This window comes from Bacillus rossius, chromosome 5 (assembly GCF_032445375.1).
Source record: "Bacillus rossius redtenbacheri isolate Brsri chromosome 5, Brsri_v3, whole genome shotgun sequence".
Classification (NCBI taxonomy): domain Eukaryota; kingdom Metazoa; phylum Arthropoda; class Insecta; order Phasmatodea; family Bacillidae; genus Bacillus; species Bacillus rossius.
The window spans coordinates 68,853,255-68,925,343 of record NC_086333.1 but is presented as its reverse complement, the minus strand read 5'-3'; the positions used below and the strand labels follow the sequence as shown (position 1 = coordinate 68,925,343).

Sequence of the window (72,089 nt, the reverse complement as noted above, 5' to 3'; positions counted from 1 at the left end):
CATTCTTAAATACCATTGTGCCATCAGGAACAAATAAGAAAGTGACTAATTTCCCAGCATTAATAACAATAATAATTGAAGGGGAAAAATAATGTTGGACACATAAAAATAGTTATTTTGTTATACCAGATACAGTTTTTTTTATAGACAGTTGGTACTGGGACTTAACATGTATTTCCACCTCCCCTTCCATTATCAAAGTTTTATTACAGTTTCGTTTGTATTTTGGCCTGAAGACTATTAAGTTGTTAAGTATTTTCTATAGATCATAAATTATATATTAACAAAGTAAGTGTGCATGTTTTTCATAAAGATATTGTAACAGCTTGAAGAATCAAAAGCTTAGTAACAATGCTGTTCAGTTATATTTTAACCAAGCAAGATGGTAGGTACTGCATTTGTGTTATTGAAAATAATTGAGAGTTCTAGAAATATAAGAGTATATCTCCCAGTTGTAGGACTAAAAAATGTTTTTTTGTGTGAGTATCTATGAGTACCAACCCATGAGTAATCGTGCATTTATCTTTTTAGTTATGTAGTACATCTCCCTAAATAGTCTTAACATAATTTATTTTCTGTAAATATATAATATGATTTGTAATAAAATTTTCATTTCATAACATGTTTTTAAATAAGTACCTAAACTCATAAGTTTTTTTTATGCTAATAGCAAGTTAGGGCACATGGCAATAGTTTATAAAATTTTGATAAGTTATGTTCTGCTGATCTTTGTACTCTGCTCAAAATGTTTCACACCATGTAAACATGTCATCATTTTATTTATATTATAATATACTTATGTAAGTATCTTAAGATTATGTAAAATATTATTTTAATTGATAACATGTATTATTTGATGTATGTTTAATTGTAAAACGTGGCTTGTCCAATACCATTGTGTATATTTCACTATACAGGAATAATCTGGATTTGATGCAAATAAACAAAATAGCAAACCAAAACCTAACTGAATTAGCCCTCATTTCCTGCTCCTAAGACTGTTCAAGCACGTGTTTAATCACACACATTATGTCTCGTGCATGATTACAGCTCACTCTCTTTGTATGCATAAAAAAATTATTTAGAAGAATACACAACACATATTCATTCCACAAATGATACATTTGACAGACTGTGTAATAGCATGCCATGAAGGATATCTACACAATTTTTCAAGAAGTTTACATATATGGATTTTAAAATATTTATTTGTACTTACTTGCTATTAAGTTACGTAATTCCATTAGTTATATTAAAATCCCTACATTGCAAATTAGAGTTACTGGACATTACATACTGAACATTGACTTGTGAGAGTAATGCAATACGCTGTGTTTTTGTACCAATGTTCAGCGGGGAAAACTTTTTCAGTTCAGTTAAAATTTATTGTTCAAAAGAGCAGTTACCGTTACATGCTATAGAACTGGTCTATTTTTCTGAAATTCGGTGGTGGTGTTCCTAATTTGGTGGTAATGCTAAAGTGCATAACTTAGTATAGTATTATGGGCATGGTCATAATTTCAACCTTTCTCATTATTCAAACAATAGTCGCAAATGATTTAGCATTTTTTGTTAATTTGTTATAAATTTGTTTTACAGACAATATTTTGTACCTGTGTGTGGTGACTGTGGACTAGTGATGAGTTGATGTAATTATGGGTCAGAAATTATTTTAGAACACTTTAAGTAACTTTTCCTTTCAGGTTTAAATACCACTCTGACATGAACAAATAAGTTAGTAACAATTTTGCCCTGCATTAATTGTAGAGGGGGAAAATAGTGTTAGGTGCATCAGAATATTTTTTTGCTCCAGATATGGTTTTTTATTACCAGTTAGTACTGCAAAATAACTGCACTTCCTAGGTGTATTTCCACCTTTCCCCTTCCATTTTGTAAAATTTTTACAGTTTCCTTTGTATTTTCGGTTAAAGACCATTAAGATGTTTAAGATTTTCTGTAGATCATAAATTATATATTAACCAAGTAGTATGTATAAATGCGTGACAAAGGCCACTAGGAAACTAATTACGTATTAAAAATAAGACAGACATACATATACAGATCGGTACTTGTAGAAACTAAACACACGCGCACAGTTTGGTTGACATTTTTGTGTGGAAGCGCGGTCGCAATGGTTTTGCTAGCTTAAGCGAGCTTCATCTGTTGAGTACCTAAATGTGTTGTACAAACTATGTGTTTTTGCTTTCTACAAGTACCGATCTGTGAGTACTTGTGTGTCTGTCTTATTTTTATTATGAAAGTAGTATGTTTGTTTTTCATGAAGATATTGTGACTGCTTGGAAAAAAGAAATCCTAGGTAACAACATACCTAGTCATCGTTGAAACAAGCAAACTGCATCTGTGTTATTGAAACTATACTGAAGTTCCTTTATTATGTCTTGATTTTCAAAAGTGAAAAGGTTATGAAATGGGAGGAAATGTGTTATCTCAATATATGCAAAATACAATCTAAATATAATGAAATTAAGTACGATGTTAAAAGGTTACAGTGAATGCCAAATCTAAAACAGTAAGGGAAACTATTAAGTCCAGGAAAATAGCTGGCGGATTGTAAGAACAATTTATTTGTGTCAATGAACAAAATTTTTAAACCTTGCACCCACATGCTTGCACCTACAAATTTTGAAGAAATCTTAATACTTTTTTTTACAGCTGCATTCTTACTTATAAGTGTTTTATAAACAAACATCAATGTTGATTATTATTATTTTCTTTATCACATTACTTGGTAAGTTTTATAATTCTACTTTTTCTGATCAACCAGGCATTCTAGGTGTAGGTGGTCTGGAGCTAAACATTTTTGGGGACCTAATTTGAACAAAAAGTACTTTGGGTGGCAGCTTAGATAAAAACGTAATAAATATTTGGTATAAAAATTACAAGTTCAGAAGAAGAGTGCGGGAAAAGTAGGGCGAATGCTTGCCACCGGGCACTTCTGTACCCAATTGCAGCTATGATAATAATAATAATAATCATCCACAGCCTGGAACACTCCCCGGCATTCATTTGCTGATCATCCAAAGTACTACAAATAAGAGGAATGGAGGAATGAAATGGCCTGTAGCCAAGGTTAAACAATTTTTTACTAGGCAAACTTTTCACTGCAATTTTATTTAGTGACAAAGTTTAAGCTCTTGTTATAATTAGTTTCACAGATATTGGTTCTTTTACACAAACTGTTACTTTATTTTCGTAGCGGAAATTTTGTATATAGGAGAGTTATTAGACTACTGTGTCTAATTAAACACTACATATATAACTCCCGGAAAAAAAAGCATTAAAATATTAGCATTACGAATCACGATTTTCAATAGCGCGTAGTTGACCGACGTTATAAAGTTATGAAAATAATCTTTCAAAACAATAACAAACATAACCTATCAAACATCAACATTAGCCATTTTCTTGAACTGTGCACATAAATTCTTTATAACGTTGGAAAAATGTTTTATAATACCTACATCTCTCATCGAGTTTTTAAAAAAAGCTGCCAAGTATGTGTAATTATCATTTAAATGCAATTAACTAAAAAGAGTTCATAAAGCACAATGTTAAAACCGGACCACTGTCTTGTGGCGCCAACGGCAGTTTTATGAACTAAATCCGTCAATAAGGGGGTCAAGAAAATACGCTTGTGTCCAGACCTGGTTTCTAAGACCGTGGTTCAGAGCCGCCTACGACTAGTGCTGCCATCCAGCAGCTGAGGTACGCACCTCTGCGCCGACACTAGCGCCGCGCAGCGGCCGTGAGCGGTACCAGCAGCTCGCTGTCGCCTCGTCGGCCTGCCGCTCTTGATCTTGATCACTATGATCAGACCCTCCTTTTTCATTTCATTTTATTTTATTTTGTCCAGTAAATACAGTATATATGTTTTGCACATCACCATATTGGACATGTCTATACAATTATTTTACATTTTATTTACAACAAATAATTAATTTTCACATTAAAAAAAATTACAAATTGACATTATAAATAACAAATTTATAACAAATTTATAAACTAACACAAAAGTACTAATATTTAAAACACATTTTGCTGAAAGTTATAAAATAATCATATTATAATCTATGTAAATTTACTGGCATAAAATTCTTCTAAAGAATAAATAGAATGAGGTTTTAAAAATTCCTTGGATTATATATTTAAATTCTTTAGGTTTTGCAAAACAAAGATTTTTTTAATTGTGAAGGCAATTTATTAAACAACAAAGGGTGCAGTAAAGAATTTTCATAGGGGGGGATGATGGCTTCTAAAGCCAAATTTTATTTTCAATAATAATCCATTTCAGCCATTAACCATATTAGTTTATTTAAACACAGATCAGGACATAAATTTACAAGCGATGATAGGTAGGGCCTACATAATGTAAGAATCTACCTTTCATATGTGAAAATGTTTGTCTAATAATTTCCGTTTTTGAAAAAGAAAAAAAAAAGCACTGAAGGATTATTTGACAGCCTAAAATTAAGTTTTTAAGAATCATCTTTTTAAAAATTTTCCGGGGGAGGCATTACATAACTCTCAGACACCCAGAAATATATTTTCCCAAAATATTTTTTTAATAAATCTCTTCGGCCTCCACCAGTAATATCAAATTTTCTTAATTAAAACTGGCGAAACCTTTGTCGGAATTTAAATTCCACGTTTTCTAAGCCCGGGCTAATAAACTACTCAAGATACGCCATAACGCTAGAAACGCAAGACGATAAAAGTTCAGGAACCACATTTTAGACTACAGGTTTATAAACTACGCAAGACGCAATAACGCAACGCAAATACGTAAGTATTTTTCAACTTCTAGCTTTCTCGCGTTTTGGCTTTCGATTTCGAAGGCCTTTTTCGAAGTGAAGTGTTTCGAAAACTTTTAAAGACGGAGACATAATGCAAATAGAATATTACGAAGTTGTTTTAGTAATAAGCATAAGGGTTCATTTGTTAAACTTTCGCACAGTCACAAAAGCAACATTTTTAAATCATATAATTCTAAATGACGTATGTTTTCATGATAAACAGTGATAAAGAAAATAAGAAATTTTAAAACTCGTTATATTAGTTTAAGCAAATACATGGAAGTACAAAGACCCGATCGTAACTACAAAACCAAGGTAAAATTATTAAGTAAATAGGCGTAAATTTGTGTGACAGCAATGAAGATTTAAAAATGACTTATTTTAAATAAACCTTTTTTAAATAAAATTTTTAATTAAAAAATAAATAAATTTTAACATTCTTTTCGTCTGGCTAATGCCATGTGAAGAGGCCAAACATTGAATCCGTCCGGATTCGTGAAGATCAAGTGAAATACACAAGGTAAATTATTTCAATTAAGGACCCACTTTGGATTTCCAGATACTTCAATAACTTGGGTAAAAATGGCATGCACAGGAATATCCTCTCGGCTGATTGTAAATGGATTTCTTACACACCCTTAACCAATTGAAGGCTCCTCAGACAAGATTGTCCATTGTCAATGGTTTTATTTACAGTTGCCATCCGACCTTTATGTCGAATATTAGAAACCAAATTGCAGGGCTTTCTTGTAAACCACATGTCGTTTAAACTAAATGCATATGCCAACGATAACGCATGCATTATTAGATCAGAATATGAAATCAAAACAGTTGCAAATTGTCTAGAACTTTGCTGTCGAGTATCAAATTTGAGAGCAAATGCTACAAAAACGGCGGTGTTGCAACTGGGTGGCACAGAAGAAATGTTTGAAAATTCACTCCCTTTTTGATACACGGATAAGATTAAAATACTAGGTGTGTATTTTCAGGATGATACAGCTCGTACTGTGCAACATAACCGGGACGTAGTTACAAATAAATTGCGCACTAGTAAAATAAGCATGAGCTACAGACGTACGAACATATAGCAAAGGGTATCGCTAATAGATACTTTTTACTTGCAATGATGTGGTTTGTGTCTCATATTTTTCCTCTACCAAGAGAATATAATGCTCGTGTTCTATCGTACGTTGGTTATCTTCTGTGTAAATCGTATTTTTTTAATTGGCCAGGCCACAACTCTACATACCTACAAACCAAGGGGGGCTGGGACTAGTTGATAATGCAGCAGCTATCACCAGTGCATTACGACATATGGACATGTACGCGTATCTGGGCGGAAGCAGGGTGACTGCCGCTGGGTCGTTACCACAACGCCGAAATACCACAACGCCGAACGTACAATAACGCCGAATACCATAACGCCGAATGCCAAATTGACCGCAACGCCGACAGCTAGAAACCTGCTGTGTACCACAACGCCGAAATACAGTAACGCCGAAAAATGTTGCTGCGGGGAGGGGGGGGGGGGGGCTACAGGAGCAAAATGAAAAACAACTGAATGAATTTGTGTGCTAACCTTACCTATAGCCTAACCTTTGTCGCTGTCCTGAAATTACATTTTTCGGCGTTAATGTATTTCGGCGTTGTGGTAATTCGGCGTTGTGGTACACAGCAGTTTTCTAGCTGTCGTCTTTGTAGTCAATTTGGCATTCGGCGTTATGGTTTTCGGCGTTATTGTACGTTCGGCGTTGTGGTATTTCGGCGTTGTGGTGCGTCCCCACTGCCGCTTATGTATCGAAGAGCCCAAGAAGCGCTTGCTACTGTCGTACAAGCCATGCCTGAAGACTCAACTGCCTCAGTCAAAAATCTGCATCACAGAAACTGTAAAATCCCGAGATACAGTGCCAGTCATAGCAAGTCGCACACCAAGTATCCACTGGATGCGGACTTGGAGAGTTATTGAGGACTCAAATATTTTCTTCAGATTTACGATCGACAGCGTGCAGTTTCTGCACTAATCCTAACAGCCACTGCAATGCGAAAGTACAGGTTTCGTCTAACAGACGACTCTACATGCGCGCTGTGTGGTAGCATTGATACAGCCTCGCACAGATCAAGTGACTGCACGTATGCGGTGCCGATATAGCACTGGTGTCGCACAAAAGTGCGACGACTAATGAACGGGTCGTTACCACAACGCCGAAATACCAAAACGCCGAACGTACAAAAACGCCGAAATACCAAAACGCCGAACGTACAAAAACGCCGAATACCATAACGCCGAATGCCAAATTGACCGCAACGCCGACAGCTAGAAAACTGCTGTGTACTACAACGCCGAAATACAGTAACGCCGAAAAATGTTGCTGCGGGGAGGGGAGGCCACAGGAGCAAAATGAAAAACAACTGAATGAATTTGTGTGTGTTTCTTAAATGTATCTTAACGCCGAAATACCACAACCTAACGTAACCTAGGCTAGCCTAACCGAGCCTTACCTAACCTAACCTTACCTAACCTAACCTTTGTGGCAGTCCTGCAATGACTTTTTTCGGCGTTAATGTATTTCGGCGTTGTGGTAATTCAGGTTTGTGGTACACAGCAGTTTTTCTAGCTGTCAGCGTTGTAGTCAATTTGGCATTCGGGGTTATGGTTTCCGACGTTATTGTACGTTCGGCGTTGTCATATTTCGGCGTTGTGGTGCGTCCCCCTAATCAACGACGGTCAAGGTGACGTCAGCGACGAGCGTCTAATGCACTGCGACTTCGTGTTTCCGAGAAGAGCGGCGTGGTTCATCCTGCAAGCCGTACAACTCCTGAAGGACGTCAAGGCGCGGGTGACTGCGAGACTTCGTGCAAGTCCTGCGGCAGGAGCTGTGTCCTGCTGGGGCACGCTCCCAACATGGTCTGGGAGATTCTTATTTACGTTTTGAAAATTTTGATCTGAAAAACAATTCTTACTTGTTTATTTCTGAGGATCTATTTTATTTTCTTGTATTTTATTTCTTACTAAAAAAGAAACTCAGATGAATTGCCATTTATTTTATTTTTGCCTGAAAGTATTTATTTTTTTGAAGTTTTCGTTATTTTAATGTTTTTACCTTTTTAAACAGTCATTTTTTTAGGATGTAAAACATGTAATTGACATTTATGTATACATTTGTATTTGTATGTATTATTTGTAAATAAAACTTTAAAAAGGCAGCACAGCGATAGAGTGTGCGCTTGGTAACCTCATGAGGAATGGATCAAAACCCGTCTCTGAAAAAAAAATTTAAATTTCATAATGTGATATCAGTTCAATAAATTTAGTTTTGTTTATAGGAAGTATTTACAGACTTATTAAAGTATTGTAAGTAAAAACTTAAATATAAACATATTCTTAGTGTTATAATATGTGTAAATTTTTTAGGTTAATATTTTGGTAATGTGTGGAGAAACTTTAGAGTATTACCTGTTTTATTGAATTTTAACAAGATGGGCATTATTTTATTAACATCTCTGGTTGAAAATCAGTTCCAAAGGCGGGGTTTTATCGGAGCTTTTTATAACCTTTTAAAATTTCCGGTTGTTTTGTTTTGCTAATTGCTATCTGCGTTTGATGGTGGCAAACGACGTTTACGATTCAGGCAGCGAATTAAAGCGGCGAATGCAGAAATTATATGATTTGCATTCAGAAATTTGGTAGTTAAGAATCGACGGTTTTATTTATCCATTTATTTGTAGTTTTTCAATAGTCCACATTATTATTATATTTTTAAAAAAAACCTAAAAAAATTTCCCGTGAGGAGTTTCGAATCATGAACCACGATGTAACCCTGCGCACACTCTACCGCTGTGCTAATTTTTATATTATAAAATATTTTGCTCTTCAGCGAGATTAGATGTTTACAATCGCTTTTTAACCGACTTCAAAAAAGGAGGTTCTCAATTCGTCTGTAGTTTTTTTTTTTTTTTTTTTTAATGTTTGTTACCTCATAACTTTCGACTGGGTAAACCGATTTTGATTATTCTTTTTTTATTTGAAAGCTGGTGCTTCCCGTGTGGTCCCATTTAAATTTGGTGCAGTTCTGACAATGGCATCCATTAGAAAACCACATAATTCTTAAATTTGCCTTAAGTATGTCTGCGACAAATGGACGAATAACTCAATATCACGCCAACCGATTTAGATTTTTCTTTTTTTATTGGAAAGGATGTACTTCAAGGGTAGTTTGATGAAAGTTTGGTTAGGTTTTGATCATGGGATCCATGACAAAGTAACGGAACTATTCAATTCTTAGGAGAAAATTAACGATACTCGGCCGAATCTTTTATAGGCTATCCGGATATTTTTGTCACCTACCGTAACGTGTATCAAGCTGAGACGGTTTGCACGTTGCTCTTCTGTCTCTTTGGATAGACGATCGTGTATCACGCTGAGTTGGTAGGCACGTTGCTCCTCCGTCTCATTCGATAGACGATCGACGATCGTTGATCAAGCCGTGACGGTGACTACGTTTTTCGATATTTTCCCTGTTAAAAACTTTTTAATGTAAAGCCGCATTTTCGAAAGTCTATTTTTGTGCTCTTCGCAAGTCTCTTTTTAATTTGTACTCGATGTAGATTTCCTCTGTTTAGATAGGTGTTTCTCCCTGACTTTGTTTAATTTATTTAAACGGCGCTGTCTCATATGAGCAGCACGTTTAGTAGGTCTGACCATATTCAGACAAATTAGTTAGTGTACTTCAGATTCACTAAAAATAAAAAAATAATTACAAATTTTAACAAAAAAACCGACTTAATAAAAACTATTCCAAAACAAATTAATATGCACTTAAAAGTAAAAAAATAATAATTACGTATTATTTTACAACTTAATAATCAACTTACTTTTTCTACTCATCAATATGTAGGTACGATCTATGTGTTTACCACGCAAGAAGGTAGGTATAATGCAGTTACAATTATTGTTATTTTTGGAGTCGGTGTCAGCCAAGGAATCACTACAATATACCTAGCAATAATAATAAGAGAATACTTTAAGAAATATTTTTTTTACAAATTAACTTTTATATGAACTGCAATATACTGTGAGTACTGTGAGAGGATACCAATACCTAATTAAACCCATTTACAATTTAACTATTATACGAAAATATACTGTGACAATATCTGCGAGCTTGAAACGATACAAATAATACCTAATTGAACCAAACTAACGAACTTTAATACGACACTATGCTGAGACATAATGTAGCAAACGGTGATACGAAAATATAGCCAATATTAAACACAAGGACTTACCGTTAGAAGGACGGAGTAGGTATGTGTTGAATTAGATTTGAAGTGTGACACCGACTCCAAAAATAACAATAATTGTACCTACATATTGATGAGTAGAAAAAGTAAGTTGATTATTAAGTTGTAGAAGAATACTCAAATATTTTTTTTACTTTTTAGTACATATTTATTTGTTTTGGAATAGTTTTTTAAGTCGGTTGTGTTTTGTTAAAAAAATTTTTTAATGTCAAATTGCATTTCTTGAATAGAACGAAAATATTTAACCACTGTGTTGCCTTATGTTGGGAATGGCTACGGAATTACTTGTCGAAAATCATGTCTTAGCCGAGGTTTAGTAGATTCGGAGCCTCTCATTATACAGTTTAAAATTTCGGTCGGCAGTCGACGTAGCTACTACGGCAACAAATTATAGCAATGGATGCGGAAACAAATTTTTAGTATATTTATCATGCTCGGAATTATTTTTAAGATATCAAAGTGAAGTTACGACTCCGATAAGTGTATTTGCAACATGGTAACACATGAGTTAATTATTATATATCCCTGATGAGTTATGAAAATGAAAATCACGCTCACATTTTTAAAAATACTTTTACATAGGTAGGCTACATGATTACTACTCAAACTGCCGGAAGTTAGCGCGCGTTTATGACAAATAAAACTACAATAAAATCGTGGAATAACATCATGTCAGTGTTAATAAATCTGGCTCTGGGGTAGGGCGCCTGCCTCGTGACTTGCAGGACCCGGGTTCGCGCCCCGGCTCCTCCAAGGCGGATTGTCTCAGGCAGATGGCGGCATTTGTCTGAAGGAATACAATCCCTTGCAAGAAGTCAGGCTACCAAAGAGACGGTGGGTGGTGAAAAAAAACTTCCAGGGTGGCTTCAAAATGGGGTGCTCATTACTTTTATAGGGCACCCCATGTGAGGGTCATCCTGGGGTTTCTCCGGGGTCGCGGAGTTTTGGAAAATTTTTTGTTAGTTTTGTATAAGGTAACTGTACGGAGAAATGTAGTTGAAAACACAATATGCTGGGCATTATTTTTAAGAATTCTACGTGCCCGAGTTTCGTTTTATATGTAGGCCTGCGTGTTTCCTACACAAAAATCGCGCCCACGTAGATACGTAAACATCTACGTATGCACGCATGCATACACACAAAGGTATACGTGGAATAAGGAAATTAAATTAATTGATTTTCAAACCTATTGCTTGTGAATAGTTTTTTTAATACTTGACTTAATATGTCATAATATAATGTATATGTAGCCATTTGTACTTAGAAATAAGAACCTTTGCAACCTTTTCCAAATATAATAATTGTTTATAGAAAATAAAAATGATTTGTTAAGGATGTATTTTCATTCCGGGATACAGTCATATTTTTTCTAACTTGTGTTTGCACGTGTTTATAATTTTATTACTTGAAATATATGTATGCATTCATTTCCAATAACTGTCCATAAAAAAAATTGATTTATCTGTCAAATTACATTGGCTTTTTGAAAAAAATTAAATAATTTAAAAAGTTGCACAACTATGTCTTCTTTAATCGACACACCACAAGGACAAGTACTGATATTTATTAATTTAAATTGATATACAGATTATAAAACGTGTCTATTTTCGCATGTTAGTAGAATTGTCGATTTTGCAATTATCTTTGCAACTAGCCGTGGTTTCGCTCACGAAATTTCAGGGTACTGCTGATATTGTACCACTATAGGAAAAGTATGCGATAGGATGCAAAATTTGTTACTAAAGAAATACAAAAAATAAATTGTCAATTTATTGTTATTCAATTCATGACAAAACCTTTTAAGATTAATATCTTATAAAGTTGTTATACGTAATCCTTTTTAATTTTTAGTATGAATCAAGTTATCTGATTTTATAACTCTCGCTTTAGTATGTTCAATGATTTATTTTAACTTGATAAAATCACACATCTTTTTCATTTCCTGTAAAACACGTTACTATTTCATTTTAATTAAGATTAAGCTAACTATATTTACAATAAAATTTATTTTGGTCAAAGATGTGCTTAAAATAATGAAACAATTTTTATCTTATTACAATTACCTATATTATTTAAAGATTTTCAAAACCATCACACATTTATAACCGGTATCAAATGACTTTTCAAACGCATTAGCTTATTATAAGTAATGTTTAGTATAATTTAAACAGAAATACCAAACTTAAACCCTTCTTTTCTGTTCCCATAGAACTGTTTATGTAAAAATTCAGAACACAGATGGATTAGATATGGCAATATAAGTCAGATAAATAAAACCAATATCATCCCTTTATTTTTTACCGCAGATTAAAAAATAAAATAAAATAAAATTGATAACCTACATTTATTTTGAATTAAAATTAATTTTTCCAACACTGATTAAGTGAAATCATTTTGGTTTTTAAAAAATACTTTTTACTCTATTTCAACATAAGGGGTGATATTTCGGAGACGTTGAATAAGAAAAAGTAGTTTAAGGTATGTTATTTTAATAATTGCCAAATTCTTATATAAAATTTGGTTTGATCAGAATTTATAACTTTTTTACGTTAATACGATAAGTAAAAATGAGTTCTTAGATTTATAAATCATATCCCATAAGTAACATACTACTTTATAAGCTTCAGAGACATGATTTTAATAATAAATCAAGCCTGGTCACCTTTTCATTACTTTTGCGGTTGAATATAGAAAAATGTCAGAGGTAGAAAAAAAAAAGCATGATATTGCTCAGTTTTTTTACCTCCAGCTATAATATGCTTAAATAGATGATTTTATTTTCTATTCAAACTAATCTACCCCCTTTTTACTAATTTCAGGGTAGAGTTTTTAATGATGGTTAATTCACCTAACGAATTACTTTCCGCATATTTTTCTATGTAAGTATGATTTTTTATGATAAAACTACATTATCCCGTTAAAATTTGAACTTCGAAAAAATAAAAAAAAACCAATTGTAACTCTGTGTGCTTCTTGCACATTCTTTTTTTTATTAACATGAGATCTAGCAAATTTGGAAGTTTTTAGTAAATAAATATTGCGTGGTTTATTATGTTTATTATTCTTACCAAATATTTTACGTCGTATTTAATTTGTTTTGGAGATGCGATTTCCTAAAATAAAACCAAAATCACCCCCTTTTCGCCCTGTAAAAAAAGGATAACTATCAATAAAAAAAATACTGAACTCAACATGCAAGTTGCGTTCATTCTTAGTTTTTTACCTCTTGTTCTAATTGATTCGGAAATGTTCTTTTTTTTTTAGTTTTAAAACCATATTTGCCCATTTTATACCATAGGGATTGCATTTGAAAAAATTATGACATTTTGGTTGATATTTTTAGTATGTTTATTATTCTTTTCATGTTCATCTATTTTTATGCGTGATTAGAATCATAAATATAAAAGTTTACTTACAACTAAATTTACCCCTTCCTTAGGGATTTAATTTCGAAAAATAGTATTTATATAGGCTATGTAAAAGTTGACAGAACAAAACTTTTTACCAAAAAAAAATACCTAAAAGATGTTATTGCTAGCCAAATTATAACATAAAATGACAAACCAGTTTCGTTGATACCTTGTAAATGGAACGTTACGTCAGTAAAAGAAACATATGAGATTCACGTCATTTAAATGTTAATTTGGCTAAGAATTTCTTGCCGTTAAAGAAAAAACTCAATATTTAAACTTGACGTTTCAAAACACAAGGAAAATACCAGCACATTAAGTCGTTACCCACTCCAAACTACCAGTTAGGTTCCGAAGTGCCACAGTGTCTATCGAGTAATTTTACCGTTAATTTTTCTGATCAACTTCAAAGCAGTTTTCTGCATAACTGGATTTTGTTTACAACCGTTTATCAGCTTATTGATGGAGAAAATTTTCCACTAAACTCTTACAGTAAAAGCTTGGTGGAAGAGTAGCGTAAGTACCACTCCTCGAACTACAAAATATATTCATGATATTTTACATCATAAACCGAAAGTAATAATTGTCAGGTAAGGAAAAATTACGTTTTATTGTAGTCTATGGCAAAAACTATAGACCTCAGTACCGAACATACTCCTGAAATCTTGGATCCTAGCGAAAGTTAATTGTGTAGGGTTCAGAATTTCAACTTATATCAGGCATCTATATTCAAAGCAAATGTGTATATGTTTGTATATATACACACACACACAATGCTGTGACCCGTAAACAAACTGTTATTGGTGATTTTACCATCTAAATATAATACATTTTAGTCGTACAAATTTCACAAATGTTTCAAATAAATGTGCAAACCACAAAATGTTACCTTTTTTTAAGTAGATTCAAAATAAATACTACCTATTGTATCCGTTACCACGGTGAGACTTTCGGAAAAATGTTATCCTATAGTTTTTCGTTTTATGGTCCATAGACCTCAAAACCATCGTCAACTCAAAGGATTATATACATATCACAATTTTGTGGACACTATAACTGTTGAAATTTTTTCACAAATCACTTCCAAACTTATACATAAAATCTATTAATGGAAAATCTCGGTCGAGTTCATTAATGGACAGTTTCCGACCAAAGGGATAGAAATGGAGAATGTTTTATGAAAGACTGAAAAATCGCTGTAACTCTCCTTATATTGAAAATATCACATACGCATGAAAGTATTATAACTCGTAGGAGTAATAACAAAATATTTTGTCTGAAACAATTTTTATCTAACGAACCATTGCTGCAAGGAGTTAAAAAATAAGGGTTTGGCTTCAAAAAAATTCATAACTCCCTTAGTAGGTACAGTATCGAGCCGTTCAAATTGTTTGTCAATTGTATTTAACTAAAACTTTTGTCTTCAACAATTTTTGATAAGATGAACCAATGTAGCCGGGAATTTAAAAAAAATAAGGGGTATAAATAAAACAAATCATAATTTACGTACCATTGACATTGTTTAATCTGTTTTGTTTATTGTAAAACCTTAAATTATTATCAACAACTTTCATCTGAAATATTTTTATACTTCCAACTATTACTGCAAGGGGTAGAATAAACATAGGTAGGAAGACCAAAAAATAATCATTATTCTCTTTGTAGGCACAACTTTTAATTCGTTTGGATATTTTGTAAATCTTATAATTTTGATCTAGCACCTTTCCTGAAACAATTTTTTTGATTAGGCTGCAAGGGGTTGAAAAATAATGGGTATAATTAAAAAAAAGTTAACTGCCTTAGTAGCTGCACTATCAAATACGTTCAAATTTATTTGTAATTATTATAATTTTTATCCAAAAGGTTTGTCTTAAACAATTCTTGATAAGGCTGCAGGGGGTTAAAAAAAAAATACAAGGGTAGAATTTAAAATTTTTCAAAATTTCCGTACCATGTACAATATCATATATGTTGGAATTTTTTCGAAACATTGAATTATTATCAACAAATATTGTCGGAAACAATTTTGATACTACAAACAACTATATTGCAAGAGGTTAAAAAAAGTGGGTTCGAATAAGAAAATAAATGAAACTTCCCTACCCGGTACACTATCGAATCCATTCTTATTTTTGCTTAACTGTCTTAATATTGACTAAAAGTACTGTTAAAATATTTTTTTTACCCATACATTACTGCAAGGGGTGGAAATAAGGTGGAAATAATCATTACATTTTTTTAAATAATAGATATTCCATCATATCCGTTTTGATTTATTTTATGAATCCTAAGAAATTTTATTAAAACACATCCCATCTTGTTAAAGTTCATTATACAGTTAATACTATAAAGTTTCCTTTTTTTTTCTTTGTGAACATTTGGTTCGTGCCGTCCGACCCAGATGGCAGCACCGTGGTCACACATTTCCGCTACTTGTGTGACGTCCGTTCCATTCACGAAGTTCCTCCCACCGGATGCCGGTTCACCGAGGGCTAAGATGTTACACGCAACAAAAAAATCCAAAATATCTGTACATTTCTGTGCTTCTTCGGGGAAGGCAGCTGGTTGCGTTGGGTTTTCAGCCGGCTCTTCCAGGGCTGGCGAGCGGCGACATCGACGGTGCTGCTTCTCAACTCCCGTCGAACCCCCTGAGCAGGTCGACAAACCCGACGGGGAAAATCCCCAGAGACCAGGAGGTTGCTTCTGACCTGCCTCGTAACGGCACAAGTGGCTTCCCGCGGAATGGAGGGGGGGGGGGAGATCATCTCAGTTTGCTAAATTACAGACGCGCGGCGGGGCGCTCCGGCAATCTGCAGGAACGGGCGCGCGAGAGGTAATGGTCACGTTCAAGGATCTCCTCGGACGGGGAGGGCAGGAAGACGCCAAGGGTGGTTTCCCGAGAGGACCAGTTCCTCTGGTCTCCTCTCTACCTCCCCCCCCCTGTCACCAAACCAACACCCTGGGCCCCGGCCTGGGTCAACAGGGGCCGCCGGGAGCTGCAAGTATAAAGCTGGCCTCCCGTCGCCTCATCGGGGAACTACTCCTCCGAGATGCAGTCTCTCCGTGTCGTCCTGGTCGCTGGTCTGGCGCTGCAGAGCCTCCTGGGGCTGGCTGACTCTTCCCTGCCGCTGCGTGAGTAGTCGCCGGGACCCAGACATGGCCTTCAGAAGTACTTCTGGCCCCTCCCGCTACGCAGAACCTTTCGGGGACGCACCACAACGCCGAGATACCACAACGCCGGAATGCCAAATTGACCACAACGCCGACAGCTAGAAAACTGCCGTGTACCACAACGCCGAGTTACCACAACGCCCAAATACACTAACGCCGAAAAATGTCATTGCAGGACTGCCACAAAGGTTAGGTTAGGTTAGACTAGGTTGATTAGGTTAGGCTAGGACAGGATAGGCTACGTTAAGTTAGGTTATGTTATATTACGCCAGGTTAGGTTAGGTAAGGTTAGGTTTGATTGTGGTATTTCGGCGTCAAGGTACATTTAAGAAACACAAACGAATTCATTCAGTTGTTATTTCGGCGTTGTGGTACGCAGCAGTTTTCTAGCTGTCGGCGTTGTGGTCAATTTCGACATTCGGCGTTACGGTATTTCGGCTTTGTGGTAACGACTCGAACCTTTCCATAACGTGTCACTGACTGATTGTGAGAAGTAATGCAGAAGCTATTATCTGGCAAACACACCAAATTAAATTTAACTGTCTTTATTTTGGTAGCCAGAAATTTTACATCTCCTAATTAGGGACACATGTAGCCTATTTCGCGATTTCATTTCATGTCAAGGTATTTCACAAAACACTGTAGCTTTTTTCTAAGAGTCATGGCAATTTGTGAGGGTGCAGCAGTACGGTGGCCACATTCTCATTTGGCCCCGTCAAGAGCGGGACGACACCTCTCACCGACCTCAGCCAATAACCACAGGAGAAAAGCTACAGTATTTTTTTTTTAAATACCTTGACACGAAATGTATTCGGGAAATACAGGTGTCCCTACTCATAATCATTTATTACAAAACAGCGTTAAATGCTTCTCGCAAATGTTTCAACCTGTTTTACTAAGCAAACTAATCGTCTGGTGGATAAATTAACACTTTGGATATTGAAACCTGCTGGTAGTTATGGGCCCGCCCGATCAGATAGCGTCACATGTCGCGCAAAAAAAAAACATGGTTTTCAGTTTCCACTGTAGGAGTCGCACTCCTGTACTTCCCTCCTCGTTCTATGGTTGACACCTGAACTGAGTCGGACTCCGCGACCGATAGTCGCGCTGTTGCCTGGTGACGTCGGGCCTGTTGCTGAAGTGAAACAGCTTAGCTCTCGGTGAACAGCATTTAGTACGGAATTCGCATGGAACGGACATGAGTAACCGTGGTGCTGCCATATGTAGCGGATGAAACGAACCAAAGTTCATATAGAGCAAAGGGAAATGTTATGTTATTAAATATTTGATGAATTTTAACTATAAGGGCTGTTTTATAGTAAAATTCTTTGTCGAAACTCAGGCCCGAAGCTGGGATTTGAAATTTTTTTTAAAGACTTTAAAGAATGTTTTAATTGTTCTTAAAAGCAGACTTTGCAGATTAAATAAAAAATCAAAATTGATAGATTTGAGTAAGTAAAATTACTGCATCTTTTACCAAGCTGTTCCCCGCAATTATTTTGTTGGTAGTCTTAAAATTTTAGTTTTTTTGTTTTTAACTTTGCTTCCGGCATCTGGCGCAGCAAATTTTTGCTGGCGTTAGTATGTTGAAATTGTAAAATCACCAAAATATTTACAGACTTACATTGTTTTTCATCTTTAGCGACCCGTAGCTATTTACCTGTATAATGTTAAAAATATTAACCGTACAGTGCAAATAATTGAATAACTGTGATTGAGAGGTGTGCGTGCACATATAAGCTATACACATAGGTTAGTGAATCAATAAAGTATGGATGTCCTTAAAATGCGCATGTTCTTTTTTTTTCAGCTCCGTACATCAAAGCATGCTCGAGGAACGACCCTAATTTGAACGAATGTGCCAAAAAGAATGGAAACGCGGCAATCCCTTACATCGTGAAAGGTGAGTGGTTAAGATTCATTGCTTTGCTTTTATAATCCCGCGAATTTCCCCAGTGACTTAAGATAAATTTGTAAATAAATTTCACTATTAGAGGCTGGAAGGATTCGCGAATTCAATAATTATACCTTTATGCTGCTTCTGATATTGGTTCACTGTTAATCTGGAGAACGCTGGGCCAATTAGAGAACAGCTTTCGAAGTATCGAATCACAAGTTACCCAGTTGAGACGCCTCACAAGTCAACAGCCAAAGAACAGGCAAAGTTTACCCAAGTATGCAGATTTTTGTGGAGTCTATTCTGGAGGTCTTTGAATCCGCGAATTTTTCCAATCCTTACTAGGGGTGATAAAAATGGGTGATACTGGGTGATAACAATGATTTTTCTTTTCCTTCACAGAGACGAATGTCTTGGCACGTGTTTCGTAAGCTTAGACATACACACTAACACACACAAACACACACTATCTATCTATATATAAATTATATATTATATGTATATAATTCTACAAGCAATACCAACAGTTTTTACGGTCACCGGATTATAATTGTGCCTAAATTATCTTTTATGTAGTTAAATAAATATTTTATTTTATAAGAAAAATTACTTTTTGAAATCTAATTGCCAAACTTATTTAGTGCTTAAAATATTCGTACCATGTTAGATACCTTTCTGCGAGACTTACATTTATAAGCTGTAATTTCAAGATAATCATATTTCTAGTAACAAAAAATATGTACTTCAGACGTAAAATTTATTTTAATTACAAAGGAATTAATTCTACAATTTACGGTCATGTGACTATGCCGCTTCGCAAGGGGAAAAAAAATCATAATAGCCAGTGTCCATGGGATTTATTTTTATAACTAGCCAATGTATGTGTATCATTAGCCAATCCCCGTCAGGGCAACCTGGAAGGTTCTTTAAAAACCTCCTGCAGCCTCGCTTCAATGGCCGCCATCCACTGACGTCACAGTCTGTGTCGACACTGGAGCCTTTTTTATTTATTATTATTCTCAGCCGTGTCGCGGGTTTGCCTACTGCACAGGCTTCCGCAACGGCGCGCCGAGACACGAGCTGGTAATACGGGGGAAAGGCACAGCCGGGGGCCACCTCAGGACATGTCAGTAAGGTCGCGTGTTCCAGGCGACCCCAAGTACAAGATACCGGTGCTCGACCCTCTGGTCGTCACGGAGCTGCGCGTGGAGCAAGGCACCAAAGAGGTGAAGATAGACCTGCACGCCACGGACATGAAGATCACCGGCCTGAAGGCGATGCACCTGGACGAGTACATGTGAGTGCGACTCTTCTCTTCACCAGAACACATCACTCATATCAAGCGTTCCGCTGATGTTGTTGTCCCGAATTTTTGTGGATGTTTCTCTGAAATTGACAACTTAAGACACCGGCGAACTCTCACGTATTGAATAACAATCATGCCAGAATTAAAATGCTTGAAACACTTAACGATTTTTTGGCGTAGTTAAATAAATATGTCATAAAGATAAAAAAAATAATTATCAATAAAATTAAAGTACTGAAAAAATTATAACCTATGGAATTTTGGTTTTGCAGTTAAAATATTGATAAATATATTACTAACACAGTATTTTCAGTCTGCATTGATATGGACTCCAAAACTTAAAATATTTTGCTAGGACATATTTAGTAAATTTTTAGCACAGGTTATTTATTGTTTATCTTGTTAGGATATGAACTATAAAATACCATGATAAAAATAATAGTTATATGAATAACCGTAAAGATATTTCATGAAAAAATTGTTATGAAGAAATTTATGTGTAAGTATTATATATATAAAAATGCAAATAATATTCATATGATGTGTAGAAGTCATATACTATAGAAATTAAAATACAAGTACTCAGGAATTTTCTCAGCATAGCGATTAAAAATAACCTAGGGAACAGATCTATTAGACTGTTACGACTCACTTCCCTCAATGATAACTACCCTTTTGACATATAATAATAATAATAAAAATTTGCTTAAAATGTGTATTCGAAAGCATAAACTTAAGTAAAACCCATGCATATATTTTTAATGTTGTTTTTATGTGGATATTCGGCGTGAAAAATTCTTGGCTTGTTTGAAGCCAGTTGAACTCGATCTGGTGATACCCAAAGTTTTACTGGAGCGTGATTGAGATCAGATGAGAACGTCATGAACTTAACTCGGATCATCTTTTTTCAGAGGCGAGTGCAATGGCCACAAAAAAAACACGTGAGCGAGTCTTTTAACACTCGCCAGAGGTTGTAACATCTAAATTCGGTAACGAGCAAATTAATGTTTTCTAACGTTGCGAAATACTCTTATAACACGAAACTCGGACACGAAATTTAACGTAGAATTCTTTAAAATAATGTTAGCGCGTGATAAGTATCTTACTGAAAATGTGTTTTCAATTACACTAACTTCTTGACGCCAATCACACGTATTCTTTCGCACCCGCCGCTAGAATTCACGGCTCTATTAATAAAAACTACTCCGATAAAAGAAGAAAAAAGACTTGGAATAATACTAGACCCCCAGATTCGCACCTGATTTTGAACAAAAAAGAATTTTACTAAAATATTTATCATCATCTTAAAATTCATTAAATAGTTACTGATAATAGAAAGTTTCCCTTTGGCTTTGTGAACTTTAGTTTGCTCCATCCGTCACAGACGGCAGCACCGTATTTGTTTTTTCACGTGACTTTCAGTTCCTTTCGCGAAATTACTCGTACAGAATGCCGTGTTCCGGTAGATAATATGATGCACCATACAAAAATCGTATTTTTTTTGACGTGACAACGTCTAATAAATCTATGAACGCCGGCTGCACGCACGAAAAAGTGTCCCGTAACGAAAATTGTCCCGTTACGCTGATTGTACGCTTGCGCCGCATATATCTCTCTTCCACTCGATTGGAACAACCATCGATTTGACTTTTTCGAGGCACATTAAACTTGAAACACTCCCATTCGTTTCCTACTTTTCCTATCATCGTCCTATCCTTAACAGAATAACACAGATTGGAAGAAGTTAAATTGAAAACATGTATAAAAGTTATAGTTAAAATAATCTCTTCGTAAAAGTGATAAACATATTTGAATTAATGAGTGCAAATAAAAGTAAATTTATCAATTAAATTGTAGATTTCGTTTCACTCCTACTTTGTATCCATACAAAATAGTGATAATTCAATAAAAATTATTCAATTTTATTCATAAAAGTATGCAATCATTACATCAATGTTTTGTTATGACGTTGTCACGTTAAAACTATCGTCCGTAAACCGACTTTACAAACAGCCAATTTTTATTTTTTTTTTGCGAACGAAATTCGGAAGCATTGATGTTGCCGCGCGCTCTTCTAACGACCCCGCGGGGAGTCAGTCAGGGAGTCGACGGCTACCAGCTGACGCCGATGCACGTGCTTGTTCCCGGGGCCGCAGCACCGACCTGGAGAAGGGCACCATCAAGGTCAAGGCCACCATCCCGTCCATGGCGCTGGACTCCAAGTACACCATCGACGGCGCGATCCACGGCCTGCCCATCAAGGGAGACGGAGATCTGCACATCACCCTGGGTCAGTCACTCTCCTATGTGCTCTTCCACCCGCCATCCGTAGCGGTGGCATCCCCAGCGTTATAATGCGTTCCTTTTTTTTTCGAATAGGATTTTCAAACAAAAATCAAAATATAACGATATTCAGCTGTTAACAAAATAACCTCACTGTTTAAATAAACTTTTTTTTAATGTCATACGTATAGAATGTACTGAAATCATGGTTTTATACAGTTTTATACAGTTTTTTTTTTGTCATACGTATAGAATGTACTGAAATAATGGTTTTATACAGTTTTGTGTTTACCGTACTCGTGTAGCTTGCGCCTTGAGACTTTTTTATTTATAAATTCGTAAATAAATCAATAAAAAATAAGGTTTTCCCAAAACTTTGGAGAAAAAACAATTCTCAGGTTTCCATCCTTTGGGGGAACGATAATATTTATTGATTTAATGAATAATGCACTAAAAATAAATAGTTCGAATATAACATACTAAACTGTGAACCATAATGATTTCATGATTTCAGTTTATACTATTATTGACATGTTTAGTAGAAAAAATAATAATACTGTTAGATTATTAATTTATTCAAAATCATGTTCGAAAACGGAAAAAAAAGATATAAGAAAAAAAATTTAGGTACGTGCTTTGAAAGTATGGGAGCGCTTAGGGCGACATTGCCTCGCGCATCGCCCGCCTCTTGGCCTCTATGCGCAAGGCAACGAACTGGCGTGCCGTCTACGTGTCGATAACGCGCATCTGTGGGACTTCGCGGGTTGACTATCTGTTTTAACGCTGGAATATTAAAGATTAAGCCTTGCACTTCTCTGTACCACTTACAATACTAATCTTGGAATTGTTTAAACCACACAATCAACGTTTAAAACGAAACTAAGAAACCAAACTTGTGTAATCGAGTGCAATGGCTCTTTTAAATGCTGTTCATAATCACACATTTTTATTAAATGTATAACGTTTTGTAAATGGTGCTTTGACACCGTTTGGTCACCCAGCCAGTTGGCCACCTTAAAGATGTTTGTTAACTTAATGGATAAATTTTTTAAATAGTATTCTTCGTAAATTTATGTCTGATTATTTTGCACTTGCTGGTTTCCCCCCTCCTCCCCTGCATTATCTTATCATTACTCTTATTTAAGGACTAATCGTGTTATTTAATCGCTGTAGCTATCTCAAATATTGTGTCAAGCATAATTTTTTTTAACCGATATTTACAAAATAATATCTTACACTGGTAAAACGCCACGTAATCACTTGCATTTTCTGTTATGACTCTAAAATAATATTTTAAAAATATCTGGTGAGAAAAACAAATTATGACCCAGCAGAAAATGCTAGAGATGTATTACGATAAATTTACAGCCAAATCCTTCAAATTAATATTTAAGGACAAAATATTATAAAATATCCAAGTTGCCGTGTAAGATTTAGCATTTAAGAGTTTGGTTCTAAGTGCCAGTTTTAGCAACACCCGTAAAGAAAAAAAGAAGGAAACAAAACAGTAAAATTTTATAATACGCTTATCGGTAAGAAAATTCAAAATTAAATGTTCAATCCCGATCAGATGCTGCGTGTTTAACAATAACTCATTTTTAATCAAATGTTATATACAATTAATATGTGTGTGTGTTTGAACACTGCTAGAAATATTCGTCTTTCACGTCACTTTGACTGTACGTCGTGCCGTTGATTATCTGGAAGATGCACGAATAGGAACGCTTCCCTGAACACACGCAGTTGCTGCTAATCGCTACCATCTCGCGTCACCGACCTTTCGCAACAATGGCGGGCTCAAAGAGTGTGCGTAAATAATTCAACGCCAGCGCAACATATCCTTCCGCGTATCTCGTGTGGGAGTGCTCATTCACAAGGTTACTTCGAAGTAAACACCACCAAATTTTCCTGCCCTAATCTCTGATCAACTCTGAGAACACGTTCCGAGAAGGAAAGTTTCCATAGTTGTTAGTTTTTTTCCCAGTATGTTACGTATTCTTTTACACTGAAACAGTAAATAATTGGAAGTGTTTTGGCGCCTTCGACTTTCCATTGTAACACACTCTAAGTATCTACAACTATGGAAAATTTTCACGAGTTAGAAGGCCAAATATATTTGAGGCGGAAGCATTAGTAAATGCCATGTTGGTCGAAATAAATACCGTACTTTCCCTCAAGCAGTAAGGCTCATATGGGTGATGGTTTACACGTGCGCTATTTTAAAGAGTTTTTTTTCGTATATTTACAGGTCTATAGGAGAAATAAGTTTTCTCTATTCGTTCTAGTCCGGATGACTCATATGATTTGAGACAAGATCTTGAACACACTCGTAACCCATATTAAATCAAATTAAATCGTTTTGTGCAGAAAATAGGAAACTATGAAAACCATGTTTGGAAAGTTTTATTAACGTTTACGATATAACCACTTTGAGATTAGATTACGGTGAATGATGCGAAAAAAATTTACAATGTCGAGGCATATGGTGAATTGAGCAATCTGAATTGTAAGAAACAACAATTTAAAAAAAAATAACAGCTTGTGAAGATTCCAAAAAGCTATGCTTCAACGGCACCGAACGAACAAAGCACTGCAGGGAGAGGAAGAAATCTAATATGGCGGTCGTCACCCAGCATTGTTCTGAACTTCGCATTTAAACGATGCATTCACGTCTAAAACTTGCGGTTGAGTTCCAACACAGCTTACCCCAATTTTTTTTTGTTCTAGAGATAAAACGAAGTAAAATCTAATTATTCTTATCTTCAAAAATTTCCCACTGCTGGCATTGACTCAATTACTTCCGAAGTGAAACTGAACACAGTTTCTGTAAAATAATAAACAATAGTAATAAATAATCCAAATTATAGCTTAAATGATATATATATGTAAAGGAAACGGTATTGTTAACATTCTTCGGTAGAATATATATACATAAAAAATTTAACCAAGTATAATAAATTAAAGAGTATTATATTCCAAAAAAAAATAAAAAATTATGCGACTTCGCGAGCCCGAAAGGGCCCACCGTTAAAAACCCGACTCAGCGTGTGTGCATGCTACCACTAATTTTGCCCGCAGGGGTACTTAATGTTCAAACTACTTCAGCCAGCGATCGTAATAATTTTGTTTTAGTGTATTTCAATTAAATTAGCTGTCACAAAATAGTATATCCATATTTTGGCAACTGTCTGCTTGAATTAATTAATAATACATGGAATCTAAGGTGTGCTTTCCTGACGTTTCAGCTGCAATGTTACCATTTTCATAATGAGAATTCATAAAAAATATATTTTATACTAAATATGAATACACGAAACAATTAACTATCGAGTGGCACGTTGTTTTTAATTACGTTCCAAAGAGACTTGCAAAAGGTCACGAATTCATTTAGTGACGTAATTGATGTTTAAATTTTGTTTGGAAGAGTCTATATGGAGAGTGCTATAAAATGTGAAGCCAAACAAACCAGACCGTTGACCAAGCAAAAAAAAAGGACTTTTTCTATTCCAAATATGGTGGTCACTAATCTCCAATCAATGATTTCTTTTATAAAAATGTGTATTTTTAATGTGGCTCAACAACTGACTCCAACTTACCTTTTCTAATACGTATGTATGGTACAACTTAAACAGTTGAAATTTAAGTTGTTTGAAGTAGCGGAGTAGGTTATGAGTACATAGTAAATTCAAATTCGTTATAAAAATAAATATTCGTATATTTGTACAAGCACGTAGATTGAACCAAAGTGGAAAAAAAAACGATAAAAAAAGTGTCTTCTCATAAGTAGTTGTGGATGGAATATACAAACGAGATGTGATAGTTCTGGCCTATACGAGTAACTTTATCTGCAATCAATAACTGGTCCAATCAATAACAAAGTAATAGCAACCAAACTCGAGGGTTTTGTGCGATGTAGATACAGATGCGTCTTCATTCGAAGAATTTCTGGGACAGCCGTGTAACTGTAATTCTGTATTTATTTTAGACGCGTTGAGCGATTTTTGGTAGGGGCAAAACTTATGGGTTCGCGTCACCGACATACTAGTGACGTGTTGTGCCAGACTGGCGAATCGCAGCGGCCCGTGTACATGTATACGCATACATACACTAATACATTGTATATACTTGACTGTATCATGTGCGTGTTGGACTCTTTTTTGGATGGGTAAAATATTGTGAGTTCGCATCACCGACATGCTGTAGTAACAGTAAGTGAAGTAAATTTGACCACGTGAATACATTACCGAGGTCTGACATCACTGGTAAGTCATAGCTAGGTAATGAATTTTTACGCAATTTTGACATACCACTGACATCTGTTGTGACTAAAAAATGATGTAAGGATAAATTATATCATGCTGACATCGTACTGATATAATACCAAAATCATTTTCTTACGTACATTTGACGTAGAATTGATGTCACAATACAACACATTTAAAAACAAAAGTTTTAAGTTTTCACTTTTGTTGACAGTCCCCACGACTGCATAATATATTATATTTTTTTTTTTGTAATCCAGTTGAGTATTTGCCAACCATCTACTACCGTATGCAGTACGTGGAGAGAAAGGGTGAGAAGTTCATGGACTTGCATCCCACCAGCTTCCACGCTGACGTCAAGAACGGCACCATCAGGCTGTCCAACTTGTTCAACGGCGACAAAAACCTGGGTGAGCGAAAAATTATGTGTGTGTGTGTGTGTGTATATATATATATATATATATATATATATATATATATATATATCAACACTTGCAATCGAAGGGGTTGGCATCTGACACTATGAAAATTATTTTTTATTTTCTCATTTTGTTTATCTTAATAATTTAAAATTGTATTTTAATGAACCACCTTCATAAAAAAAATTGAATTTTCCCAATGCCAAGAACTTTTCAGAAGTTTTTAGTCTATTCGAGCACACAAGTGTTGTACCATAGTTCTGATACTGATTTCGAAAGTTGCACCCTAAATTTGAAACTGTTTGACCTAAAGTATTTCGGTGGAAGTTTCATGGAACAGAATGTTTAAACTACTGCATTTTAAATGTGTAAAGGTTTTTCAGTGACATTCCACTGAGTTACAGTAGCTTTAAGCACATAGGGTGTGGTCTTGTTTAGAATCGAAGCAACTTATTTATGACCCCAGAAATAAAATTTAAACAGCTTATTCGCCAATATAAATGACACATAAATGTGCCATTATGGAGCAATTTCTACGTTGTGAAAGACACAAAAAATATTGTAATTCGCTATATGTACAGATTTCAATTAAGTTTGTGCTCGATGTTTCGTAACTAGTATGTACTCTGTCAAAAAAAAAAGACAAAATGCATTGAGTTAAACAATATTAAGTGTATTTTGGGAGAAAACTTTGTAAACAGGCACATCTTTTGAAATTAGACATTTTTATTTGAACATATGTTAAATTCATGTGCATAATAGTAATCGATTTAAAGGATCATTATTTAATGGTTTCAATCGGTGGTCAATGCTGGCAACAGTCTCTTGCGCAGAAGTAGAAGCAAAGGCGGTAATAAGTTATGGAGTTGGTGCGTGCAATATTCCCCATAATATTAATTGAATTAGAAATGTGAACGATCACCTCACTACCTTTTCCCATCTCGCGAGCAAAATAATTACCATCATATTTTTTTTATACAATATTCACAAAATGGTGAAATTTTTACAAATATTCCACTGTAGTACTCTCTTGAAACAATAAAAAAGACTTCCAGTTTAAGCCTACGGTCATGGCTTGTTTTGCTATCAATGTGTTGACTAAAATGAGTGACTTCAACTTAAGAACGGACACCTACAACATAGACTTGTACATCCATGGCGTTTGGCATCTCGGGGTTTCCTGCACTATATATATATATATATATATATATATATATATATTGTTTTGTAAAAGGAACAGAAATATTCATGTAAAATATATTTATAACTTTTTACATTTACATTAAAACAACTGTATCACTAAAAAATAGTGTTTGCATTAGTACTATGGTTCGGATTCTTACCCGGGCATTTAAGCTCTATGTTGTCCCAGTACTTACGACAGTTAAATTCATTCGTAAACAGTATCCTGAAAAAAAAATCAAATCAAATTACCATTCAGTTATTTTTTTTTGCATTGCTTGAAAAAATTTAAGCTTCGTTGTAACATCAATTGAAATATAAAATTTTGGCACCGATTTTCGCAAGAAATACTAAGTATTATTATGAAAAACGTGTTCCATATATAGGGGCATTGCGTTTTTCGCGAAATAATCTGCTCGCTCGTCAGACTGCAACAAGGTATACCATTGTTCCCTTGTGATTGGTGGCCGTCTGCGAGAGAAGCCATCGCTCCGTCTTCTGGCCGGGCCATTCAGTACGATTTTGTTTTCGCGCCGGGTGGCTGTGATTGGTGCGCCGACAGTAGACGTGCACCTGGAATAAACCCAAACCAGCCACGGGACACAGAAAATGCTATGGAGTTTTAGCACACAGCTGGTCGGAAAAATCTTTTCGCGAAAATCACATGGCCCTATCCATATACATACTTTGTTAAACAAGGTTAAGATATCTTCCTGGTAGTGTTCTGTTCCGGAGGAATCTAACTTTCGTGAACGTACAGAAATGTTTTTTTTTTCCCCGCGCGCAGGAGACAACATGAACATCTTCATGAACGAGAACTGGCCTACCCTGTACACGGAGCTGTCGCCGGCCATCGATGAGGTGGTACAGCAGATCATGGACAAGATCATGTCCGTCCCCATGGAGTCTGTGCCTTTCGACAACGTCTACCCGGAGAAGGTGTGAGGGCTTCTCGGCGAGAGGGGCGAAGAGGGGCGTTAGTGCGTAGTGACCAAGGGGGGTGGGGGGAAATAACATTCGCGGATCCATTTCCAGATAGGATCATGAGTAGGGACCGGAAAAATCCCTACGGGTTCGACGACCTGCAGGATGATCTCCGTAGTTCCACGTGCACTCGGTCAAATGTACACACACTCATTGGCTGCCGTCTTTTTGAGAAGTCCCAACGTAGGCAGCCTGTGATTCGATAAAGCTTTCGGTCGGTTGTTCCTCATCGGCCCAGAGTCATCCAGGTGAATTGCGAGCCAATAGCAGAGGCAACACTGAGGTATAACTATTTGTATTTTAAGCCTATCGCGAAATGAATTCGCGAGTTTTTTTCCGGTCTCTGATCATGAGTAGGGGCAGGCATTTCTCGCGAGAGAAAAAAATATGTGAACGTCTATTATATTGCAAAAAGGTATACCCTCACCAGCAGTTTCTTCTTTGTGACTGGCGGCCGTCTGCGAGAGAAGTCGTCGCCTTATTTTCACCGGGCCACTCAGGACGCGTTCGCACCCGCGCTGAATTACTGTGATTGGTGTTGTGACAATCGCCAGGTATACCTGAAAGAAACTCGACCCAATCACGAAACACACAGACGATGCTACGGTGTTTTAACTTTTGCTAGACTGGGAATCTTTTCGCGAAATATGCATGGCTCTAATCATGAGACTTTCGGTGATTTAACTCGTAGCGAAATCGACTTAAAGGATCTGCATTATTTAAACGATTGGACTACAGATCCTTTGTAACGCCCTGGATGACGTTTTTTCAGTGAGAATCAATTTGAAGCCCATCCCAAGTTTTGAACGTTTCTTTTGACCATTGTTAGATTTTGGCTTGATTACACAAAAAAAAAATAGGTTCGACCATCCTGGTGGGTAAAATATTTGAGAAATTATTGTAGCTCTATAACGTTTTGGTAGAAATCCTCCCGTTCGGGGTTTATTTTTCCAACCAGGGAAGACTTGACAGTTTTAAATGTACTCAATTAATGAAGAAAATAAACTGCATTTGCTGCCGTTTGTAAAGGAAGCTATCATTTTATATGTCTAAGACCCTGGGGAATCGTGTCAAATTGTTAATCAAATGGATGTTCACCACTGTCCCGACGTATGATAGGTCGAGTCGAAAGAACGAGGATCGAACCCCAAATGAAAAAAAAAGACACACATTATTGTCGTAACATCTTAAGCAAAAATGGCAGGTTTTCTGCCTTCTGTATTTTCTTTCAACCTTGAGGTCGACCTGTGAGGCATGATGAACTTACGTCCTTCTTCCCCGCTTCTGCAGCTAACTACACCGCATATGTTGTATCCTCTGTTATTATGTTATTAAATGTGGATTGTGGGTTACGTCACAAAAAAAATTACAGTCGTATTATTTGTGTGTTCCTGTCTTTGATTAATTGAATTTTATTTTAAACAATGGTTTAAATGCAAGAAAATATTTTAAGAAAAACTCATAGGCCAGGAAATATTGCTTCAGTGTATATATGTGTGTGTATAAATACATTAAGATATTTTTTACTTGCTTAACGTCTTGTAGACAGTTTATTCATTATAAATGGATTTTTTTTACAAAAGTCGTCAGTGAAGTACCTAATATTTTCGTTGGGAATCAACCGTGACCCGCGTTGAGGAATACTCTCAGAACTCCTGTTATTTAAACAAAAATTATGAACTAATATTTTTTTAGGAACATGTTACAAATGCACAATGATTCATGTTATTGGATGGGTTTTAATTAAAAAAACTTACAAGCCAATAATCGCTTTCTTTTTATTTATTTCACAGACAAAGTACAATAATGATTTTTTTTCTTTAAGATGACACAAAAAGTTTTCTTTTTTTCGTTTTAAATAATATAATTAATCCGTAAATGTGTTTTTGTGTCAGGTTTAAAATCAAAGATAAAACAGTTAATAAAGTATCTTATATCTTTAAACGAGCAGTTCTTGTGTCTATATATATATATATATATATATATATATATATATATATATATATAAAATCTGAATCACGGAAACGGCTCCAACGATTTTCATGAAATTTAGTATGCAAGGGGTTTCGGGGGAGATAAATCGATATAGCTAGGATTCATTTTTATAAAATGTAGTTTTATCCGTGTTTTCAATAATCAACTTTATTGAAAATCATTTTAAACATAAATTACTCTTCCTGACATCTATTGCCAAGTAATAATACCATTTTTTTTATTGGGAGCAACTAACTGCTTTAACGACACAACAACACTAAAGCTACTCCAGTTGATGGCGTTGTTAAGCAACACTAAGCCAATGAGTGTTTGGTTTGAGGTTAGACCAAGAAAATCAATTGTTTACTTATATTATTTGTGTATTTTTAACTAATGTGTTCACTTAAAAATGCCTAAACGATCTTTGAAAAAAAATCTTATAAACAATCTAACTTCACGAAGCCGCAACTCGTCTCAAGAATACCTAGAAGAAAATCGTCATCAAACTGGTCAGGTTTCTCAAACTTCACACAGTGAAGACTCATTTAAAAAGAAAGAGACGTACTTATTCATTTGAAAATTTTAGTTGCTCCATTAAAATTCGTCCATGCAAACAACAGTCACCAAAAGAATTTCTAATTATACGATTAGAAACGCGTTCCTCAGGGAATTGCAATGCACCACAATGGATACACAAAATTTCAAATGGTCCTAAGGCGTGATATTGCACAGCTGCAGTAACAGAACATTAATAAGTTGGTAAATAATTATTAAGTTCTAAAGCCCTACGACGTCTTCCGTCTCGACGTCTTTGTTCTTCTAATCGGTATTCTCGTTGTTCATTTTCAGTAGCTACACGTTGTGCCGCACGCTGCCGCAAATCTTGCAGACGTTGGTCTCGTTGTTCGTGATTTTCAGTGGTCACACGATATGACGAAATTTCAAAATTAAAACTGTGATGACAATAATACATATATACTTGCGTAGATGATTGATAAACTGTAAAAAATTAAGTATTTGTTTCTAACAAAATATTGAACTAATTGCACTCGTGATTTTGTATTTAAAAACCAGTTCATATTTTTTTATTATTATGTCGGTAAGATCGAAAAATAGTATTCATCAGTATTTAATACGTATTTAAATATAATTTCTAAAAAACACAATTTACAAAAAAAATACCGATCAAAGCTCGGTCATCCAGGTACCTATGTTTATTAGCACACTTAAACCTAGTAGTCTATATAATGTAAAGTTATTGTTGTGTTTATGTAAATCTGTATATACAATTTTTTTAATCTTTTTCACAGGGTTATCTCAAATTTTTGGAACCATTTCTCATATCATAATAAATTAAAGACTAAATTTATCCTGGTGCTTAAAAGCTAATGTATATTTAGATTTAAATTAAAATTTAAAGCAATTTTTGTTTTAAAAATTTTTGTACGGACTGAAAAAGATTTTTTGTAAAGTTACATTTAGTGTAAGTAATTTTATAACAGCATTATAAGAAAAATAAAATTTAATAATCTAAAAATCACTTGACACATTAATTTTAATTAATTATCTTTATTTTTTAAAATTTATATCTAAATATATCGGTTTTAGAAAATAGTTATGTAGGAACTGTATATGTCGACCTTTTATTTTTATATTTTTTTTACACCTGACAACCAAACAAAGCTATTTTTTTTATTATAATATCAAAACTTTAGAGCTGAGAAAGCCAACGTAATATTTAGAGAGACCTCGGCGATTTGTTTTTTCTGTACCGTGTGGCTACCTTGAGTACTGGTATAACATTTTATTATCCGTTATGTTATGTCTCTTGAAAAATTCTAATAAATCTTTTCTCACATATGAGCACCATCTATAACAGAGTTATTGACAGTGGCAGCAAAACAGTAAAAATGTTAGGGAAAATATCAAAATTTCGGTGAGATTATCGTCAAAATTCTTCAAATTTGTGTTCCAACGTACACAAGATTACGCGTTGATTTCTCCCGCACACACTCATGGTTTTATCGATCCCTTGTTTCTTACACTTTTTCAGCTTTAATTGACATAGAACACGGGCGAAAAATCATTTAGGGAATTTTCACCAATTATTCGTCTACCTTCTTAAATATAAATGTCTTGTGTTTAGTTAGTTTTAACATGAACTCACATGATTTATTTTTTAGTATTGAAAAAATTCCTATTTTTATTCTAAATTTTAATAAAATATTATGCATTTTCAGCTTGTGTAAACTGGAATAAAAACTCCGAAGTGGAAATCTCAGCGAAGTTTCTACTGTTAAAAATAAAAATAAACCTTCTTTTAACGTAGTTTCATCCATCGTGAAAAGTCCATTAACCTACTGTAGAAAATCTCTGTAATCTGTGTTTTCATCACATCACTCTAAAAAAAATTGTACTTTTGCTAGCATAGTCCTTAAAATAGGATGTTGGTATGTATATGACATTGATAAAATCCAACACTGGTTGACCGATCGCCATGAAAGTTGGCACATCAAAGAGTTTTTTTTTCATGTAGAAAGTTTTCATGCTATCCATTCATTTGTAACTCGCCGCTAGATGGCGCTGCAGCGCATTAACTTCTAAATCGTTCAACCGATCGCCATGAGTAAACAGAAAATCATAGGTCATAGACATACAAACAGAAATTGTGTGTCATTTCTCTATGTCCACTGCATTGTCACATTGCGCTATCCGTCTTTATTTAACGCCGAGTACTGCAGGTAGTCCATGGGGGAGAAACTCTTATTACCGAGACTGAGACCTAGTTTTTTGAAGTAGTTATGGGCCCGTCCGCTAGATAGTAATTTTCATAATATATTGCTGACATAACTACATTAATTTATTAGGAGAAGTAATGTATAAGCTATTATCAGGCAAACAAACAAGTGAAATTTCACTCTATTTAGGTAGCCACTAATTTTGTGGTGTGTAGGTAATACAATGAGTTTTTGTACCTCCTACTCCATTATTTATTACATGACGGTTTATTACAATACAGCATTAAGTATTTTCGCATCGATTAAATTAGTTTTGCGGCGCCATGGAGATAACTTAATATAACCAAAAAAACGTATTAACAAAATAAACTTTGATTTTTTATTTGCTGGTAGTTATGGGCCCGCCCAATAGATAGCGACACATGTCGCGTGAAACATGGTTTCAGTTTCCACTGTAAGAGTCACACTTCTTTATTTTCCTCCTTGTTCTGTGAGTTAGTCACTCGTTAAAGAGGAAGGTAGAGCTTTGTGCCATTGGCAATTTTACGTAGCTATGTCCTGCAGTTTTACAAGTGATATCGTTGAAAACTGGGTTTCCAAGTTATTTTCCTTGTAAAAAAGTACAAAGATATTTTTTACAGTGAGTGTGCTCATTTCCTTAGATAATGACAACACAACGTTGAAATAAACGTGCAGAAGTGCCTTGGTTTGACCATGGACACTATGGAAATTTTGCAAGCCCTCGTCTGTGGTGGTGACGAACACGCGTGTCGACTGTACCTTGAGCAGTGACGTCAGTCACAATCCCTTCTCCTTTTCGCTCCCGTGATACTGAAAGGCCGCGCCGCTAAACGCTAGCCGTCTGAGTGCTGTTTGCTGATGAAGTAAGCGTGGCTTCGATAATTAAATCAGTCTTCTCCCCACTCTACAGCACGACATTCTGGTGGTCGGAAAATAAAAATGACGTGTGTCTTGCGACGACAACGACGTTCTTTTGTCAAGCACGCATTTGTCATAGCAAAAAAAAAAATTTGGTCTGGATATGATCCACTGGAAGTTGCGTTGCTAAACAAATGTTAATGTTTCACGCGCAAATTAACAGCGAAACAAAACTTTGTTTGTACTTACAATAGTACAGTAACTTTGTTATTGTCAGAGTAAGTTCATCTTATTGATATACAAATTTAAGTTTTTCAGTTATTTCAAATAGAGAAAATTTCCTTAAATAATTTCATGGATATGCGTTTTTTTCTAAATTACGCTGTTTTTTTATACAGAAACATCAAGAATGGACAACATAGATGACTAAATAAAGTCACGAAGAATAAGAAAGTACTAGCTGATAACAAATGTTAAATGCGTAGACAGTACAGGGTATTACGTGGAAGGAATTCAGTCAGGAAAAAAAAATTCCTTCCCTGAAATTACCTGTGTTGAACACGGTTAAAAAAATTTTCACCTTCAATTTACGAATAATGCTGCTTACGAATTATCCAGGGATCTTCGTAAATTTACGGTCATTTACGAAAATTTACGGTCATTGAGTTCACTTACTTTGAACATGATTTCAAAAGAATATTCTTGGTATGTTAACGGAACATTCAAAAACTGGTGAAGCCTACAGTAAGAAAAATCTTATATTGTCCACGTGTGAGTTTTTTTTTTACATCTTTTTGGAACGAACATGCAACTCGGAAGTTGAAATACGGCGTAGTTTCCACGATGATTCAGTTATTTGAAATAATGAAGAAATATTCCTTTATTTGAGTTAAATTTTTCGTTGAAAAAGTAGGTGAAATTTACTGTTAATTTCCATCAGTGAATAAGCCATTCCAAGCGCACAAAAACGCGTACATTACGACTCTGGGCTACAGTCACATCTGGACAGTACCCGAAAAATTTAATCACACATAGGCCCTATGCATACCAAAGAATCGAAATAAACGCGTACTTCACAGAGTTATCGAAGCCACAATTCCCCCCCCCCCCCTCCACCCACTGTATCACCAAAACGCCGATTCTAGCGCAGTCACATTCTAACCTTTCAAAATCCTCCGAAATAGTTTATCCATTTAAAAATTTAATTAAAAGCAGATTTTTTTTCTAGTAAAAACTTAGGCTTTTAACGGTTCTGAATGGGTGTAAACGGCTTTAAGCGGCTGTTGAACACTAGAACTCCAAAAGGGTTATTTAACTAAAATTTATCATAAGATAATAATTATTATCTTACATTACCATTAAAATAAAAATACAAAATAAATTAAATTTTTTTTTAATTAACGCCTAGCAAAGAATATTAAATCAAAGAAATTAAAGGGGCGGGATAAATCATCACGTAAAAAAAAATTTTAACAAAAAAAACTGCGAGTTGAAGTCATCCTTTCGGGGTAAATCAACACGAAGAAAAAAGTTACCTCTACTCTCCCCAGTCCCACACATGCTGATCTACTGCACCCACTCGTCGCCTCCGAACTACGGAGACTTTCGGCCGGCGCTGTACCTCGCTGGACCGACGCCAGACGGCAGCGACGCCCACCCGGTGACGTCACGCTGCGAGGATGGAAGCCGTGTCACCTTGTCCCCGCAGCTCTCTCCGCGGGAAGCCTTCTTTTCACAGACGAGAGAGCCAAACGCCCGATCGTGCATCTTCGGTTTTTTTAATTTTTGTTTATTGTAAATAAATATGGCGGTGTTGATAAAAGGATACTAATGTGTCAATTAGGTTAGGTTAGATACATTATAAATACTTTAAAACATTGTGGACGGTTGATTTAGGTTAGGATAGCAACATTAAAGATACTGTGAAATCATGTAAACTTCGGGGAACTTCGGGTGTGGCTCTCTCGTCTGTGAAAAGAAGGTTTCCCCTCTCTTCAAACCTTCCCCCCTTTTCGCTGCTCCTCCGGACGGACGTGTCTTTCCTTTTCTAACGTATTTCTCCCACGTGTGTGTTACGAAAATGGTCATGAGAAGGTGGGTGAGGGGAAAGGCAAGAGAGAGGGGGCAGGTTGCGGCGCGCCCCAGTTAACCCAGTGGCCGGGAGAACTCGGCTCGACAGCGTCATGGTGCCTTGGCTGCTGGCGCTCCTGTGCGCATGCTCGGGAGGACTGCTGGCGCCGCCGCCGGCCGGCGCCATAACCATACGTAAGTGCGCGCGCGCTGCCGTGTCCCCGCCATCTTGCGACACCGCTTGCAACAAAGCTTCCGAAGCGAAGCTTCTTTGGACGCGATGAGAGTGAAATTCTGAAAGGGCCCGAATCTTAATGCAACCTTTTTTTTTCGTGAAACATCGGTTTCGCGAATGGGACGGAGCCGAAGAGATGTAAAGAGAGCACTATGCTATATACGTTGTTGGGTTCGTTTTCGTTCTCCTCTTTGTACGATTATTCGTGGCCGCACACCCCCCCCCCTCCCCAACCAAAGAAAAATAAATAAATATAACCGAGGGAGATAGATGAACAAAAGAATAAGATATAGAGTGTGTGCATGCGCTTGTTTCAAAAACTTGGTATACATATCCTGTTTATTCAGCTGTAAATTCCTTGAATGTTTTCTACCAGCGCTCTCGTTCAACCAGCAGCGTAGAGAGCGTTTGTTAGACAGTCCCCGCAATTCCCGCATAGATAGCGCTACCTGTTATGAATTCAATATTTCTTTCAGAGATTTGGCGTGTTTCAAATAGCATTATTGTTTGAAGAAACAGTAACATGCACATAACTGATATTTTGGCTCTTATGTTTTCATTTATAAATTTTAAATACTTTCCTTAAATCCTATTATTAATATTTTTTTAGAAAATGGTTTCATTTCTTTATTCTCTCTCTCGCTCTATCTCTCTCCTGCCCTTTTTAACACTTAAGATATACTTACGAGTAGAGGTTTGAATTGCCAAAGAAGTTTCACTTCTATCAGGTGTACTGAGTTACACATGCTTTTTTTTCGTTAAAAATGACATAGGATTTAGCTTTGTCTACTTGTTGAAATCATCACATATGTACTGGTGTGATTATTATAATTTTTGCGGCGCTTACATACTATAACCTCTTAATAAATATGTAGTTACAACTAGGTATAAAAGGTCTAGGAGATATGAAAATGCCTTGACATGCCAAAAATTGGGATAAATTGATCAATATTATAATCATAGCAAAAAGATGGGAAAATATAAAATGGCAGAATCTAATCCCGTTTAAAAGCTTTTTTCAACGACATGGAAACGGATCACGTAAACGGAGACGGATCTCACGGAACAGAATTTCTACAATAGCACGCGGAAGCAGAATGACCCGTACGGATTACGTACCTCGGTAATACTGAGCTATTCCGTTTACGTTCCTCCGTGCGACCAATAGAATTCGAGTACTTGGCTGTGGTGGTCGCCATATTTGTTTCTGTTCTAAATACTTAAAAATTGTTTCAAGTACGAGAATATCTAGTGATCAATAATAACTTTGCCGTTTATTTGTAGTATTACTAGCTAATGCCCGGCTTGCATTGCAATGCCTCGATAATTTTTTTATAATTTGTTTGAAGTAGGTACAAATATACCAAGAGGCTCTATCCTTCTCTAATTCTCTATATCTATATCTGTAGCTCTATGTATAACTCTTTACCTCTCTATATCTTTATCTACAAAAATATATCTACCTCTCTCTATCACTCTCTATCCTTCTCTATCTCTATAGTTATCTCTCAATATATATCCCTCTAAATATTTATATCTTTCTCATCTATATCTATATTTTTCTATCTTTCTCATCTATATACCTATATCTATATCTCTGTATAACTCTACGTGTATCACTATAACAATGAAAATATTACAAAATTTATGTTTTTACCTATCTATATTTTTATTAATATTTTTACCTGCCACAGGTGTAACATAAGTATATAAAAATACGAGTGTATTAAAAATTTCAAAGTGCTCGGTGAAGAACTTTAGGAGATTTAAGATTTTGAACGAACGAAGATTTACATTTTTATTTCTATAAATAGGTATAAATTCAACCTGTGTTATTATCATAAAGCATAATATTTATTTAAGTTCATTTAATGTTTTATACCTAAAAATTAAATATTTTTGGTTGCCATTTGCTACGGTTCCGTGCATTGTAGAATCAGCAGACGAATAGGGAAATGTAAATTTATTGCCGGTACGTTGTCCATTTCCGGTTTTTACGTTTTTATGTCATTGTTTAACGGATCTTAGGAACCAAAATCGCAAGAAAAACAAGCCGCAAAAAGTTACAACTTCTTTTTCAAATACCCGTTTACAAACTACCCAAGACGAAAAAATACAAAGAAAACATCGGCCAACTTTCAAGTACGTTATATGCATAGAATATAACGATATTTTTTTAGGTATATTTCGAAGAAAGATTACCTATTTTAGTCGTTACCATGATGCATTTCAGGAAAAAATTTATATGGTTCATCGTTTCATGTTCCATATATCCCAAAACCATTGTCAACTCAAAAGTATATATATATATATATATATAAATTTTATGGCCACGATAAATGCCATAATTCTGCACAAATCACATCCAAACTGATACATAAAATATAGTCATGTTAAATCAGTCGGGTTTGTTAATGGGGAAAACACGACCAAAAGGGTATAAATGGGGAAGGTTTCTTGAAAAATAGAAAAATAGTTATAACTCTAACAATACGACGAATATCACTTAAATGTTATTTTATAATAACTCCCAGAAAATATATCAAAACGTGTTGTCTAAATATATTTTTGATATGACCAACCATAACTTCAAGGGGTGGAAAAAAATAGGGTTGGAAAACTTAAAAAAAATGCATAGTCCACTTAATAGACACACGATCGAATTCATTCAAATTGTTTGTAAATATTTTAATTTTTTCCTAAATCTTTTGTCCAAAACATTTTTTGATAAGATGAACTATTGCTGCATAGGGTTAAAAAAAAACGGTAGGATTTTAAAAATTGCATAATTTCCGTACCATTAACATTATTAAATTCGTTCTAATTTATTATGAAACCTTAAAATATTATTCACAACTTTCGTCCGAAATACTTTTTTATATGCTCAACCATTACCGCAACTAGTGGAAAATAACAGTAGTTGAAAGCCAAAAATATAAAAACTCCCTTAGTAAGTACACCACCAGTCCGTTCAAAATTTTTGTAAGCTGAAATAAAAACTATCCGTTCACTTCTAAACACTACTTAAATCTCACACTTCACCAACACTTACAAAGCCGGTAGTTCACCGACTAAACATCTTCCATCGCGCAAATATTTTAACATTGGAAGAGAAGTATTTAACCATAATAAAGTACATAAATAATATTTGCAACAAAATGTGACGAATTTTTAAGTTTTCTTTCATTAAAAAAACATTCATTATTGGAATTTTAAACGGCAATATGTGACTGTATATTTTTAATTATAAACAACCCGCGGCTTCGCTCGCACCAATTTAACGAAAGTGCTGTTATTGTAATTAACATTGTTGAAAAAAATGTTTGAGGCCAATTTCAAAGGTATTTAATTAAATAAAATGTTTCAGCAACTATGAGCTAATATTAGAGCAACAAAACCACCTTTTCAGCTCAAAACAAGCAATAAATACTTTGGCAATAAGTTTTGCTGACAAGAGTAATAGCACGAATTTTTATATACTTAATCATCTACTCTAATGGCCTCGTTTTAGAAGAAAATACATATCTTGGATTTACATATTTCTTGCTTTAACGTTTTTTTAATATAGGCTCTATAACTCATTTACTAGCACAAATGTTAGCCTCAATTAATAACTTTCAAAGTTGTTTACTGTAACTTGGTTTACGAATCATTCCTTAAATTCGCATTGAAAATTCCCACAATACAACACAGATTATCGTAATAATCTCAACTAAGAAACCACATGTCGTCCATAAGGTGGCCGATTCTTTACAGCAAAAGATATTTTTGTAAAACCCTCTGAAAAACGATTTTATTACAAACATATAGGGACACTTTTTTTTTTTTCACGAATAGTTCTCTACACCCATTATTCTACAATAAGGTGTGCCCACGCCAGGAGTTCTTCCTTGCGACTGGCTATACGGGACGCGATCACTTCGCGCAAAATGGCCGCGTGCCAACTGTATCAACATGTACCCGGAAGAAACACAACCAACCATGAAAAACAGACTAACGCTCGAGTGTTTTTTACCACAGTCAGTTTCGAAAAATATTTTCGCGGAAAAAAAAAACCTGTCCATAACATTAATAACAGAATCACATTATGTGCCTTGCGCGACGTGTGAAAACTCGCCTACTGATTCCTTAGCTAAGGGATTCATTAAAGTTGCATCGTAGAGGACGCGGCCATCTTTGAATTGCTTCCGAATTCTCACAGGGGATGCCGATGCATCCATACCTGAGTCCACTATACTCGAGAATTTTACTGATGGGTCCCTACATCCATTATCTTCGGAATAGTGTTTTATTTTGTTTGTACATAATATTTCTTAAGATTTTTGGCATAAGATTTAATTAAAACGTGATAAGAGTAAGTGATAACAATTAACAACATTAATAAAACTAACCTATAAAATACCTTAAATTTATAGAAGTATCTAATGCTCATGATAGGTACGTATTTTTAAAAAATTTCTGGATTTATAAAAAATAATTGTTGATTGCTAGCATTTATAACATCCACGCTCCGTTAAAAATTTAAAATTTAACGTTTCGCTGAATATTCGTGGATATTACGACTCAAAATGGCTGCTCGCACATTAGTACGACCGACCGTCAAAAGGTGGTGCTGGCAGTAAAATATATTCTTTTTACTATCCATTCCATTAGAAATCCATACTCTACATCGCAGCTGCATTTTCTGAGGGAAGTAGGGATGCGTGTGCTTGTGGACGCGTCACTGTGTGTTCGGGTGCAGCCCAGGTGCGTCTGAATCACACTTCATTGTTGCGTCACTGCCCGGACCGCAAACTGCCGGCCGTACATGGCTGGGGCGACTTTCTCGCCGTGGCTGTCGTCTCGCGCGCGTCAGTCAACTGTCATTTCACGTCTAATAAACTGTCTGAAAACCAGTGCCAAGATTACGAGGTGTGAAGAAAAAAAAAAGAATTACGGTGAATGAATTTTTAAAGCAACAACTAACTGCCTACTCTACATATATTTGAAGAAGTATGTCTGAAAGCCCGATCCCTAGGGGCAAACATTTTTCGCGAAAAGATCTGAACACTAATTAGACTGCAACAAGGTATACCCGCACCTGTGGTTTCTTCCTTGTGATTGGCGGCCGTCTGCGAGAGAAGTCGTTGCCTTGTTAGGCCGAGCCACTCAGGACGCGTTTACTTCCGCACTGAATCACTGCGATTGGTGTTGTTACAATCGATATGTAGGGGAGACCGGGGCAAGTTGACGATGTTAAGCTTTGAAATGGCCTTTAACAGATAAATAAGCATATATAATATCTAATTTGGTACCCATACGAAGTACATACTAATTTCTACCTAAATATGTAAAAAGGTTGTACTACTTTGCGTAGTTCCGAAGTTATTGACAAGAAACCAATTAGTTAGCACATTCGTCATCTTGCCCCAGGAGTGGGGTAAGTTGACGAACCTATTGGGGTAAGATGACGAAACCAAAATATATATATTTATGGACAAAGTAAACAATATTTTTATAGATATCCTACACTAAACAACGTGCAGGATGTAAAGAAGATATATTGTAACATATTTGAACGACTTTGATATAGGTAATTCCTTGACTTCATAATTGGAAAATTTTTCGTGCCACCACTCAGAACATGTGGAACACTGAATCCAGTCTTCATTTGAAGGTTCCACGTAAACTTCTTCACATGCAGGGCAAGAAACGCTATTTAGGCTTTATGGTTTTGCTACAGAATGATCAGAGTTTTGTTTTTCAGTTTTCTTAGTTTTTCTTTCATTTTTCTTCTCTTCATTCTGCTTCTTCTATCTATCTCTTCGTCACTTCAACGCCTCCTTTCCGTTTTCCGCTTATAATATGCCTAGGCATCTACAAAAAAATCAATTAAAATTGTTACGACTATTAACACAGGAACTATTTATAATATTTTATAATTTCATTATTATTTTTATTTTACTTAAATAATCGTCATATCTGTACATCATTGGTTTAAATAACACATATAATACAAAATAATGCTAACACTGTCATTACCTATGGCAAGTTGACGATTGCAGGGGCAAGATGACGAATTCGTCATCTTGCCCCCGTCAACTTGCCCCAGCAGCCGTATTTTTGCTTTACCAAAATCACGAACAACATTAACAAATTTTCTTCAACAATCTATACACTAAAATACTCCCAAAAGTCAGCATTTCATTTTACATGTATAAACATTTAAAACAAATGGACTCTTTTCTCGTAATAGCTTAACATACGTACCTTCAATATTACAACAATGGCTCACGAAACAGACTGCCTCTCAAAACTGCCACATTCAAACTGACTGGAAAATTCTGCTGCACCTGCCTAGTAGGTGCAGATGGTGACACACAAGGTCACAGGTGCGCCAACCGTCTATCTGTGTTTCTGGATTAGTTACATACGATTCGTCATCTTACCCCGTTCGCCAACTTACCCCGGTCTCCCCTACCTGGGAGAAACTCTCCCAATCACTAAAAACAGACGATGTTACGGTGTTTTAACTTTCATCTAGTCCCGAAATATTTTCGCGAAATCTGTATGCCCCTACCGATCCCTTAAGCTAGTCGGTGTCAATTTTGAACACGTTGTGACCTGTCAGTCGGCTTACAGAGCCGGAATAGTGAGGTCGTGTTTACCGTGACTGTCGTGCGTCATGGATAGAGACTAAGTTATTTCGCGGATTCAGTTGGCCTCGGGGTAGAATTCAAAGTCATACGTGTGCGCAACCCAGATTTGGTTTCCCTTTGGCTTATATCTCAACGATAGCATTTTTTTTTGCGTTTTTAATTGACCCCTAGCTGGGCATCGTCGGCTCACGGTCGTAGAGGGGCGTGTCCAAATAACTGCGGTCCAATCACGAAAACCGTATAAGAGTGTCAAGGTTTGCATTCTAACTTGCGACTTAATGAATGTGCGTATTTCAAATATAGCGTGTGACATTAAGTTTTATTTACGAAACGAAGACCATAAAATTTGGTCATGCTAAATGGAAAACGTTTTTACGCCATTTCTGACATTGAGAGGGCAGAGACATTGCAGCTGAAGCCCCTTCCGAGAAACCTTCCAGAAATGCTTCCAATCATGGACTCAACTTTGTGTAGAGTGCACATCGCTAGCAAAGGATAGTATTTTGAAAGAAATTATTTCAATTTGGATGTAAGCTTTATACTTTGTTCGTAATAAAATTATTCACAGTATATTTTGATCGCATCTCGTATTTCGCGATTTTTTTTCTTCTTTTCTACCCATTTTTTTATTAGCTTCACCTGTATGCATGTTTGAATGAATGGACTATGTCATAAAACTTTCCATTCAATGTTTACACACTTTTCAACATCCGAATGTGTTGAAATTTTTCATACATATAAAGAACCCGTGACAATACAATATTTTGATAAATTAAGACCTTGATGTTATGTAGATCTCTGCTGATGATGATACAATACATATTAGTTAAACAAAAAAAGTTTAAAATGTTAAATGTAAACTTGAAAAATTTTAGTTTTTATTACTAGAGACATAAAAAGTTACCCTTAATTTATAACAATAGGGTAGAATCCAGATTCTTGTTAAACTTTAGACGGTTGTATTTATTGAGTGCCTACCGCTACATTATTATTTTATAATTATCGTGCAGGAACTGACAAATATCTCATGAACTAATGGCAAAGGTCATCTAATGTAAGTAAGTTTGCAAACTATTCTGTTGCCAGATAACAGCACGAATTTTGCAACGACAATACAGCGATACGTATGCGACTCCGACAATTCGTGGCCATTGTGTGTTTTCCAGGATATCTGTTTTGTATCATCGTTGGATTCCTCTGTTTTTTACGTGTATTGTCCAAGGTTGTTGTTTGTATTTTCTGTTCTTGTCGCAACTGTGTCGACGTTGTCATCACACTGTTTTCATCTATGCTGTGGTACTACTCTAATTCCTTCCACGAAATTGTGTCCAGTCTATGCATATATTTTAACTTTTTTTCCCTGTTTTTATGTGTATTCATATTTCTTGTACATTATTTTGGTTTCTTTAGGACACACATTGAAAACCAAATATGATGTCATCAATATAGTTTTTTTAAATCTATCTTCTCCATTGCAAGAATCATGCAAAGAATATAAGAGTTTTGACGTGACAACGTCTAATAAACCGATGAACGCCGGTTGCACGCACGAAAAAGTGTCCCGTTACGCACATTATCCCATTAAGCTGTGTCCCATTACGCTCATTGTACTCTTGCGCCGCATCTATCTCTCTTCCACTCGATTGGAACAACCATCGATTTGACTTTTTCGAGGCACATTAAACTTGAAACACTCCCATTCGTTTCCTACTTTTCCTATCATCGTCCTATCCATAACAGAATAACACAGATTGGAAGAAGTTAAATAGCAAACATGTATAAAAGTTATTGTTAAAATAATCTCTTCGTTAAAGTAATAAACATATTTGAATTAATGAGTGCAAATAAAAGTAAATTTATCAATCAAATTGTAGATTTCATTTCACTCCTTCTTTGTATCCCTACAAAATAGTGATAATTCAATAAAATTGATTCAATTTCATTCATAAAAGTATGCAATCATTTCATCAATGTTTAGTTATGACGTCACGTTAAACTATCGTCCGTAAACCGACTTTACAGACAACCAATTTTTTTTAAAGAGAGGAATTATTTTTTCCCATTTTTATCCTTGGTTGAAACAAAAAGTTTTTATTATTTAATTTTTTGTGTTCTAGCTTTCTGCATAAAGCCTTGCGTGCGAACAGAGCCAGGCTTCTACACGTGCGCCAAGAACCACGCTAACGATGCGGTGCGCTACATAGTGAGAGGTGAGTAAAGTCTCCACCAGACAGATTGCACAACTTCTCGCACATCCTATGACTCCCATTTGTTGAGCAGAACTCGGTGAATGGCTTTTAGGAGTTTACAGCCTTTATTCACATATTGAATGTGTTGTTTTTTCCCCACTGAGTTAGAAGTTTTGCCATTCCGTAAAAAAACAGAACCATTGAATTTGCTAAAAATTATAATTTTATTGAATTAAAAAAAATATTTTTGATTTCCTTAATCATATTCAATAAGCATATTTTTTTTAATTAAAATATGATCTTTCCCTCCCAAACAAAAATTGAAATTTTACTTTTTTTTCAAATGTTAGTGTAAAATTAAATATATTTGTAAATTTGTAAATTTGCTTAAAACAACTGTATCAACTAAAAAAAAGTGTTCGTAGAAATACTGTGTCAGATTCTTATCTAGGCATTTGTGGTTTGTGTTATTCCAGTACCTTTAAGAGTTAAAGTTATTTGTAAACCGTTCCCTGAATAGCTTTCCAGTATTAACTGCACACATTAATAAGCATATTAAAACAAAATCCAGTCTAATTATGGAATATACTATTTTTTTTATGTTTCAAAATATCATACTTGAATGAAACATAATTAAAATATAAAATTAGGCACTATTTATCGTAATAAAATACTCAGTGTTATCTCAAAAAATGTTTTTCATATATGAAAAAATAACTAAAAACATGAGTTGTAGGCCTACTGGGTAATTATAATATTGTTTTGTAGTATTAAAAGATATTATTTGGCAACTGGTTTCTAAGGCAATCTTTTGTGAAGCTACGGAACAATTTTATCTGTGTAGTATTTAATAGCTGTAATTGTCATTAATTATTTCCCCTGCCATACAGATAAGCTCTTCGTGATTGATAAATTTCTTTGAGAGGTTTCTTCTGAGAAAGCGCTATATGGGATAAAATTAATTAATTGAATATTAGTTGCTAAAATGGTTTTATGACAATGCTACATGTAACTCGTATTCACGTCTTCAAATTCACAGCATTGGGAGATGCAAATACGTGTGTTGTCTTCAAGCTAGTCATCATTTAGAAAACTACAATAATTTTTAGCTCATACAATCCTTTATATCCGTATATTCCACAGAAAAGTCCTTTAAGTGATTACGTGTTATAAATCGGCATGCCATTTGAAAAGTTAAGTGTGATGAAAATACAATGATAGATTTCTAATCGATAAAAAAATAAACTGGGCTTAGAAAATATGAGTTTCGCATATATATGTTTACTAATAACCATTTTAAAAGGTTTTGCATATTAAGAAGTCACTACGAGTAATAGGCGTGTTTTTCTCTCGTTAAACTCCGGGTGTTAAACAATTGTGAATCAAATATAATTGATTTTGTGCAGAAATATGTGCACTACTTAAAACACGTTTGAAATATATTAAAAGAAGATTACGTTTAAACAACAAATGTGAGACAAATTTACGAAAGAAGTGAGAAAAATATTACAATATAGATTCACATGGCGAATTTACACAATCGGAATTGCATTGAAATACAGAACAGCTTGTGACGACTCCAAAAAGGTGTCTTTCACGGGTGGCAAACGGACCATTTACACGAAGTATTCACGTTATACTTGCAGACTTTCCCTTACAAATCCTACGCCCCTTTTTTTCTAATTTTTATTTACAATTTACACTATTACGTTTTTGGATTCACACGCAAATATCTGGGCTACTTGTTTACAAAATAAAAGTTTGCGTGGAGTCGACGTGGGACAGAAGCAAAACTTCTTGCTTACCATTTAATTAGTTACAGTAAAGATAATTCTGGTTAGATGAGGTCACAGATAAAAAAAAATATATATGCAAGTATGAGCGCTAAATTATGCTATTGCACAAGTATGCATGTGTGAAAGTGTGCAAATATTGAAGAGTGCAAGTATGCGTCTGCTAGTATTCAAGGCAAGGGTGCAAGTATGCAAGTCTGCTAGATTTCAAGTCAAGGGCGCAAGTGTGCAAGTATGCAAGTGCGCGAGTGTGCTGCGTCATGTCTACCTCTCCCCTGCCTTCTCCTACTCTACTCGGTTCCCCCACATCACGTACCTAACTAAATATTCCCCTCATGTAGCCGGGAATTTTTGTAACGCTAGAAAAAAATTTTCACCCCCTCAGCAAAGAAGTTTCACTTCAAAATTATTATTTTTTTGAAACAAAAAAAAACTTATGTTTGGAGTGTGTGTGTGGAGTGTTGCCTCATCTCGTACGGTCCGAGCGCGCTGGCACTGGGTATCCCGGGCCATGGTGAGGGGGGAGGGGGAAGGGGGTGGGTCCCACTTGCGAGCGACTCCGGCTTGTACCGGCCGTGACAATGAAGGCGCGGGCATGCGCGCGCACGACGTGTGGGCGCTGTTGGCTCGGTGACGTCAGAGCACACACGGCCGTCGAGGTCGACCCTGTTGCGTGCGCAGAGACCTTAACTAGCGACAAGGTAGGGGGGTAGGGGGGCAGACGTGACTTGTGCCCCTGGCGCCGGTTATGTGAGGCGCTAAACTTGCGCAGTGATATTTAATATGGATACTTACTTCGCCATCGTGGTGTTAGAACACAAAAAAAAAAAAATGTTGGAGGGCAGGTGAACTGAACTATTTTTTATTGAAGGATACATACGTACATGTATATCGTGCTGTACATGATGTCCCAGTTTCAATGGTATATTATAGCAGTTTCATTTAGACTATTTATAACAAATCGTACATCAAATTGAAAATCAACTAATATAGTTTCTTCCGAATGTTCAATTTATGCACCTTGAGTTATACGGCACACATTTTAACTTAAGTCCAATTCTTCCCACACTTCGGTTTACAAGTCCGGAGTAATGGAAATAATAGCCTCTTCTGGCAAGTCATTAAGTAGTGGCGGAACGTAGAAACGATTTTTTTTATAAAGCCTCAAATTTAAAAAAAATCTCATGGCTTTATGTCAGGTGCCTATAACATCTTCAGATGTTTTCGCCACAATGAGGGAACACAATTAAAACTTTAAACGAAACGCACGTTGAACTGAAATCATCTACATATTCACTCTTAGAAAATTGCAGAACACAAAACGCTTTGCGCTCAGGAGCCGCCATTTTGCGCTTAGGTGGCGCTGCAAAGCGGAAAAACCCCAAAGCACTACACGCTCGCTGAAACCGATTGATAATTGTGACTTTCGACCAAAAATTTACAACGCTCACATTTGATAATATTACAATCAATCACTGGGGCATTCTTTTATGAACATACTGTATTTAAAAAACTGAACTTTTCCGCATACTATCCAATATGCAACTACGTGTATTTATTTACAATCTAGGTTATAACCAAAATATTTGGAAAGTGGAATTAATATTTGGTAGCAATATGAGTAGAGACCGGAAAAATTCGCGAGATAAAATCCCTAAAGGATAGACTCCATGATCCTCTATGCACTCGTGCAAATTACACCTGCTGATTGGTTACCAACTCGTAACACCTGTTGACTGGAATTATCGTGATTCTCCTGTTAAAGATTTTTAATTGGCCCAGAGTCCTTCAGATAAACTGTGGTCCAATCACTGAAGCAAAATAATGTCAAAAGTATTTGGACTCTATCCAATCGCGAAATGAATCCGCGAATTTTACAGGTCTCTAAATATGAGGTGTTTTCGGGAAAGGTTTTTTTTTGGTTGGTTCTTTTTTAAACCGGGCCTAGGAAGGGGGGTGGCTGCCGATATGAGTTCTAGCCCCGGGTCAACCCCGGGTGGAGACCAGTCTAGTTACGTCTGTGTGCGTGCGAGCGTGATTCTAACGAACCAACACCACATGTTTAAACCACATGACACCGAAGTCGCTGTAATCCCACTAACCTATCCCCCTCCCCTCTCCTCTCTCATTTCAAGCGTTCTAAATTACTGATCAGTTGACGTACTTGTCTGTCCGGCCTAACGCCGCCAATCACTTCAAACAAGCAGGTAATTCACTGATGCGGTGCCATTTGAGTTTGTCGACGAGCTTTGATGGCCTTTGCTCTACCCGCTGATGAGGCAGGTGAATAAATTAAACCTTTAAAATCTCTGCAGTCCATATTGTCCTTCCATAAATGAACTTTGTGGCCTGTAAAGTAAATTCAAAAGTAATTAAGTGTTCCCTTGCAAGTTACAAAATTAATAACAATAATATTTGCAAATTTTCTATAAAAAAAATTTAGTAAATGTTTAAAGTAATTAATAGTTGACTCTTAAGCTTTTAAAACAAATTATTAATTATTTTATTTTCTATGATTTGGAATATCGTTATACGTATGACTAGAGACCCGGAAAATTCGCGGGTTCAATTACCTCCAGGATAGATTCCAATATCTTCTACACACTCGGGCAAATGCCAACTGTTCATTGGCTGATGACTTGTGAGTCGTCTCGACTAGTTAACCTGTGATTCGACACTTCTATGAGCGAGGGTCTCTAATTGGCCCTCAGTCCTCCAGATTAACAGAGAACCAATGACAGAAGCAGCACTAAGGTATAATTATTTGAATTTTAGCATAACACGAAATGAACCCGCGAATTTTCCGGGTCTCTACGTATGACTAATAAACTGAATTAAAAATATCTGGGTTAAAGGTATTACATTTTTTTTAATTACAGAGTAGAGTACAGAATAAGAACTTTGATGTTTTCACTTATGATAAAAGAAAAAATATTTCCATGCAGTGGTCTCCCTTTACCTGCACAGAAAATTGCCTCATTGACTTAGAATTTTAGAAACAAATTTACAAAAAAAAAGTTATCAAACTGTAGAAGTGAAATACCGGAATTTTTTACTTCTCTTTGTTGAGAAACTATTAATAAATGCTTTGTTGTTATGTTTATCTTAAACGCAGACGGTCGTTATTCCTCTAAATTTGGAGACCTAGTTATAGCTCAAATAAAGTGTGGTGACGTTATAAGTCCTACTTTACTAAAAAAAACTAAATAACAATTTTTTTTATTTCAGTTACTTCTTCTAACTAGAGAACCAGAAATTTCGCGGATTCATAAGTGTATTAAACACTTTTTTTGCTTTCCCAATATTTATTTCTTAGCGAGAACATTTTTACCCTTGTTAATTGGCACTACATGATTCTCTTACTTCTCTCCTATATAGGTATCGTTGGCTCACGGTCGTACCGGGTTGTGTCCAAACAACTGCGATCAAATCATGAACACAGTGTGAAGGTTTGCATTCTAGCTTGCGACTTGATGAGTGCGCGAAATTTCCGTATCCCTACGTCATGGCCCAGCACAAAAACCTCTTGGCAGAGCAGAGCAACGGGTCGTTACCGCAACTCCGAACGTACAATATCGCCGAATACCATAACTCCGAATGCCAAATTGACCGCAACGCCGACAGATAGAAAACGGCTGTGTACCACAACGCCGAAATATAGTAACGCCGAAAAATGTTGCTTAGAGAAGGGGGGGGGGCACAGGAGCAAAATGAAAAACAACTGAATGAATTTGTGTGTGTTTCTTAAATGTATCTTAACGCCGAAATACCACAACCTAACCTAACCTAACCTTACCTAACCTGACCTTACCTTTGTGGCAGTCCTGCAATGACATTTTTTTGGCGTTAATGTATTTCGGCGTTGTGGTAATTCGTAGAGACCGGAAAAATTCGCGCTTTCGATGACCTCTAGGATAGACTCCACAACCCTCTACACACTCAGGCAAATGCCACCTGCTCATTGGCGCTATTGACTAGTGACAACTGTCAACTGGGACACTTGCGATTCGATACTCTTTTGGTTGAAGGTTACCCATTGGCTCAAAGTCCTTCAGATAAACTGTAAGCCAATCGCAAAAGCAATATAAAGGTACAGTTGTTTGGATTCTAGCATATCGTGAAATGAATACGCGAATTTTTCCGGTCTCTAGTAATTCGGCGTTGTGGTACACAGCAGTTTTCTAGCTGTCGGCGTTGTAGTCAATTTGGCATTCGGCGTTATGGTTTTCGGCGTTATTGTACGTTCTGCGTTGTGGTATTTCGGCGTTGAGGTGCGTCCCCCAAAGCAACGACGTGTGACTGGACGGGTGGCGGGCCGCCACACCTTTGAATATATATATACTGTATAGAAGTCGCCAGCCCAGGTTAAAATTTCTAATACGGTTTTGAGGTAGTTGGTTAATTCACCGCCGCAATCGCCACCATCTCTAGGGCATCGACTTGTGGTGGTCCCTAGCGGACAAGTGTCGAACTCTTCAAACACCCCTTCCCCCTCTCGTTGAACGTCCTCGAGCTGCATTGAATGATAGATGGGGGGTGCGGGGAATGACAGCGGGCGACAGAGCTGCGCTCTAACGTGTAAATAACAACTAAGACGATACAGGGCGTTACGGCAGCGCACTGCAGCGGTGAAGTTCCCAAGCTGCTCATCATACGCTTCTGAAAAACGTAGAGTAAATCCTATCCACTCGCGACTTCTATACAGTATATATATATATATATATATTCAAAGGCCACACGGAGCCTGGACCTCGTGCTCGTGCCGCAGGCCGGCCGGAGAAGCTGGGCATCCCGGGGTTGGTGCCCCTGGCGCTGGAGCAGTCGACGGTGCACGTGTCCAGCGGCAACTACTCCCTGGCGCTCGTCGTCAGCGACCTGACCGCGGAGGGCGCCTCCGAAGTGGCCGTCGACTCTGTCAGGTGCCCGACCGACTAACCCCCTCGCCCTCCTGGCACACGGTCCTGGCGAACTCTCGGACACTTGGCCAGAGCATCGCCTGGCAAAGTTGACTTGAAGCACATACGTACACATGCTTCTGCTTCGCGTTAATCGATAGGCAGGGGCACCTGTATTTCGCGATTTCATTTCTGTGTCAAGGTGTTCCACAAAATACTGTAGCTTTTCCTCCTGTGGTTATTGCCTGAGGTCGGTGAGAGCTGTCGTCCCGCTCTTGACGGGACCGATGAGAATGCAGTCACCGTACTGCTGCACCCTCACAATTAGTCATGATCTAGAGACCTTTAAAAATTCGCTTATTTCGATGACCTGTAAGATATATATATATATATATATATATATATATATATATATATATATATATATATATATATATATACTCCATGATCCTCCTCTATGCACGCGGGAAAATTACATCGGCGCATTGGCTACTGACTGGTGACACCTGCTGTTAACTGTGACGTTAGTGATTCGATGTACTTCTTTTGTTGAGGGGTTTTTTCATTGGCAGAGTATGATTCAGATAAACTGTGGCCCAATCACCGATGCGGTTAAAACGCAAACGTTTTTTGTATTCTTAGACTATCACGAAATGAATCCGCGAATTTTTCCGGTCTCTAGTCATGGCTAGAGACCTGTAAAATTCGCGATTTCAAGTCTCTAAAGGATAGACTCCATAATCCTCTATGCACTCTTGCAAATTACATCTGCTGATTGGTTACCGACTCGTAACACCTGTTGACTGGAATGATCGTGATTCGCTTATTCTTCTGTTAAAGATTTTTCATTGGCACAGAGTCCTTCAGATAAACTGTGGCCCAATCACTGAAGCATAATAATGTCAAAAGTATTTGGACTCTATCCTATCGCGAAATAAATCCGCGAATTTTACAGGTCTCTAATCATGGCTCTTAAAAAACCTACAGTGTTTGGTAAAATCCTTGACATTAAATGAAATCGCGAAATACAGGTGTCCCTATCGATAGGTCAGGAGTGGAAAAAAATTCGTGGTTCAATGATCCCCAGGTTAGAATCCACGATCCTCTACGTAATTTTGCAAATGACACCTGCTCATTGACCAATAACCAGGAGCAGGCATCATTCTTGGAAAAAATAATCTAAACGCCTATTAGACTGCAACAAGTTATACCAGCACCATCAGTTTCTCCCTTGTGATCCGTGGTCGTCTGCTAGAGTATGTAGGGGATTGTAGATTCTATGTAAGTTATAGATGTAATTGAAACGGTGAATTTTTCCAGACACCACTAATTAATATTTTACTCGAGGAGGGATAACCATTAAAACACAGAAAATGTATTTTTCACATTCAAAATTATTTGGTTTAGAGATTTTTTGTAGTGCTATTGTTTGTACTGTTTCCTTCAGGCATTAGAATATAAGACAAAGTTTTTGCTCTTTTTTTCAGGCCAGTGTTTGAAAGGAAGATGATGTCTCTCAGACTAATATTTTCGAAACTGTTCTTGGAGTCACGATACATTCTAGATGGCTACATTCTTCAAACGCCAATCAAGACCGATGGATTCTTGAATGCCACAATCAGTAAGTGCCTGTTTTTTATTCATCCATTAGTTTTATTCTTAGTCAAAGGTTATTTCGTGAGCATAGCCATGTATTTTAGACGGAAAAAAATATAAAAACGCTCATTAGACTGAAATATTGCATGCACCTTCCAGCAATTTCTTACTTGCAATTAGTGATCGTCAGTAAGAGAAGCCATTGCCTTTTTTTGGCCAAAAAAATCAGAACGTGCTTGCTTCCACAGAAAATGTCTGTGATTTATGTGGCGGCAATAGACAATACTGTTGTTAAATGCACAGATGGTCTCAAAAATGTTTAGTGGAAAATGTACGATGTCTTGGGCACTGCTCATTGGCTCCTGAATTATGCGACGTGTCAGCTGACTTTCCGTGAATTAATTACTTTTTTAAAATTGCCTCACAGTTCTTGTAAATTCACAAAATGATGTGAACTTGTTATCAACCAATTATCAGGTCCACAACCTGTGAATCAAAAGTAGAGTAAAGTGTTTTTAATTTTAACCGATCGCGGAATGAATCCACGAATTTTCCCGGTCTGTTTCCATGAAAATTACCCTTATTGTTTGGTGACATTGTTTGTTTGCAAATATTTGTACACTGAGTAACCTTTGTCACTGGAGCATAGAGAATATTTGACGCACATTGAATAAATAACTAATATTAAATAGTATTTTTACTGAATCATACTTTACTCTAAGGAAAAGTGAAATAATGCGGCCGTGGTGGCTATTTAACTCTTATGATTGACTTGATCATGTACACGTTTAAAGATTCTTAACTAGCAACAGAAAATGACGAGAATTTTGCAGATTTATACTGATGAGCAATAACTGAACCAACAAAAAATATATCCTACTTATCTTTTATCTTACGAAAGCTTAGCGCGACTTGCACAAAATCTTCAACGCTTGTTCAAATTCTTCGTGATGATTGTCCTTTTATTTCGTACATCATAACTACATTGGAAGTTTACAGCAATTAGAAGGCCTGCGGGTTTAAAATTAAATGATATCTTAAGAATAACTTAAGTCTCCATCTGCTGGTTGAAATGCAAAATTAACCACATTCCACAAACAAATTTTTTTAATGCCTTTTTAAAACCACCAATAGAACACCCACGCAACGCAACAATTGCAGAGGAAGTTTAACCCCCTTAATTATTAGTTTCTAGAGAAGGATCGTTGTACTTCCTTTTACGGCCATATCGAAACAAATCGAAATTGTTGTAACTTAGATATTCAAACTAACGGAATTATTAAAAATAAAATGGTTCGTTTGAGTATAAGTAATATGTATAATAGCAAAGGGTTGAAAAGCTGTAACTTGTACACGTGGTTCTATGTTTTCGGCAATGTTTTAAAACAATAATAACTAACTGCTGTGATAATATTTTCTTTACAGAAGGGTTAACGATCAGCTACGAGTTATCCATAAATGCTTTAGAGAAAGACGGGCGGACATACTTGGAGTTCAACCCTCAAGACTCAAGCCAGTACATGGACCAAGGAGCCATATATCTTGGAGGAGTATTCTCAACAAAAACAGGTAAGACAACCAATAATAAAAATCGTACATCAAAAGAACTGTTTTAAATTGAAACTGTTGCTCAGATTTTGCTGTGTACAAGAAAAATAATATAAAATAAGCACGGAATTTTATATCCCGATATTTAAGTGAAATATTTTAGAGAACACGCTTTTACGATGAATACACAAGGCTCTTCAAACTTTTTAATGCAGAGATAAAGTTTTGCTAGTAAAATATTTTTTTTTTTAACTATACGGTTATCTTTAATTTTTTATCAAATAATATTTTTTTCCAACATTAATAATTTTATTAATAAATATTATTAACATAAATGATAACGCTGAAATTTCAAGGATTTAATAGATATTTTAAGTATATAACTTTTCACACGAAAACACAAGCAAACCACTAGAAAATTGAACATTATTTTAAATTTAAACTATCGTATACATCTGTAAGTATTATTAGTTGCTTGCTAAAGTATATGTTGAGTGAAAAAATTTGTATAAAAGTAAAATTTCGAACATACTAGGGATAAATATATAACCGAAAACATAAAATCATCAACGGTTTAGACAAAATCTTTGCCTTTACATGCATTAAAATTAAATTTAAAAACAAAGTAATTCAAAAATTATTTTAAAAAATTGAAGTATCGTCACTTAAGAAAACAGGTCCCTGAAATTTTTTGGTTCTATATTTTTGTGATTCGTCTATGATCAAATTTTAATTCATATTTTAACTGTTGTATGATTGTTTAAGACTGAGTGTACCTATTCCTTCAAAATGGGTTTGGTAATTATTATTTATAACATCATTTTCACCAACTTTTATTTAACTCCAACATGCACTGGGTTTAGGTTGGATGTGGTGTAAGTACACCGTGTTTAGGTGGGGTGTGGTGTTCACTGTGTTTAGGTTGGATGTGGTGTTCACTGTGTTTAGGTGGGGTGTGGTGTTCACTGTGTTTAGGTGGGGTGTGGTGTTCACTGTGTTAAGGTTGGATGTAGTGTTCACTGTGTTTAGGTTGGGTGTGGTGTTCACTGTGTTTAGGTTGGGTGTGGTGTTCACTGTGTTTAGGTGGGGTGTGATGTTCACTGTGTTTAGGTTGGGTGTGATGTACACGAGGGTAGATGATGTTTGTGGGAAAGAAAACAAACTGACTGCTTGGTAAACTGCAATAAGGGGTGCTTGCGCCTACGGTTAGGTACTTCATCGATTTTGGCGGCCGTTTACTAGAGAAAACTTTTCTTTCTAGACCAGGCCATTCTGAACGTGTTTGCTCCAGCAAATATATATATATATATATATATCGCTTTGATTCGTATGCTGACAGAATATATTTGTCTGAAAAAAAGAAAAATGTTTACACATTATAAACTCAGTGTTTATCTTGCATTGTGAATTTTAAAAACCAATTTATCATTCCCTTATTGGTAATATATAGTCTTTTTTCATGCCAACACGGAATGATGAACTGAAAATAAGAGGAAATGGAAAAAAAAGTCATAAGTATGATGGAAAAAAAGGATGGCAGGAATTTAATCAGTTTCAAACATTTGCCCACTCGAGAGATTGTCATTTACTCTGCGTAACAGAAAATAGGCCTACTAATTATAAAAATGATATTGATGTGTAGGAGGTTTTCAGGAGGAAAGAAGCGATTTTAAATTTAAGAATCATTGCTTCGATTACGGCGCAAAAATCAACGCTTAATGTTAGATTTTTTTAAAATAGATTCTGCATATACGAATCAAGTTATATGTCCTTTTCTGGTCCGTCAGGCGAGGAAGAGAAACTGCTGCTGCAGAAGAGCCTGGGCGAGATGATCCAGAAGTTCCGCGATCTCGTTTCCGGCCGACTGAAGCAGGTGGCGCTGCAGGTGTTGAACGCCGTAAGCTCCAGGGTTCCCCTCGACCAGGTAAGGAGAGCATCACAAACATGGAGATAATAGTCTATGGAGTGGAAGCAGGTGTACTTTTCAAGGGTAGTCAATGAAGCCTCTACCCGAAATCTTCGGACTGCGCATGCGCACGACGATTGTTCACATGTACCGCCATATTGCGGGTGTCAAAAGAATACCAGATAGCATTGTAATTTGTATGCGCTTTAGGAAATGTGCGTGCAAAAAATTTAAATATGAAACTATTCTTTTTATATTATTAGTAATAAAGAACCACGCAGGAGGGCTAGCATAGTTTTCACATTTAAACTGTATTATAAGTGCTTAATTAGGAACGATTTAATTACAGACTATGACTACTATGAGTGTACGAACGCCAATACCACATTCGAGTATTTACGATTATGCATGTTTGTTTAATACAATGAGCAACTATAATACTTGGTTTTTAACATTATCTTGATATTGTTTTTTTACTGCGAATATTATTATTGATGTACTGCGACGACTGATGCGAAGTGTTATGAAATCGACACTATACTTTAGATTACAATTAACGAATGTTCAATTCAAACGAGTTTTTGGATTCCACGAAATGCTATGCTGCAAACTGTAGTCGAATAAAACATTTTTTAAAAAACAGTTAATGAGAAAATTGTACAAAGGTTGCGAAATTGTAGAGCAAGACACAAGTGTGTGTTGCTGTTTACATGTAGCCTATATACTTCTCAATATTCGTGCATTGTGAATAAAAAAAACATGCTGTTTTAATATTCCTTAAAATTTAATTAAAATCAACAGTTGAAAGTGCCTATGGTAGGCCTACATGATTTTATGCATACTTAACATTGTTCATGCGCAAATTTTTTTGCTAATCAACTTACCTAGTCCAAATATTTAATTTATGAAGCCACTGAATTCAATTCAATTCTTTGTTTTCCAGGAGACTACACTTTTACACAAATATGGTACAAGTAGTATAGGACTCGTCAGCAAAGTTATATTTCACAATATAAGTTACCTATTTGATCATATATTAACACTTAACAAGTGACAATAAACAAAGGGTAAAATTCTTGAGTCGCGCTGCTTTTCCGTAAATAAAATAGTAAAATTCTGATAAGGACCAAGATATTAACTTGTATACGTGATTATGGAACTTTTACTGCATTACCAATTGGTAGACAAAACAATGACAAGCTTGTAGTCAACAGAATAAAAATTTATGTAAAATATTAAGTTTAGGTGCATCTGCCTTGCATCGTACGTGTATGCTCCGTTTACTCGCAATATTTGAAGTAACGGCCGTTGAAAGCACATTAAATTTACATGTTCATGAATATAATATCTTACATATACATTAACTATTTACAATACTATTTACGTCGTCCACCAGCACTTACAATTAGGTTCGCTGTATGAACGCACATTATACATTTACAAAAAGAAAATAACAGTTTCTTACATGTGGAAAGTTAATCCACCACAACTGCCGAATCTATTAGTGCAACCAAAAGCTGCATAAGCTTTCATCATCACGTGTATTCAGCGAAAAATTAAAACGGTACTATTCAAAACAATGCTAAGCATTCGCGTTTGTCCACTACTACCTCTATCCTTGTCTTTCAACATCGTCTGCTTGGTGCTTCATGTTCGCTTCCAGATTTCCACTCCATAGACTATTACCTCCATGGTTATAAACCAAAAGACGCCATCTTGGTTTCAACAGTTCTCAGGAAACATAAGTATTGCATCATTCAATCTTGCGCTTAGTTCATAACTTAGTGAAATATAGGTATGTAGTTGATGGCGACTGGCTTCTACATATAATAATGGTTTGAAAAAAATTGTAGTGCCATAAAACCTGTTAAAACGATTATGGCGTCATTCTGAGTCAATTTATTTTCCTTTAAGTCCTTTGGAAGAAATTATTTAGAAATTTTTGCACCAATGAATTGACGTTTTAAGTTTCAAAAAACCTAGGTACACAAGTATTACAGCATACTATAATGCATGCTATCCTTACACCCTTCTGTCAGGCTTCGTAGAGCAGTGTTTATAGTGCACGTCTAATGAGATAAAATAACGTGGTTCAATTGTGCCACAGGGGATTTTTTTACTTGTTTTAAAATACAGATTACTCGATTATACTAATTGTGTTTTAAGCAAATATATAATTAATTTTATTGGTTTTATCGTATTGCTATAACATTATTAAACACATATCTCAGTCCGTTTGATTGATTATTGTATACTAGGCAGACCCATATCCTCTATTTTCACTTCAAGTACCTAATATTGAATTTATTACGTTTTTAAAGAAATGAATTTCAATTAATTTACGTAGGTAATAAAAATAATAATGTGTAATAGTACAATAAATATTCTCTAATACTTATTAATTTATAGTCCCCTAACTTGTACGAAAGCATTATGTTATTAACTTTTTAATGAATTTTACAAAATGGGTAATATTCAAAATAATATTTCTTGTCAAAAATCAAGTACAAGCAATATTTATTATTTGTTTAAGTCTTTCCCGTTTTCATCGGAGACTTTTCATTATATAGTTTAACTTTTCGCTCTGCAAATCGAATGATTCAATTGTTGACGTAGCTGCTCCGGTATAGCGAATTCTAGCGGTGGGTATTGATCTTTGTGAGAGTAACGTGAAGAAATTAGTGACTGATAGTGAGTACTGGTCCATATATAAAAAAATATGTATTGTGAATACTAGTAACATAAATGGTGTTAAAAACCTTTTCCAATATATTTAAATAAATGAAGTTATTTTCTCGTGTGTATAATTTATTTGTTTTATAAATTATTATTTGATACAACATAATGAAATTAATAAATTATAAATAACATTCATAAAATGTAATGATTTTTATTATTTATTATAATTTGTCTTGATAATTTTACTAAATTAAATAATTAATTATATACACATATTTATATTATTATTGAACATATTTTAATTATTTAATTAATTTTTGTTACAATTGATATAAGATTAGTTTATTGTCTTATATAAAATAGAAGTATAACTTCTAACGCTAGTGCATAAATAATGACATCTTTTTTTTTAACAATAGTCACGTCTTGATGGCATTTCTACGACTTCCTATCTCGATCCTTTCACGCTATTAAACAAACTTTTATTGTTAGCCTTTTTACCTCTACGGTTTGTTTTGCTAACAAAGTGCTTACCAGAGCGACTTAAACTTTAGAATAGATACCCACCCACTCCACGGATTAAATGTTCCAAATGATAAAATTTCGCATTTATATTGTGTACATAGTTTAAGTGCTCCATTAAATTATCAACTCTCTTTAATCTTCTGGCCGAATAACCTGACATTTTATATTTTTTCCCGGTGGCCAGAGATTACGGTATGTTAATTTTGAAGCATTTCGTTGCAATTTACATAAAACATTTCTCATCTTACAGCAAGGAGTGTCGCAGTGGATGACACTAGATTTACATACCAGGTATTACACCCAGGTGATGAATGAAGGCCCAGTAAAACTGATTTTTGGTCTTCAATAGTGCACAGAAAAAAAAAAAAAAAAACAATTTCTGTACTTTTACAAAAAATTCCCATTGAAAACATGTTGCCGAGAAATACTTTGTAATACTACAAGAAAGAAATTGTAAATTTTTACAGCACATGACTGACTATTTTTGCGTACCTATATGAAACACGTTTTCAGAGATAATACTGAGTATTTATTGCGAAAATTGGGGCATAATTTTATATTTTAATTGATGTTTCATAAAAGGGTAATTTTTGTCAACCATGAAAAGATAATCACATATTCATCTATTTGACTTTATTATGTTTTACCGTGCATACTTATATGCTAAAAGTCTTCAGGGAAATGTTAGTAAATAATTTTAACTATTGGAGGTAATTGGACAACACATATTATAAAAGACCGTTTAAGTGTCCTAACACAGTACCTATTACTGCAAACACTATTTTTTGTATATATATAAATTTACAAATATGTGTAATTTTGAATAAATATTTCAGTTCCATTTACAAAAAAAAATTACAGTATGTTTCAAAAACACTATAATTGTTTTCCAAAATTTTCCTGATTTTTTTCGTGTGTTTCTACCTCTACTGGCCTCTTTTTTCAAAAGTCTACGGATTAATAATTAAAACTACCGTGATTCCTTTTTATAAAAAATAAATCTTCTTGAGCTTTTTTTTTTTAGATAAAACGTATATTTAGTTATTGTGGAACGTATTAATGGTAAACACTGGAGAGACAGACAAAATATAGAGTATTTAAAGCTTGGTCTAACACAATATTAAAGTTATTTCATTTTTTTCATTAATACTATTTAAAGGATATTTCCTTTGAGTTCATTTCGAATTTGTTGCTAGGTCACAAATTTCTTCAAAATATATTTGCTTGCTTTACGTTATTTTAATGCTTTAAATGTTTACGAAAGCAATCATATTTATCAACACTTGCATTACTTTGCACATTTCTTAGTTACCTAATGCTTAGTAACTATCTGTTAGGGATATTTTAGAGGAAACATAAAATTAATTATAGCTTTCATATTAAAAAACGGAAAAACCTTCAACAATAGTAATGGCAAGAAAATAAAATGATCAACATGGTAAGTGACATGTCCTTAAAGAAGATTATAACAAATGGACGTTGTCAGTTATAACTAGACGAAATAACGTTTCAAGTCTATGAAGAATATCTTCAGAAATTTCACGGAACCGTTGACTTGAACAACTTCCAGCCTAAAATAGCTTTGTCTCCAGAACTATTTAATAATCTCTACTTTGATAGTAAAAATTTGCATGCAAAAAATTTAGTTATTTTTATTTTATTTATTTATTTATTTGTATTTGTGACATGCCCACCAACAGCTGAAACACTTTTATGGTGGGCACGAAAAATTATATTATAAAATTATATTTTTTTTTGTAATTGGTAACTGGGAAGATAATTGCGCAAGGTATTGTTTATTTTATCGTTACTTATTTCACGCAAGAAAAATTCATCTGTCCGTCTGTATTTTTGGGTTAATAATATTAACTAAAAAGATTAAAGCGAAGGACTTCTCGGAACAAATATTATTACCCGAAGAAGTAACAGTTTTAAAAAATTTAGCAATAATTTTTAAGACCTGTCCCCCCACCCCCACCCCTTTTTTTTTCAATTTAATTTGACAACTGTTGACGGTTGTGTGAAAATGTTGTTTCATAGCCTTGGTAAACTAGAGAAAAACGTTCGTTGCAATTTTTTTTAAACCAGGAATTAGAGATGGCGAAAAAACCTATGTATAATTTTCAATTGTATATGATGTATGAATACAAAATGAATCAAATACCTAAATGTAACCACACAAAGAAAAAATAAATGTGTGGGGCCAAATGTAAAACATATCGTGAGGATTCCTCGATTTAAGTATGTGTGGAGGGGTAAAGTAAACACAATGGCTAATATCACCTTTAGTTTATAGCTTTGATCTTAACAAAGACATTAGTATTCTACACAATCTAAACATAATATTTTAGTTGGATAACTGTATAAAAGGTCAACGCAACAAAAGTCTATTTTTCTGTTAACTTATGGTGACTGTATATCACCAACAGGAAGCACTAAAAGTAATTTTTTTTTAAATTAACAACAGAAATTTTTTTGCGGCAGGATACTTTTTGCCTTGGAAAAGTTCCTTTCCCACAACCTTCACAGTCGTAGGCTAGAGAGCGAAATGTGTTTTTTAACGTTGATGTTATTCGGATAGCAGGCACGAATTTTCGCTTGTAGGGACTTTGCCGAATCTGTTGCTGTTCCCAAAAGCTAGTGTGGCTTCTTTTATTGTGTAAGTGCCAAATTTGCAATTCAGATTGTTTCCGAGGTAAGTAGGATAACCATGAGATGGTAGCGTTGTGCGTAGGTAACGTGTTACGTAACCTTTATATTCACGAGGAGTTATCACAATTCATAGGAAAAATTCCTTGTATCTTTTAGTGCATGTCACGTAAATATGGGTCATAAAATCTTTATTAAAAAACAAATCTGAAGCAATAAAAAACATATCAGATACAAAATACAATACCTATTAACCCATTTACAGGTAGATTAAGTGCGATATGTTTTTCTTATTTAACTTTCAGCTGAATTTTTCAGTCGAATTTAACACTTCCTGTTTATTACATTTGTATAAAACAAGATTTTAGGATTTAAAAACGGACGATTGATTTTACAATAATTTTGTGACGTAGAATTTCGTCCTAAAACATCAACTCGAGTAGTCTTTACAAAATTTCTTGAGGCCTTTGCAGAATGTCTTCTTGCCGAAAAATAATATTGCTCTTATTTATTAATTAAATGTTTAGTACCTATGTTTTAACATTTATTTATATTCATTTTATTTCATTACCTTCGCATTTCTCTTGTTTATTTATCTCGTTCCATTTGATTCTTCCATGTAATTAAAGTATAGCTTAGAGTTTATCTGCCAATATTTACGAAATCCTAAAAGCATTTTACGCATGGCCTACAAGCGCAGGTATAGATTCTTGAGTTCATATTCCTTTTGGTACTTTCTGAAAACATCTGTAACAATTCAGAAACTTTTCATGCACAATTTCAGCCTTTTTTAAAGCTGGTCGGGAGACACTTGGCCTGTATGTATGGATTCGTACAGCTTAGATATTCATTTAATATTATACGTACAATATGAAGTAAAACTGATCGATAATTGCAAAGAAAAACTCATGATTGACATAATCATTTGAAAACTTTCTAGAACATGTTGCAATATGCAAAGCATATGGGGCATATTGCAACAAATGAAAGGCCACTTATAAAAATAATGTTATTCTGAATTTTCATTTTCTAAATCTCTTTCGTCATTATGAGTACACTATTTGTAGAACTCCTGTCCTCATGTTTAGCTGTGGTATCAAATTATGGGACTGAATATGCATGAATATGTGTGAATTATTATTATAATAAAACGTATTTGTATTTTTTTAATTGTTCATGTCTTAGTTTTGTTATTAAAAATTCTACCATTAAAATTACACTTTTATATAGATTTTCCAACAACCTTTTTATAACACAATTTTTAATATCTTACGCGTTAAATCTTCTTTACCTTATGTGCTAACTATTTTTGTTATTTTTATATTTACGTGTGATGTATTAAGTTAGTTTTTTATTGTATTTGTATATTTTTTTCTATATTTTTTATAATGCCCATTTGCATATATGTACATACTTTTTCGAGATTTATATGGTTACGTGTAAGACAATGCCTTAACTTTGCCACATAAAGTAAGTCAAATAAATAAATAAACGTTTGAAATGTATTGCTATGACGCACACGACAAATTTGACTAAATTTTTCACCTGAAACACGGTCATTTTATAATAAGCACTATAATAGGTGATCTTTCTCATAAAGTTACTTACAAAGAGAAAAAAATTCTGTACTATTCCAAAATATTCCTGTGGTAGCCAGTTGCGAAGAAATTGTTTGTAATACTACAAAAAAATATTGTGACTTTGTACAACACATGGCTTAGGTTATTTTTGCATATGTGAAATACTTTTATGTATCGAAATACGTTTTTTTACGAAAGTTGGAAATCATTGTATATATTTTTAATTAGATTTTTAAGTCAGGCATAATTTTTTTCCAGCCATGAAAAGCAAATCGAGTAATCAATAATTGGACTAAATTTGGTTTTATAATGCGTATTAATGCGCACTGAAATACTGGAAACCTATTAGGGGAACGGTTTAATTATTGGAGCTACTGATATAACACAAAGCATATATGCCCGAGTCAGAATCCGAAACCAGTATTTCTGCAAACACTATTTTGTAGTGCTACAGTTGTTTTCATGTAAATTTACAAATGTAAAATTATCTATAGTTTTACATGAATATTTCTGTTACATTAAAAAAAAGGGTGTCCGTGAAGTCCACGCGTGACAGAAGTGAAATTTCTTTCTTATTAGATATAGACAGAGACGATATATTAATTATTTTTAATTGAACAAGAGATAATACATAAGAATAGTAAAAATTCGGGTATAATCTCAAAATAAAAAAAAAACGAGGAGTAGTAAACCACAAACCACATTACGAGAATTCCGTAGCATCACTGTTGCGTCATTTCTACCTCTCCCCTGCTGACGCCTTATCCGGCCTTTGCAAGTAGCATATAGCATGCTTCGTTTCGTACCTATCGCTCCTTCCTCTTTCCGTCTTCCCATTCGACCGATAGTTAGAGACCGGAAAAATTCGCGAATTCATTTCGCGATAGGCTGAAATACAAATAGTTACACCTCAGTGCTGCCTCTGCTATTAGCTCACAACTCGCCTGGATGACTCTGGGCCAATGAGAAACACCCAACCAAAGCTTTATCGAATCACAGGCTGGGTCGTCTCACAAGACAGCAGCCAATGAGTGGGTGACATTTGACCGAGTGTACGTAGAACTATGTAGTTCATCCTGGAGGTCATTGAACCCGCGAATTTTTCCGGTCCCTACCGATAGTGCATGCGTTGGAGTAACGCAGCCGCTGACGCACTCTCCTCTACATGTTCCCCCACCAGGTATATCTAAGAATTCCCCTCACGCGATCTGAATTTTAGTAACGCTTGAAGTTTCTCTGCAAAAAGAAGTTTCACTTGAAAAATGTACAGTGTAAGGGTGTACTGAGAATGTCCTTCCGCCTCCGGCAGTTGTTCCCGGACTCGCCGAAGGACCTCACCGCGTTGGAGATGGACGAGGCCTGTAGCAGCGACCCCACGTCTAACGGGGCTGCGGGGGTCGCGGGCAGCAAGGCTGGGGGCGTCGCTGCTCCTGCCGCCGCTGCTGCTGCTGCTGCATCTGCTGCTGCTGCGCTGCCCGGCGCTGCCCGGCAGATAGCGGAGACTTCGACGCACGATCGAGCAGCGACCGCGGGCCTTCGAGGTCATGGACTTGACGTGCTGGGGACCTGCTTCTCTGGCCTTCGCTGACGCGACTGCACACACACTCTGTAAATTTTTTTCATATTTGTGAATGGAACAGAAATATTTACCTGAAAATCACAGATATTTTTTTTTTAATTTTGTACATATTTACAAGAAAACAACTGTATCACTACAAAACTGGTTTTCGCAGAAATACTATGTTCGGATTCTTGCCCGGGTATATATTCTTTGTGTTATGCCAGTACCTCCAATAGTCAAAGTTATTTGTAAACCTTCAACTGTGTAGCTTTCCAGTATTAACTGCGCACATAAAAAAGAATTATACAACAAAATAAAGTAAATTATTTCGTTTTTTCTTATCTTTTTAATGGCTTCGATATAATTATATTTACATGCAACAATTTTAGTAAGAAATAATCAGTATTATCTTGAAAAATTATTTCGTATATACAAGAATAACCATAGCCATGAGTTGTATAAAGTTACAATATATTTCTTGTAGTATTACAAATTATTTCTTGGCGACTGGTTTCTACAGGAATCTTTTGTAAAAGTACAATTTTTTTTCAGTGTATAATACCTCGTGCCTATTAAAATAAGTCGACGCTCGTGCGAACTTTTGTAAATCAGTGATGGACTGCGATGGCGTGAAATACAGTCGGTGGCATACGAAAAATTTACCATCCCTCGAGTATAGGTATGACTGTAGAGTCCTGCCTGGAGGTCAAATGTACAGTGAAATATTCGTAGTATTTTCAATTATATTCATGCGCTACCCAGCCTCAGGAAAAAAAACCGAATTGTAAATGAATTTTGAAATTCAGAGTAAATAATTTCGGGGTATTATCAGAGATATGTATGGTATGTCAAGGAATTTAAATAAAATTATTACACAAACCTAATCCTTATAGATAACCTATTAACTGTGGCATGCGTATTGGTTTTTGAGTCCATTCTATGTTACAATGCTGTGTTGAACAGTAATTTTTTTTTGAGCAGAGGTTTATATTTTGGCAAGAGAGGCTGTATTTTCATTTGTAATAGTGCATTTGAATTGTTATGTAAAAATATGTAATTTTACACGATGTGTTTCATTTCCACTTGCAAAAAAAAAAACAAGTCCATCGCCTGTCAGATTATTGGTGGTTCAATACCTCATATGAAAAAATATTCAGATGCATTTAGAGCAGCCTGTTAGTATAATATGATGTGACATTTTATAGGACCTCTAATAATTTGCAGACACAATTTAGAATCTGAGTTATGTGTTTGACAGTGTGTTCAGTTACCCATGAGAACTAATTTTTTATGCAGAATTCTGTAAAGTAAAAATCATTAAGCAGGACTGATCGTAGTTGCAGATATTGATAGTAGCCACACTTTTATGAACATTCAGAACGACAAATGCAGGCAATAATCAGGGGGAAGGTCATATGCAGAACATCACCTAAGAACATTACCTATTTGACTGTTCCTTGTTCTAAGGACACTTAGTTTGCCAGTGGCTGCTTTTCCGGGAACACTCAAAGGGTTTCTACCCGGGCATACATTCATACTGCTTTTTTTCTTTTGTGCTCTTTGAAAATTGTACTTACGTGAAGGGATCGGAAAAATTTCGCGGATTCAATGACCTCTTGGATAACCTCCATTACCCTGTACCTTTCTCAAGAAAACCCACATGTTCACTGAGTGCTAACTTGTGAGACGTCTCCACGGTGCAGCTTTTTTATTCTATGCTTATTTGGTTGATAGTCTCTAATTGGCCCAGATATCTCCAGTTAAACTGCGAGCTAATAACGGAACCAGCAGGATGGTACACGTATTTGAAATTCAGCATATCACGAAATGAAATCGCAAATTTTTCCGGTTCCTACTAATATGACATAAAATGTTTTAAATGTCAACATTGTAGGTTTATTCAACTGAATAGTGTAAATTATGAAAGTACTTAAGGAAGACATTTTTTTTTTAACATTTGGGGTATGTATGGCTCACATCGATGAGTATCCCAAAAGCTTTGACTCGCACTTTCTATGAGCTGGCTAGTCAAAATATAAGCACCATTTTGAACCATGATTTCGATTTGCAGTATTGCTACTGATGATAATAAACGAGCACGTTTTACGATTTAACTTACAATATACAGTTGATTTGAACACTCTAAATAACGCATTATTTTAATTTTCGTCTTTATTGTACCAAAATAATCTGAGCATTTTAACATTGTTACCAATATGTGTGGAAAATTTGTTCGTGTGTACTTGTATCGCACATTTTATGACTAAACATAATAATAAAATGTAAAATATAAATTACTCTCCTTTTTATTTTCAATAAATAATATATATCCGCCTTAAATGTGCCCTATTTATAACGCAATGTTCTACATGTTCTTTTATTAATAAATACAGAAATTTCAATTCATAAATTTTATTTATTATTTTATGTTATAGAACGATGTTAAATGTTGACAAAATAAACCATTTAAGATCACTGTAGTATAAAAGCTCAACTGGAAAATAATGTTTTATTATTTTGTAATTTCTTTTCCAATTTTTGGGTACTAGTGTATGATTAAGGTCTATTTGTTTTATTTATTAAGATATATTTTTATTTTTAACAAAATTAACTATTATGATAAATCGAAACGTGTTGTAGAACAAATTAGATTGTTAATTTTCGTGATGAAAAGGTATATTTCATCTATTACTTTGTTTTTCGGGTTAACATATTGACCCCTTGAAATTTTAATAATTTAATTCTTCTTTCAGTAACAGTCTTATAGAATCACATTATCTCTTGCAGTATTGATCTGGTTAATAACGTTTAAGAGTGGATTAATATTTAAATCATCACTTGTAGAAGTAGCAAAGGAAAGTATATTTTTGATAATTTTACAATATAAATTTTAAAGAAAAATGCTGTTGTAATAATGCAAAATTAATTCAACTATTTATATATTTGTGTGTGTGTAAAACTAACTAAACTAAATCCTCCTTTTACATACAGTTTATTTATAACCTATCAAAAGTGATTGGTTTTCGTATTAGCTGACATTTAACCTTAAATATTATGGCCATTATTTTTCAAACCTTAATATATTGCAAACAAATTTGTAAAAATGCAATTCAGTAAGGTGTATACATTTTACATTACCAAATCCTGTGGTAAATACAGTCTGGTTAGGTCACAACTTAGACTTGAAAATATTATTTTACTGCAATAGATGGTTTGTTGGTAGAAAAAAAATTGTTTCAATTTTAGTCAACTCTAAGACTGTTGCATAAAAGATGTTTCTTAATGTATAGTTTCAATAAATGTAAGCTTTCGTTGCCATTAAAATTGTGAAACAACTATTGATATAAAGAAAAATGTATGTTACTAGCCAAATTATTTTGACCTCAAAAATATTTGTTTTTCACATGAACTGAATATTACTATCGAATTTTTTACTAGCAATAATTATATAATTCCTTAATAATATCGTCAGTTTAATAGTAAGATTATATAATTTGATCAAAAAAAATGGCTTGGATATTTTTTGGTCTAAAACCACTATTCTAGTACATAGAAAAGCAAAATTGGAACCTACAGCTTCAGACAAATGAATAGACGTTATAAATATTGGTATTTGGATGGGGTTATCTATTAAAATTCTATTAGTAATTGAAAACCACAATAATAAATTAATTCAAATAAATTAACAATTAGTAGGTAATCATCTAGTAATATGATTTTTTTTAATTTTGGCATTTATAATATTTCCACCAAGTGTAATAGTGCAATTGTAAAACATTGTACATGTCCAGGTTTCAAATATTGGTTTTATCATTCAGATTACGGATTTTAATGGAAGCTGAAAACACTATAAATAATGCTAAGTTGTTTCCTTTCAGAAGACAATGTCTACCTCCTACAACCAAACAGCTTTTTGTTTGAAGGACGGGTACTTCTATAATTATCTCACTTTCGACTTAACGTTAAGCTTAAACATACACAGGATGTCTTCTAGATTACAATAACCTAAAGCGCAAACATCCATAACCTACCAAGGATCTCAACCGAAGAACTCGTGTTCCTAATATGACTTTACAACCTCGACCATAAAGCTTTCTGAGAAAAAATATTTTACGAATGTAATACATCAACTATTTTAGTACAGCTAAGCACTAAAGATTTAGTACAATGTTCTTCCAGTGGAATGTATTACTGCTCCCTTACCAAGAAGCCGTGACAATGGGTTATATGATTTCCAAGACAGAATGAAAGAAATGTAATGATAACATTTAAAACTCGATTACTAGTAAGTACTTATACGTCAGTTGTAAATTTATTTACTACTCAGGCCAACCAGAAGAAAAAAAAATTCCTGTACAATAAATATTACCATATCATATTCGAAAATAATGTCATTAAAATTGGCTCATGAAATTTGCATTACCACTTCAAAAGATTTTTTCTGCTATTTTTTTTTTTTCTAACACTGGGAATTTAGATAAATTCTTAAAAATGTTAAAAAGATAACACAATGGTATAACGTTCCACAGTCATGCACATAGATTTTATAAACATAGGTCACCTAATATTAAAGTGGTTCTAAATTACTTAGTACACTCTCTATGAGTTCATTATTAAATCAGAATGCCGGCTGAAACCAATGACGGCCAATGCCTACCGTGACAGTGACTGCAGGCGAGTTTCGTGGCGTGCCGGATTCATGTACCGCCGTTCTCTGGCGGGATGTTCCCGCGAGTAATATGGGCGGTAGCATGTAGTAGGAGACTTTTTTTTGTGCTTAGGCGAAATACCTTAAAATTTTCAAAAAACAATGTGCGTACCTACATACGAATTGATTTATTTCATGACTGAAGCACAACGCAATACACTTTTAAAATGTACCTAAATTCTCGAATAACGTGGGTTACAAAACATGCGAGGGCCTTCAAGAATTCACGGATACATACAATGGGGTAACGTAACGTTTTAATTACCACACGTTCGTTATTATGGTACCTATATTGATGTCATTTTACCACAGCAATCACTGGTCCTATAGGGCGGTATTCCAAGACATTCGTGTAAGGTAGCGAATAAGCACTACCTTGTTGGAATACAATCGTAACCTAACTCATGGGCTGTATTCCATACCTTGTCCAAACCTAATACCATTAAGAGATCAAATAAACAGCCGTTTTTATAAACTGTACACTGCGCGAGGCTGGAAAATGTTTCCAACGCATTCTAACGGACGTCTGGCAAACCATCGATACACTTGTTACGGAAAAAAGTCCTTGAGTAGCAGCACCGTCGTACTAATTAAATTGTGTTATTCTAATTTCCACAAATACTTTTTATGTTACGATTATTTCTTGTTATGACCATTTAAGTGTAAAAAATTTATTCCAGGATAGTTTAACTACAATTATGTTTCATTTGGCACACGACTACGTTTGGTACGTCACCCGATGTTAACGAAATTGAACATACACGCGTTAATGGCGCCTGACGCGGGTCCTCCATCCTGAAGAAAATTAACAAAAAAGAAAGCTCTGCGCACGCGCAGAATTTGGGCCACAAATAGGTCACGGATGTGACCCCGAAATCTCCGTTCCCCAAAATTACT

The 72,089-nt window shown here is 35.2% G+C and overlaps 2 protein-coding genes across 2 annotated transcripts; both read left to right on the top strand.

Moving 5' to 3' along the window:
• The first annotated feature begins 16,554 nt into the window (after positions 1 to 16,554).
• Positions 16,555 to 30,793, top strand: LOC134531965 (protein takeout-like). Its single transcript, XM_063368065.1, has 6 exons — positions 16,555 to 16,657; positions 18,507 to 18,599; positions 19,743 to 19,890; positions 22,056 to 22,189; positions 26,705 to 26,854; positions 28,833 to 30,793. The coding sequence occupies exons 1-6, from the start codon at positions 16,576 to 16,578 to the stop codon at positions 28,988 to 28,990; spliced, it is 765 nt and encodes a 254-aa protein (XP_063224135.1). The 5' UTR covers positions 16,555 to 16,575; the 3' UTR covers positions 28,991 to 30,793.
• A 5,847-nt stretch (positions 30,794 to 36,640) lies between these two features.
• LOC134531964 (uncharacterized) lies at positions 36,641 to 67,585 on the top strand. The gene is made up of 7 exons (XM_063368064.1): positions 36,641 to 36,885; positions 45,681 to 45,773; positions 52,314 to 52,464; positions 53,928 to 54,061; positions 55,462 to 55,605; positions 57,372 to 57,508; positions 66,233 to 67,585. The coding sequence occupies exons 1-7, from the start codon at positions 36,804 to 36,806 to the stop codon at positions 66,509 to 66,511; spliced, it is 1,020 nt and encodes a 339-aa protein (XP_063224134.1). The 5' UTR covers positions 36,641 to 36,803; the 3' UTR covers positions 66,512 to 67,585.
• The last annotated feature ends 4,504 nt before the right edge of the window (positions 67,586 to 72,089 follow it).

What these genes read in the sequence shown, in the direction of transcription:
- LOC134531965 (XM_063368065.1), top strand. Translation starts at nt 16,576, where the DNA reads ATGCAGTCTCTCCGTGTCGTCCTGGTCGCTGGTCTGGCGCTGCAGAGC. An exon ending in TGACTCTTCCCTGCCGCTGC is followed by an intron (nt 16,658 to 18,506) that starts GTGAGTAGTCGC and finishes TTTTTTTTTCAG; the next exon opens with CTCCGTACATCAAAGCATGC. An exon ending in AGATCTGCACATCACCCTGG is followed by an intron (nt 22,190 to 26,704) that starts GTCAGTCACTCT and finishes TTTGTAATCCAG; the next exon opens with TTGAGTATTTGCCAACCATC.
- LOC134531964 (XM_063368064.1), top strand. Translation starts at nt 36,804, where the DNA reads ATGGTGCCTTGGCTGCTGGCGCTCCTGTGCGCATGCTCGGGAGGACTG. An exon ending in GTGGCCGTCGACTCTGTCAG is followed by an intron (nt 52,465 to 53,927) that starts GTGCCCGACCGA and finishes TCTTTTTTTCAG; the next exon opens with GCCAGTGTTTGAAAGGAAGA. An exon ending in AGTATTCTCAACAAAAACAG is followed by an intron (nt 55,606 to 57,371) that starts GTAAGACAACCA and finishes CTGGTCCGTCAG; the next exon opens with GCGAGGAAGAGAAACTGCTG.